Source organism: Pelophylax lessonae (genome assembly GCF_965119305.1).
Source record: "Pelophylax lessonae genome assembly, chromosome: 8".
NCBI classification, from domain to species: domain Eukaryota; kingdom Metazoa; phylum Chordata; class Amphibia; order Anura; family Ranidae; genus Pelophylax; species Pelophylax lessonae.
In genome coordinates this window covers 39,824,458-39,896,546 of record NC_138775.1, presented here as the reverse complement: position 1 = coordinate 39,896,546, position 72,089 = coordinate 39,824,458, and positions in this window count along the sequence as shown.

Below are 72,089 nucleotides of genomic sequence, written 5' to 3'. Positions count from 1 at the left end.
CTAGGTATCTCTGAGGCACTGGTTACCTGACCCGGGTCCCCTAGTGCACCCAAAGCTGGGGCAAGCGCATCCGGATCATGGAGAGGCACAGATAGTACCCCTCCATTCCCCAGGAGCTTACCATGACCAGGGCCATGAAGGCAAATGCAGCTACTAGTTACCATGGGCATGTCCGGACCACCAGGCTTTGGAGCCATAGGAACAACACTCTGCCAGAGGGACTCAACCGAGGAAACCGACAAACGAATCTCAGGCCAAACAGGTAACCCATATAAAGCATGCGAGGACTCAGAGCTTTCAAACCCATTAGCAGGTGAACACTTTGTTTTTGCATGACAGTCCAACCGAGCAGCTGGTATTGAGTCAGTAGAACCCGGCTGGGTGGTAAGTAGAAGAGAAGTAAGATCAGGCTGGTCAATGGTAAAAGGATCATCAGACGCATGCTGGACATCAAGCATGGGATCATCAGGCTGGACATCTGTCACCGGATCAGAGGCAGAAGAAGGCAGGTTGTCAGACAGCAGATCCCTAGGGGTAGACGTGTCATCGAGCAGCAGACCATCAGAGGCAGGCAGGTTGTTAGGGACAGGATGTCCAGAGACAGGCTGGGCATTGGGCACCTGCCCCTTTGGCTGGGCAACAGGGACCGAAACTTCAAGCTGGGCAACAGGGACCGGAACTTCAAGCTGGGCAACAGGGACCGGAACTTCAAGCTGGGCAACAGGGACCGGAACTTCAAGCTGGGCAACAGGGACCGGAACTTCAAGCTGGGCAACAGGGACCGGAACTTCAAGCTGGGCAGCAGGGACCGGAACTTCAAGCTGGGCAGCAGGGACCGGAACTTCAAGCTGGGCAGCAGGGACCGGAACTTCAAGCTGGGCAGCAGGGACCGGAACTTCAAGCTGGGCAGCAGGGACCGGAACTTCAAGCTGGGCAGCAGGGACCGGAACTTCAAGCTGGGCAGCAGGGACCGGAACTTCAAGCTGGGCAGCAGGGACCGGAACTTCAAGCTGGGCAGCAGGGACCGGAACTTCAAGCTGGGCAGCAGGGACCGGAACTTCAAGCTGGGCAGCAGGGACCAGAACTTCAAGCTGGGCAGCAGGGACCAGAACTTCAAGCTGGGCAGCAGGGACCGGAACTTCAAGCTGGGCAACAGGGACCGGAACTTCAAGCTGGGCAACAGGGACCGGAACTTCATGCTGGGCAAAAGGGACCGGAACTTCAGGCTGGGCAAAAGGGACCGGAACTTCAGGCTGGGCAAAAGGGACCAGAACTTCAGGCTGGGCAAAAGGGACCGGAACTTCAAGCTGGACAAAAGGGACCGGAACTTCAAGCTGGACAAAAGGGACCGGAACTTCAAGCTGGGCAAAAGGGACCGGAACTTCAAGCTGGGCAAAAGGGACCGGAACTTCAAGCTGGGCAAAAGGGACCGGAACTTCAAGCTGGGCAAAAGGGACCGGAACTTCAGGCTGGGCAAAAGGGACCGGAACTTCAGGCTGGGCAAAAGGGACCGGAACTTCAGGCTGGGCAAAAGGGACCAGAACTTCAGGCTGGGCAAAAGGGACCAGAACTTCAGGCTGGACAAAAGGGACCAGAACTTCAGGCTGGAGCAGTTCGGCTGGCGTGGAAGTAGGCTGGAGCAGATCGGCTGGCTTGGAAGCAAGCTGGAGCAGATCAGCTGGCATGGAAGCAAGCTGGAGCAGATCCGCTGGCGTGGAAGCAGGCTGGAGCAGATCGGCTGGCGTGGAAGCAGGCTGGAGCAGATCGGCTGGCGTGGAAGCAAGCTGGAGCAGATCGGCTGGCGTGGATGCAGGCAGATCGGCTGGTGTGGATGCAGGCTGGAGCAGATCGGCTGGCGTGGATGCAGGCTGGAGCAGATCGGCTGGCGTGGATGCAGGCTGGAGCAGATCGGCTGGCGTGGATGCAGGCTGGAGCAGATCGGCTGGCGTGGAAGCAGGCAGATCCGCTGGCGTGGAAGCAGGCAGATCCGCTGGCGTGGATGCAGGATGGAGCAGATCCGCTGGCGTGGATGCAGGCAGATCGGCTAGTGTGGAAGCAAGCTGAAGCAGATCGGCTGGCGTGGAAGCAGGCTGGGGTAGATCCGCTGGCGTGGAAGCAGGCATGGATGCAGGCTGGAGCAGATCCGCTGGTGTGGATGCACAATTGGATAGTGGCAAGATTTTGCAAGTTGGGAAAAACTTTCGTTTCTTTTTGGGTTTTGCCACTGAGGTTCTGCATGTGAACACAGGGCTGTGAGTAGGGGGAGCAGCTGGTAGCAAAGAAAAGCTGGGGGGTTTTGAAAAAGAGGGAGCAGTAACTAAGGAGGATTTCTGAAGGATTGGTGCAGACAGTGGAGAAGAGGTAAGCTTCAAGGAGTTAAAGGCAGGGTAGGTGCAGCAAGTGGGAACAGGGTACTGACATATGGTTGGTAGAAGGGTAAACTGGGCTGCAACTGTGGTTGCTGTGGGTGATGGAGAGAGAGATGTTTGAGCAGGCAGGTGTCTAGCAGTAGGAAGGGGTTGTTGCAAACTGACTGAAGCTGAGTGCAATATATCTGACCATGCTTGTAATAACGGTTGAACAAGATTCAGTTTACACTCTGCCTGTCTGACAAGAGAATGCACTGCATTAATACAATCTACTAGCACCTGTTGGGAACATGCTGAATAGTGCTCAAAGAAATAAGAGGAGTCATCCTCCAATAACCATACCAGTGATTCTACCTGAGCCATACTAAAGGGGGGAGAAAAGTCATCACTTTCTTTAGGAATACTGGACAAAGCCAACTCTGCACAAACTTGAATCAATGGCTGAACATCATCAAACAGCATCCTGCCCTGATCAACTAGGGAATGAGCAAGACGAATGCATTCTAACAGCTGGTCCCTGGCCCACTCCTTTAATATCTGGCAGCAGTATTCCTTTTCCTCTGTCACCAGCAAAGAAAAGTAAATTACCTCCTCAAGATGCATCTTGCCACAAACAACAGAGCTAAGATGGCTTCTCTGTGCAGCCACTTCTGGTCAGGACTGGCCTTGGTATTCTGTCAGCAACAGGTGTGACCAGAAATGTGTGGACTGACACAGAGAACATTAGACATAATTAAGGTGTAAAGAATATAATTTATTTAAAAATAAGTGAATAACACAAATGTAAACGCACCTCCAGAAAACTATAACTGTGTAAATCCAATCAGATACCCAAACAATAGTGACACACAGCAAACAACTGCTCAAACCAAATATATACAAAACAGGATAAATGAATAGTAATAGTAACAGAGCCGGGGTCATACACGGGAGATCAAGCAGAGGGAGCTGGGAGCAAGACAGAACAGAGAGAGGGTTGCAGGAGACGGAGTAAGCAAACAGGAAGGAAGGAATCAGGCTGCAGGGTCAGGGTCAGGATCAGGATCAGAGTCCAGGATCAGGATACAGGGACACAGGCATGCAGGTCAGGCGCACATGGAGACAATACCAAGGCAGTGAGAAGAAGCATACACAGGGTTTAAATATACTTCCTGCAACCAGCATCAGGTGATGACTGATTGCATAAGATGTTCGCTTCTGACTACTGAGAGACACCCGCTGGTGGACACTGGAACTGCAGCTTATGGATCTGGGAGCTACAGTGCCACCAGCAGGTGAGCTCTTTCCTGACACCCTGGTTCTCACTGCTGATCACCAAAGAGACCGAGGGGTCCCTCCTTCTACAGCGAGAAGTCACTGCAGCATTCCGGGAACTGATGAGAGGGCTTTACGTTTATTGCGGATACTGCTAGCAGGGACTGAGCCACTGGGAATAGGACGTCAAGTATACCCAATCCATACGGAAAACATAGTACACTCTATACTGCACTTATTCCAAACCTAGACTGCACCTATACCAACACTGTGCCACATTATGCTGAACCTTTACTGCATCTGAATCACATCTACCTTGCACCTGTGCTAAGACTTTACTGTACCTATACTGCATGCAGGTTAACTGGGATTGTCATTAACTGCAAAGACACTCTTAAAGGGCCCCAACAATAGCCAGCAGAAAAACAAATGGACTGCTCCTCCTATATTAATTATTCTACCGTGCCCCCTCTGCTACTATCCCACTTTTCTTTTGCACAGTGCATACCAAGTTGGTTTAAGACTAGCATTGCCACTATAAATGCACTCTGGCAGTATAGTTCAAGCACTCAGTAGATTAAACTTTACTACTGCTTACTGCAGCACTTGAGGTGGTCTTGCTACTGTTTATGTTGATCCGGGCGCCAAATGCCATCTTATTCCTTGTCCCTACTGTTAATCACATTGTATGCTAAATTGTGTTATTAGAGGAGAGGCAGTTTACCCTAAAGCTGCATAAGGGGTTCTTCACTGTATAGGGTGGTGAGAATGTGGAACTCTCTTCCACAATTGGTGGTAGCTGCGGGGAGTATGGCTACTTTTAAAAGACTCTTGGACATGCATCTCACAGATCACAACATTCAGGGTTATGGGAAAGGATCAGGCCACTGACACACACACACACACCTGTACAGGTTGAACTGGATGGACTGATGTCTTTATTCAACCTCAACTACTATGTAACTATGTAACCATTGGTAATCATTTTATGTTTGCCTAGTTATCAACCATATTCGGTGAAAATATATTATTTTTTTCCTTTACTACCTGGTTTGTTGCCAGTTTCTTTGATATAGCACTACTTTTGGTGTACTAAGTATTACTTCCAGTGATTTCCTGCAATATTGTATGTTTGTACACTCAACCTGGTGTGTCAGAGGAGCTGAGGTTCTTGAGAAGGTTGAGGCAAGGAAGGAACAGAGTAACCATCCTGTATAGTGGCTCAGATGGGGGTAGCGCTACACATGTTACTAAAGGTGAACTTTTAGGGAACATGTGTGCTGCTTGCCCCTCTCACCAGCCAGGATCTACCTTCATTGCATAGAGATACACAGAGACCCATTGATGACATAGCGTCTAAAATAAGGTATATACCATAAATGGAAAGGTTGCATTTAAAAATGTCATTACATTTGGTGAGGGGGGAAAAGGAGGATCTATGTAGGACAAAATATAACCAGAATAACTTAAGCTTAAATATACTGTTATCTTTTCGCACACAATGATTTTCTACGTGGGAAGATTACACTTTCTGTGTGGGAAGATTACACTTTCTGCGTGGGAAGATTATTCATATTTAATTTTGTATGTTTGCAGAATACATGCTAATAAGAGCTGCTAAACAATGTTAATAAATGAGAATTGTCCTGGCCAGGTTACCCGTAGGGTACAAAAATGTTCTAAAAAGCAATATTAAGAGGGCAAATGCTCATTATATGATATTAAAGGTGTCTAATAAAGTTTAGTATTATTGTGAGTTGAGAAATTGACTTTCTGACCCATCTTAAGGCTGACATCATACTAGAGTAGCCTTTTTCAACCAGGGTGCCCAGGCAGGTTGCCTGCTTGTTTTACACTGTGTGGCTGGGTAAAAGTGCCTGCTATATCAGTAATTCAGTAAACTCAGAGTGCCCGGGCAGGGGCCCACCCCGGCTTGTCCAGGGCCATCTGAATTTGTCAGTTTCACCTACACTGGGTGACAGGGCAAGCCCTTTCCCCAGTTTCTCATTCTCTGAATAACACCCCCCTCGCCCACCCAGCCCAGTACAGGGCCTGTCTAAACACAGCGGGAGCGCGGCTTCAGTGATGCACGAGCACCGCCGGAATCACATGCACTCCAGTCACGTAGTACTACGTGACTGGACACAGGGGAGTAGCACTGCCGCAGTAATATTACTGTTGGCAGTCGGCAAGCGGTTAATCTCTGACCATCTCTAGCAACATGTCTGTAGTCTCTGGCCATCTCCTGCAGCATGTCTGTAGTCTCTGGCCATCTCTCTGCACATGGTCACAGCTTGAAGGGTCACAGGGGTCGCAATGGTGACCCCCACCCATGCTCCAGGGTATTCAAAAGAATGTCAAAATGTGGACAGTTTCTCCAAAATCTTTTAAATTACCCCCTTAATATGTCAATGAAGATCTGAAATAACTCTTTAGCCACTTGGAGTATCCTGGCACGTGTTGGAAGGGGTGGGTGGTAGTGTGGGGGGGGGGGGGTTGCCTAGGCCAACTTTTGCTTCGAGTCCCACAAGCTTCAAGTTACACCTCTGTTTGGAGGCCATAAGGCTGGTCATGCTAAAGCACTGGCAGTTATCTCATTAAATTATGTGAACCTAAATGAAAATAAATTCAGAAGGTGCTCTCAAAATAAAATCACCCACACCTAACATGTTTCACTCTTCAAATAGAGCTTCTTCAGAGGTAAAAAAGTCAGTCAAAGAAAGTGAAGAAAATGAACAACCAAGAGTAGCTGACTGTCACATGAAAAGAAACCAAAAATGTGTTCGAATTTATATTCGGACTGAAACGAATTGCACATGTCTGGCAGGGAATATATTAAGGTAAAAAAAAGTTTAGGCTTTAGAACCACTTTAAGCTGAGGGTATAATTGGGCTTTAACCACTTGAATACAGGGCACTTTCACCCCCTTCCTGCCCAGGTCAATTATCAGCTTTGAGCACTGTCGCACTTTCAATGACAATTGTGCGGTCATGCAACACTGTGCTCAAACAACATTTTATCATTTTTTTTTAGACAGATAGAGCTTTCTTTTGGTGGTATTTAATCACCACTGGGTTTTTTATTTTTTGCCAAACAAACCAAAAAATGCAGAAAATTTTGTAAAAAAAGTAATTTTTCTCCTTCACTGATGTGCGATGATGAGGATGCACTGATGGGCACTGATTAGGCGGTTGATGAGGAGGCACTGATGAGAGGCAACAATATGCAGCACTGATGGGGAGCACTGATATGCAGCACTGATGGGCACTGATATGGAGCACTGATAGGTGAAACTGATGGGATGCACTAATAGATGGCACTGATAGGTGGCACTGATGAGGAGGCACTGACGGGCATCACTGATGGGCACTGATTGGCATCAATGATGGGCATCACTGGTGGGCACTGGTGAACATCACAGGCATTACCGATGGGGTAAATCTCCCCCATAAGGAAAAGTCGCTTATCGGCTCTCCTTTCCCCGCACGCTGTAATGACATTTTTAAATGCAACCTTTCCATTTATAGTATATACCTTATTTTAGACGCAATGATGTCATCAATGGGTCTCTGTGTATCTCTATGCAATGAAGGTAGATCCTGGCTGGTGAGAGGGGCAAGCAGCAGATATGTTCCCTAAAAGTTCACCCAACAAAATAGCAGCACCTGGAACTCCCTGAACTGTGGGAGAAATAATAAAGTGAAAAAGTGTATACTAGTGCGCTCAGAAAAATCTGTATAAACATACATATAAAATATAAACGGTGATAAAAAATTCATGTGGTGAAAATCATAACATTAATGTCCATATACCCTCACAAGTGCAAAGAAAAACATGCATAGTGCCCTGAAGTGCACAAAATTAAAGTCACTGTTGCATTAATGATTTCAGCTGTGTAACAGCAAAGGATTCTTTGATCTGGAATGAATCCACACCACCTGCGATGTTCAGTGCTGCATGCAACCCCACAGTGTCCACACACGAGGATAAGGAGGCTGCTTACCAGAAACTGATGTTAGGATAGCATGTATATCATAAGCCCCAGGATGGATTGGCCCCAGTGGATAGTAGAATCTCTTTATGGAACGACAATCTCCTGCTCAATATACTCCGTATATATTCCAAGTATTGCAAAGCAGAGACCACTAATCAAATAGTGTGTTGATCGTAAACACCCGGATGGAATTGGCCCCAAGGATCAAGGAATCTCTTGTTGGAGCAATAATCTCCGATTTGGTGTGCTCCGTTATTACACTCCAAACATTTCCAGGTCCACATGCAAATAAATGAAAGGCTAGATAGTGCATTACCTTAAAAACACTTTAATAAAGGATAAGATTGCACTTACATTTGGATGAAAAAATGACCAGCATTTACAAGTGTGCACGGCCGCCTGCAGTGCAGACCATGCGTGGTGACAATGAGGCTACTCCACCCGACACGTTTCCCCTTAGAAGGCGTCAACTGGGATTGGAGGACAGCTCGCATCCTCACGGTTAGTGTCATATATTCACAAGGAGAGAAACTTCTGGTGACGTACACAGGAACCCCGGAAGTGCACAGCTTCCGTTTCAACTTCCTGTCACATCTTTTAAAACCAAAAAGCCTTCACTAAAAAGCAAAGGAATTAGAGTTTATAACATTTAACAAAGCCACTGTCTATAGGAACAACCGCCATACAACAGAAACAAGAGATATTAAAATTAAATGTTAAATGAAATACTTTGCCTGTTCATGTCTGTGTCAGATCAAATTACTGTTTAGCTCTCACCTCCACCAGCACTACAATGGGATGTCATGCATTAACCTGTGCATTGCAAATTCTGCATGTCTCATGTTTGAGCACAAACAGAAACTTTGGACACGGAAATGTGAAGATTTAAGCCCCGTACACACGTAGCGATTGTCGGCCGAACAATCGGCCGTCTTTTGTCCGGTGCTGTCCTGACGGTTTAAAAGAGCTAAAGACTGCACACGAATTTTGTCGGCAAACAACAGGCGACTGCAGAAGTGATGTCATGTGATGCTTAACTTTCCGTGTATTTTTTCTTCTCTGAGCATGCCCAGTCTTGCTCATCTGCTGTTTGTCGGCCGAATTCTGTACTGACTGAGGAACAATCGGCCGTTCTGGTGTTGGCCAACAAAAATTTTAGAGCCTGCATACCAGATTCTGTTCGGCCGAAAATTTGCAGTCGGTTGTCGGAAGCATCATACTAACAAGCCGACAATCAGCCGATCGGTCAGTGGCCGAATATTTACGGCCGTCAATCGCTACGTGTGTACGGGCCTTTACTTTACTAAAGGCTGTGCATACAGGACAACAAATGACAAACGGAAACTACATAATCAATCCACATCCTATGCAGGTGAAAAACATAGGGTGCAGGTAGGAAGGTTTATAATGTTGGTAAATAATTATATTCCCGTGATCTGTCTCAGTGTTGTAACAAGTATCATTTCATTTAACCCCACCATAGTGTAGATGTTCAGCAGTGTTCCTAACCCCTAATTACTTTCTTTACTGAAAAAACAAGAAAAATTTACTGGCGAGCACATTTTTTACTGACATCCTGATATATGACAGAAACTCCTATTTTTTTGAGAGCGTCTTTCAAGACAAGCAAATTTTTTAAAAATACATTTTGACTTGATAAACAAGCGATGTCTTGATATACAAGTAGCGTCATGTCAGAACTGAGTATAAAAGAGAAGAGAGGTGCCTCTAAGTGTAGCAATATGGTTACACTTAATGAAGGTGCATTTAGCAACTCACATGAATGATGATAAAAACAGGAACATCTAAGTATGCAGGCATCCGGGGTAAATCTGTCCACATAGACCATCTTCTGTACCTCCATCAACGTCATCCCTTCCACACTGCGCTCCACGCTCGCTTTGATCTTGATAGCTCTACTGCAGGGTAGTCTTCCCAGTCACGATTGCAGACTGACAGTGGTAAGAGCCGGCGGTGGGGATGGTCTATGTGGACACCTTTATCCTGGTTGCCTGCATACTTAGATGTGCCTGTTTTAATCATCAACCATGTGAGTTGCTAAATGTTGTACCTTCATTAAATGTAACCATATTGCTACACTTAAGAGGAGCCTCTCTTCTCTTTTATATACTGTAGCTCCTGCTGGATTTTGCTTCTTATTCCTGTTGTGGAGGCTGCCATTTGTGGATGGACATTTTATGGTTACACAACACATTGCTATATACTTTTTGTATGGACTTTAAACTGAAGGACTTATGAATAATTGGGTGTGGAACGAATCATCTGAGTTTCCGTTATTTCTTATAGGGAAATTCGCTTTGATAAACGAGTGCTTTGGATTACAAGCACGTTTCCAGAACGAATTATGTTCACAATCCAAGGTATTACTGTATATACTGTGTATATATATATAAATAATTGCATCTATCATTAAAAATCAGTCCTTGAACTCTGGTTAGGGGACATTAGCCGAGATGGTGGTTATGTTCTTCTGTAGTGAAAAGAAGATGAAGGTGTTGCCAGGGGGAGTACTGAAATCTTTGTAAGAGATAATAAATGAATACCTGTAACTGTTACATGTCCGCATGTATGCACCTAACTTAAAAAAAAATATAACTGATGCTAGGTCTATTTAATCATGGTGTTCCATTCATTTAGTCATTATCATCCTATTATACTAAACAATGCAAAAAGAAAATCTTCTTCCAACGAGGAATTAAGCAATTTTTGTCCCGTCACTGTATTTCATACAGCACAGCTTAAGGGGATGACTTGTGATACACTGTACATTCTATCCCCCCCCCCCCCCCCCCCATGCAAAATATTCAGTCCTTGAGTATTCCTGCTGCTCAGTAAAATGACAATTACAAGTGTTTACTTCGTTACCAATATTCAGTGCAAGAAAATTTCTCTGTGTGTCATCTCAGGGCTGAACAATTGGGCATTTCATATTGCATTATCTACTTCATTTTTTATGTGTGGCAATCGAACAGGATCATAAAATGTAGGACTGTTGCACAGGGCTGTAACAACATCTGAGCGTAGAGAACTTGATGTTAATCTAAGTGGCAAAGATAAAAATGTCTCATAAACTACAAAGACCATGCTTGTGGCAAACACCACACAAAAATATAACAAAAATGAAGAAATAACAAAAAGTTTGTGTACAGCTGCACTCAAAAACACATCCAAATTCAAACCTGATATGTAAATGACAACAAATTTCACTATATTACCAAAAGTATTGTGACACCTGTCTTTACACGTACATGAACTGCAATATCATCCCAGTCTTAGTCCGTATTGTTCAATATAAGGTTGCACCACTAGGGATGATCGAACGGTTCGGGTCGACCATCGGTTCGACCCGAACATTGGCTGTTCGAGGTTCGGCCGAATTCCGAACTTTTTGCTGAAAACGTTCGGAATTCGGCAACCAGAACCGACCAAAATGCAATGGGACAGGAAATGGGTTTTAAAAGCCCGTGATTGGACCAGAACCATCAGTAAAAGCCAATTGAGGGGGCAGGAGAATGCTAGGAATGTGATTGGAGTGACTAGGGGATCCAGAGGCCAATCATTAGTGAATACGACCCCCAGTATATAAGATAGCCCCGCCAAATTCCTAGCATTGTAATACAGGGATGTGGAAGAGAGTGGAAGCAGTTCTGTTACTTCTGCTTCAAAGTGTCATTTAGCAATTATTAGTGTGAGGAAAGGGATATCTAGTGTAGTTAGGGTACTATTTTCCACTATAGTTAGATTTAATAATCTAGTTTCTGTAGGGAAAGTGTTAAGTGTAAGGGGACCGTAGTGTAGTGTAGGGTTAACTGACTCTGACTGCTATGGCAGGGTGACAAAACCCTTCCATGTCAGGGTGACCACTATAGAGAAAAGATTGTTTCTCTTAGAACACTTATAGAACAGGGATATGGCTTCACCCCTGTCACCCTGCTTTTTGCTGCAGGCGTTTATAGGGCTTTTTTGAGGACATGTTTGAAGTCAGGCATGACATCTGAACTTCTGTGTAGGGGTATATATACACACACACATGTATGTGTATATATACACATACACATACATAGGTGTGAAAGTAGCAGAAACCTATGCTTGCGCTAATGAAATAATTAACACCCATATGGCTTCTCTGCTATAACACCTATATGTGTGTATGTGTATAAATACATATAAGTGTGTGTGTATATATACCCCTATACAGAAATTCAGATGTTTTGCCTGCCTCCAAAGACCCCCAAAAAATGCCCAAAAAAAACGCCTGCTGCAAAAACACACCTGGGTGTTAATTATTTCATTAGCGCAAGCATAGGTTTCTGCTACTTTCACACCTATATATGTGTATGTGTATATATACATAAATGTGTGTGTGTGTGTGTGTATATATACCCCTACACAGAAGTTCTGATGTTATGCCTGCCTCCAAAGACGCCCAAAAAATGCCCAAAAAAACGCCAGCTACAAAAACGCCCAGGTGTGTTTTTGCAGCAGGCGTTTTTTTTTGGGCATTTTTAAGGGTTCTTAAAGAACTCAGCCAGGTGATAGCCAGACCATTATTCTTAAACTTTATGGATAGTCTACAGACGGGTATGGTGCCAGCTGATTGGAAAAAAGCTAACGTGGAACCAATATTTAAAAAAGGGCCGAGATATATCCTGGGGAACTATAGGCCAATTAGCCTAACATCAGTTGTCTGCAAGATTTTGGAGGGGATGTTAAGGGACTATATACAAGAATTTAGTAATGAAAACTGTATTATTTGTAGTAATCAGCATGGATCCATAAAAAAACATTCTTGCCAGACCTACCTATTAACCTTCTATGATGAAGTGAGTTGCCATCTAGATGAAGGAAGGCATATCTGGTGTATCTGGACTTTGCAAAGGCATTGGACACAGTTCCCCACAAATGTTTACTGTACAAACTAAGGTACGTAGGTATGGACCATAGGGTGAGTACCTGGATAGAGAACCGGCTCCAGGGGCGAGTCCAGAGGGTGGTGATAAATGGGGAGTACTCAGATTGGGCGGGCGTGGAAAGTGGGGTCCCCCAAGGATCTGTCCTGGGACCAATCCTGTTTAATTTATTCATAAACAACCTAGAGGATGGGATATCCAGCACAATCTCGGTATTGGCCCGACGATACTAAGCTAAGCAGGGCAATAATTCTGCTCAGGATGTGGAAACCTTACAAGCAGACCTGAACAAAATAATGGAGTGGGCAACCATATGGCAGATGAGGTTTAATGTTGAAAAATGCTAGGTAATGCACTTGAGTGTCAGAAATACGAACGCAAGTTACTCGCTAGGGGGGAACCTCTGCGTGAATCGAAGATGAAAAAGGACCTGGGGGTCCGAGTAGACAACAGGCTTGTCAGTGGCATGCAATGCCAAGCCTCTCCAAGCAAAGCCAACAGAATACTGGCATGTATAAAAAAGGGGATTCACTCCAGAAATAAAGAAATTATTCTCCCACTTTACAAGACTCTAGTCCGGCCACATCTTGAATATGCCATCCAGTTCTGGGCACCGGTCCTCAGAAAGGATGTGCTGGAACTAGAGAGAGTCCAGAGAAGGGAAACAAAGATAATTAGGGGTATGGAGCACATCAGCTATGAGGAAAGACTGTAAGCATTGAACTTATTCTCTCTGGAGAAGAGACACTTGAGAGGGGATATGATATCAATGTACAAATACCGAACTGGTGACTATAGCATAAGGAACAAACTTTTCAGAGAAAGGGAATTCAATAAGACACGGGGGCATTGACTAAAACTAGAAGAAAAGCGGTTTAACCTTAAACTACGTAAGGGTTTCTTTACTATCAGAGCAGTAAGGATGTGGTATTCTCTTCCACAAGCAGTGGTATCAGCAGGGAGCATCATCAGTTTAAAAAACTAATAGATGGGCACCTTAAGGAACAAAACATACAGGAGTATACAATGTACGGTTAACAGCAAACAAACACTCACACATTATGGGTTGAACTGGATGGACTGATGTCTTTTTTCAACCTCACTGACTATGTAACTATGTAACTCTTCTGGGAAAGCTGTCCACAAGGTTTAGGAGTGTGCCTATGGGAATGCTTGACCATTCTTCCAGAAGCGCATTTGTGAGGTCAGGCACTGATGTTGGAGTAGAAGGCCTGGCTCGCAGTCTCCGCTCTAATTCATCCTAAAGGTGTTCTATTGGGTTGATGTCAGGACTCTGTGCAGGCCAATCAACTTCCTCCACCCCAAACTCACTGATAAAGTCTTTATGGACCTTGCTTTGTGCAGTCATGTTGGAACAGGGAGGGGCCATCCCCAAACTGTTCCCACAAAGTTGTGAGCATGAAATTGTCCTGGTATGCTGATGCCTTAAGAGTTCCCTTCGCTGGAACTAAGGGGCAAAGCCCAACCCCTGATGAACAACCCCACACCATAATCCCCCCTCCACCAAATGGTTTAGACCAGTGCACAAAGTGAGTTCCATAAAAAAACAGGGATGAGATTTTGGGGTGGAGGAACTTGACTGGCCTGCACAGAGACCTGACCTCATCCCGATAGAACACCTTTGGAATGAATTTGAGCGGAGACTGCGAGCCAGGCCTTCTCGCCCAACTTCAGTCCCTAACCTCACAAATGCGCTTCTGGAAGAATGGTAAAACATTCCCATAGACACACTCCTGCCATTATGCCATTAAAGTTCATGTGTGTGTAAAAGCAGGCGTCCCAATACTTTTGGTAATATATGTTGCGCTGTGACTTTAAATCATAATCCACTAATAATGTCCACAGAGTTTGTGTAAACCCCGCAAGTAGTAAAAATCATGCAAAAAACATATTTAAAATAAATAAATAAAGTCCACCACTGATGCTCATACACTTCTCTGGGATCTCCCGCGAACTTCACCAAAACACAAAACATCAGCCTCTTACCAAAAAACAAGACCCCAAATTATAGGAGGTCTTGTAGCGCTCAATGAAGCAAGAGATCTGTCAGCTGCACTCTCATGGATGGGAGCCTGGGAACTACAGGCCTTGCGAACAAGGATGTGACACAATACTAGCAAAGATATAACTCACAAATACTCTATAGTGTAAAAATGCATCCACTGTTTATTAATTATAAAAAGGTACTCAATATTGTACAATGTTACAAGAGTGATATACAGATGGACTGTCATTTAGTCTGGCAGCATGATGACATCAACACTAGCCCACCCGACGTGTTTCGTCATAGGGGACATTTACAAGGAAATAAGCTGAAATAAATGATAGATCACTGAATATATACACACTGCTACCAATGGGAACAGCTTATGGACCATGAACTTCAGACATTTATGAATAAAAATAATTTAACCTCATAAATATCTTCACATCAATTCATAATAATTAATAAACCAATATAAAAAAACAAAAACATTTAAATTGATAAAAATACATTATGCAATCTATCAATAAATCTCCATCTTGTGGGAAAATTGCTAATTACCCCCTAATAATTAAATACTTCATGATGGGAAGCAGCTTTAATTTGCAAAGTAATCATAATAATTAATCTATCAATACCAACGGTACCTGATTCATTATCTTAAAATTCATAATAAATTTAATAAAAAATCTTGATAGAAAATAACATGAAATTATATGCATTAAACCATAAAATCTATATGAATCCGCAATTTTTTTTATTTTTTAAACAAGATTTAATATGAATTTTAAAATATCTAATCAGGTACTTTTGATATTGATAGATTAATGAATAAGATCGCATTGTAAATAGAAGCTGCTTTCCGTAATGAACTATTTAATTATTAGGGTGTAAATTTTGAAGTACTTGTAGGATCAAGGGTGATAAAAGTATAAGACTACATGCACATGTATGAAGTTATGCTCCAAATACGCTGCCAGGTAAAAAAGCCTTTTAATGCTGCGTATGTGTGCATGTTTATGTGTGTATGTATGTGTGTTTATGCGCGTTTACATGCGTATGCCATTTAAAAGCATATAAGTGCAAACTCATTCTATTGGCTTAAATATACATGTTTTTTACAGTGAATTACCATTTGTCTAATATGCCTAATACCCAACAATTTCATACCTTATATAAATTACAAACCCAATTCCAAAAAAAAAGTTGGGACACTATACAAATTGTGAGTAAAAAAGGAATGTACTAATTTACAAATCTCATAAACTTATATTTTATTCACAATATAATATAGATAACATATCAAATGTTGAAAGTGAGACATTTTGAAATGTCATGCCAAATATTGGCTCATTTTGGATTTCATGAGAGCTACACATTCCAAAAAAGTTGGGACAGGTAGCAATAAGAGGCCGGAAAAGTTAAATGTACATATAAGGAACAGCTGGAGGACCAATTTGCAACTTATTCGGTCAATTGGCAACATGATTGGGTATAAAAAGAGCCTCTCAGAGTGGCAGTGTCTCTCAGAAGTCAAAATGTGCAGAGGATCACCAATTCCCCCAATGCTGCGGTGAAAAATAGTGGAGCAATATCAGAAAGGAGTTTCTCAGAGAAAATTGCAAAGAGTTTGAAGTTTTAATCATCTACAGTGGATAATATCATCCAAAGATTCAGAGAATCTGGAACAATCTCTGTGCGTAAGGGTCATGGCCGAAAAACCATATTGGATGCCCGTGATCTTCGGGCCCTTAGACGGCACTGCATCACATACAGGAATGCTACTGTAATGGAAGTCACAACATGGGCTTAGGAATACTTCCAGAAAACATTGTCGGTGAACACAATCCACCGTGCCATTCGCCGTTGCCAGCTAAAACTCTATAGGCCCAAAAAGAAGCCTAATCTAAACATGATCCAGAAGCGCAGGCATTTTCTCTGGGCCAAGGCTCATTTAAAATGGTCTGTGGCAAAGTGGAAAACTGTTCTGTGGTCAGACAAATCAAAATTTGAAGTTCTTTTTGGAAAACTGGGACGCCATGTCATCCGGACTAAAGAGTGTGGCGTGGCATGGGCAGCTTACACATCTGGAAAGGCACCATCAATGCTAAAAGGTATATCCAAGTTCTAAAACAACATATGCTCCCATCCAGATGTTGTCTCTTGCAGGAAAGACCTTGCATTTTCCAACATGACAATGCCAGACCACATACTGCATCAATTACAACATCATGGCTGCGTAGAAGAAGGATCCGGGTACTTAAATGGCCAGCCTGCAGTCCAGATCTTTCACCCATAGAAAAATTTGTCGCATCATAAAGAAGGAGATGCAACAAAGAAGACCTAAGACAGTTGAGCAACTAAAAACCTGTATTAGACAAGAATGGGACAACATTCCTATTCCTAAACTTGGGCAACTTGTCTCCTCAGTCCCCAGATGTTTGCAGACTGTTATAAAATGAAGAGGGGATGCCACACAGTGGTAAACATGACCTTGTCCCAACTTTTTTGAGATGTGTTGATGCCATAAAATTTAAAATCATTTTATTTTTCCCTTAAAATGATACATTTTCTCAGTTTAAACATTTGATATGTCATCTATGCTGTATTCTGACTAAAATATTGACATTTAAAACTTCCACATCATTGCATTCTGTTTTATTCACAATTTGTGCAGTGTCCCAACTTTTTTGGAATCGGGTTTGTAATTAAAACATCAACCAAACAAATCATGGGAAGCTACTATCAAAAGTACCTATTACAATTCTGAAAACTTTTGGTGGTCTTAAGCCGTAGAATTGTTTTAGTAAATGAAAGCCGGGTTAAAGGGGTTTGCATTGATTAAAACCTGTGAAAGGTTGATCACACGGAAACTCTTTTGTGGATGAATGTTGCCAGTCAAATTGATCTGTAAAGTCATGTTTTTGTTGTTTAATGTTTTTGCAGTGTAGATTTATAGAAAATACACATGCATAATTTCAAACCTATATTGCATTGTTGCATGTAGATTGTGCAAATTATATTTTCAGTAGATACCTTTGCAGCTCTTTGCTTATCTTTATCTGGCCCTTGAGGTACTATTACTCTCAATGATACCAACAAGGGGACAATATTCCTTCCACTAATACAAATGATTGGAAAGTTATCACCCCACTAATACAAATGATAGGGAAGTATTCATCCCACTAATACAAATGATTGGGAAGTATTCCTCCCACTGATACCAATGATGGGGAAGTGTTCCTCCCACTGATACCAATGATGGGGCACTATTCCTTTCACGGATACCAATATTGAGGCACTATTTCTCCCACTAACACCAATGACTGGGCACTATCCCTCCTCCCATGGACCACAGGCGTATGGCATTTTTTTACTCTGCCTGATCACCAAACCTGAGGCATTGTTTTAATCCTACTGATGCTGGGACATTTTCAACTGCCATTGGCCACAAAGTCTGAAAAACAGTATACTGGCCCTTTGTAAATAACATTTGGAGATCTTTAAACTAGAGCATGGTTGGGTTTCTGCATCAGCTAGTACATTTTGAATTCCAAACGGACACATCTTGCAATTGTTCACGTTTAGCAAATGGAGCACAGTGAGTGATGCGCTGAGGATATCTCCAGTGCTGGCTTGTTGGAAAACAATAGACACTGTACAAGAATTTTTACCTGTCTGATCACAAATTCTTTTTATCAGCATTTAATGGTGGGGTCTGCAGGAGCCATATGGATAATAGATTGTTACAGCTAGATTAGGACACTGTCATCTGTTCTTAATGTGGTTGAGCCACAAGGAGCACTAAACACACATGTTGACAGTCTAAAAATGTAATTTATTGATTCCACAAATTGCCAAAAGACAACAAATAACAGCTGAATATATTGAAATGTCTTTGCTGGTTTGGACTGTCTCTTTGCTGAATATATCAGGATGTCTCCTTGCTGGCTTGGGATGTCTCTTTGATGGATGGGGGTGTCTCTTTGCTGAAAATATGGGGCTATCTCTTTGCTGGATTGGGATGTCTCTTTGCTGGATTGGGCAATCTCTTTTCTGAATATATATCACTGTCTCTTTGCTGGATTGGGCTATCTCTTTGCTGAATATATGGGACTGTCTCTTTGCTGGATTGGGTTATCTCTGCTAGCTAAATATATATGGAGCTGTCTCTCTGCTGCATTCGGCTTTCTCTTTATAAAGGTAGTGCAGTTGGTGTTAGTGTAGGGTCCTCCTCAAAAGGGTTCACCTTGTTGTGTTTTTTTATTTTCATATATTAAGTTGTAAGAGTTTTAAAATAAAAGTGAGCGCACTGAAGGACTCAAAATACGCAAAAGAAAAAACTAGCAGGTGCGCTGATCGACAGTTTCGTATAGCCCTCCAGCTGGGTATTGGTGATAATTAGACAAGTCAAAGGGTGCTGCTGCTCTCTATGGATCCTCTGGGTGGCAGGAAGGAGGCCATGCCTCCAAAATGCATTTTCATAGCAATTGTGTGACGTCCACACTCTCTTCCCCCCTGTATCCTGCTCGTGCGGGTTCGTGTGTCCTCGGAGCGCAGCGACGGTGGGACCGGCACTTGCGCATTAGGATCTTCAGGTCAAGCGTGGTGGTGGATAGCCTCAGATGTGCTGCCAGGATCTGGGGTTGAACCTGACATTCTGCATAAATAAATTAGAGCCAAGAGGATAAGGCCTCATACACATTGGATGTTTTTGCTTGCTCTCCCAGACTTATTTCCTTCTGGCAGTGGTGTTTTGGCAGAAAAAACACTTGACGCGTGTAAATATTTGTAATGCATTTAGGTGCGTCAAGTGCTTGGTTGCTATTTAACCACTTGCTTACTGGGCACATATAACCCTTCCTGCCCAGGCCAATTTTTAGCTTTCAGCGCTGTCACACTTTGAAAGATAATTGCGTGGCCATTCAGCACTGTACCTAAACAAACAAAAAAAAGACAGAAAACTTTGAAAAAAAAAACAACAGTTTTCGTAGTTTGTTATAACATTTTCCAAACAGGTAATTTTCCTCCTTCACTGATGTGCGCTGATGAGGCTGCACTGATGGGCACTGATAGGTGGCACTGGTGGGCACTGATAGGTGGCACTGATGGGAATTGATAGGTGGCACTTGTAGACACTGATAGTTGGCACTGATGGGCACTTATTGGCAGCACTGAAGGGCACTAATAGGTTGCGCTGGTAGGTGGCACTGGTGTGCTATGGTTAGCAACACAGCTGGGGACAGTGTCGGACCGATGTCCCTCTTACAGAAGCTGGTGATTGGCTTTGTTTTTTTTTTCTCCTCATGCTGTCTGTTTACATCATTGGATGACAGCTGATCACGTAGTAAAGGACTGTGATCCGCTGTTGGAAGGCAACATGTTTTTCTTGTTTTAATATCAGATGTTTCCGGATGGTTGAAACTTAAATACACCTGGCCTGGAATGCCAGCAGAGCAAGTTTACCCAGCAGGGTGTTTGTGACAAGGAGTCATAAATGGAAATTCATATCACATATTCATGTTCTCGCATAGGCCTCCTGTTGTGAGGTATGGGGGTAGAGGAGCCTCAGATAAGACCTCCTGGAGAGGTTATACCAACACCAAAGGCCAGCTGTTACTGAAAGATGACCTGGGTCAAAAACAGTGATTCTTGGATGAATGGCGCCCCTAGTGGGGATTGCAACATTCTTCCTGGAAAGATGAGATACTTCCTGTCTTTTAAGAAGGACCGCCTCTTATGGATTATCATTGGACAAGCAGACAGTGGATGTTTGTGTGGGTGGTGTCTGAGTGGACTTTAAAAGCAGAGGCCAGATAGATTTATTTATCTTTGCTCTTCTTTCTCATTGAGCCCAGCTGAAAGGTACCGAATACCAACGAAGACCATATGGAAAGCATTATCTGTGCTTTTTTTGTTTAATATGCTGTGTAATATTCTTTTAGTGTTTTAGGTTAACATTTTTATAATAAATAGGATCCTTGCTTATTTAAACAGTGGTTTTTTTTGATAGCTAGCATTGGTATTATATCCCCACCATTAACCTTATCAGAGCTTTGATAGACTAGCTAACTATAGGAATAGACACGATAATACATATTTATAATAAATAGGGGAGGTTCAAAACCACCCCACATTTATTTCATCCACCTTTACTCTGATCTGTGGTCAGCCAAGTCCCAAGTTCTCCTGGGACTTTAGCCGCACGCTATAGCCGTCTTTCGGCTATAGCGCGGGTGTGAAGTGGTAATTTATTTGGCCAGAATAATAATTTATTGTGGCCATTTAAATTGACACTCAAGCGCTAAACACACCTATCGCTGACACATTACCACCTGTTTTTTCTGCTAAAATGCTGTTTCTGCCAATCCCCTCTGGGTGATCAATGTACATTGCAAGGATTTTAACAAACTTCGTGACAGACTCTACTTTTTGTTGCGCTAAAGAAATAGCTGATTGTCTTCCCTGACTCAGATACTGTATATAAGAAAAACAGTCAGCGCAGACGATAAAATGTACATTTTTATGAAAAATTGCGAGCTGAACACTAATGGCATATTACTAAACCAAAATATACAATAAAAATAAATAGTGCAGCGCAAACAATATGTGGCCTAAATAAAATGTGAGCAGACTATCACCAACAAAAGTTCATACATAAGGCCCAAAAGTCCCTTGAAACCGAACACCAGGATCCAAATGGTCAGTGTAGAAAGAAGGAAACATAAACTTTAAGTGACAGGTCCCTTGACCCACGGCACCACAACGCTCTCATCTCATTCCAAAACCCCTTTCTACAACGACAATTTGGATCTGGGTGTTTGATTTCAAGGGACTTTTGGGCCTTATGTATGAACTCTTGTTGGAGATAGTCTGCTCACATTTTGTTTAGGCCACATATTTTTTGCGCTGCACTGTTTATTTTTATTGTTTTCCCTGACTAATTGCTGACTGATTCTGAATGGGAGAGGCTGGTTCATTATAATCAACTAATGCACTCTTAGTGTACCAGTGAGAAAAGTTGCAGGGTGTACATCCCTAGAAGTATTTAATTCCTGGGGAGTATCTCTTCAAACTTAATTTCTTATTGCAGGGGTTGCCTTGTATCTTAGTGCAGACTTCTGGGAAAAACAGTTAGCCAATCACACAAGTAGGAAATTATTTTATGTGGGAGGCATACTGTGCACCAACAGTGTACAGGAAGCCTCCAGGTTGCCCTAATACATTGAATTTTACAGAAAATTAAGGTCATTTTTAGAAACATTACATTACAACATGGCTTGTTTAGCAATGGTATATGTTATAGTATTCTTTTTATTTGCTATATTTTTTTTTACAACAAAGTAGAGTTAACATTTAAGTAAGCCATTTTGATTTTTTTTTTTTTTTATAGCCATATCTGTCTTCTTACATAACGTTAGCTGCCTTAGGCCCTGTTGCATGCAAAATTAATTTGCTCTGTAGCAGTGGAACTGAAAGCTCCTAAGTGAAGTTCTTCTAAATTGTTATCACAATGATTAAAAGACAAAGCTCTATAGGAAACAGTTTTTTGATACTACAAAATATATCTGTCTCTCTTCCCCTCAGCTCACTCCTTCACTTTCCTCACATATTGCTAATTTACTAACAGACATATCAGCCTGAATGTCACACCATTTCCTCAAACTCAATCTATCCAAAACTGAGCTCATAATATTTCCTCCCCCACATTCCTCTTACCCCGATTTCTCTGTCATCGAGAGCACTACTATCAGCCCGTCCCCCACATGCTAATGTAAGGTACTAGGTGTAATCCTAGACTCTGAACTCTCCTTTCGGCCCCACATCCAATCACTTTCCAAAGCTCTACCTCTGAAACATCTCCAGAAAATGTCCCTTCCTTACCAATGACACCACAAAGCTCCTACTTCACTCCCTGTTCATCTCTCACCTTGACTACTGCAACTCCCTCCTCACTGGATTACTTCTCCATAAACTATCCTCCATTCAGTCCAACATGAATGCTGCTGCCAGACTCATCCACCTTACCAACCTTTCAGTCTCTGCTACTGTTATGTAACGGTATCAGCCAAATGATCAGACCAGTGGTGATGTGCAATTTCTACTTTACTTAACAATGAAAATCAACTTGGATTATACAGGAGATCATGTGAACAGGGGTTTCCAGTACAAAACGATAATATGAACAGTAGGAAGCAGGGCTAGACATATGAAAACAATTCTACCGCTGTTCTACTAATGGTCACTGGATGGCAGCAGAGTGCTCTGAGTTCAGTTTACTGATAGAATAGAGAGCTGAAGAATCTCACGTGTCCAAGATAGTAATCGTTCATTCAACAAACTGTGAGCTGAGGGGATTTCCTGCTGGCACAGACTTCACACTTGCACTGCTGATGCTGACTTCGGTCAGGAGGCTCTGGGGGCTGGAGATAGGACCACCCCACTGATTGGACAGCTTCTCCACAAGGACTGTAACATAATCCTCACCAGTGACTGGGGCTTGGACAGATGTTGCATGCTCTTGTGCTCACTGCTGGTGGCCCACACCCCAGACTTAACAGGGGAGAACCCAGCACCTGGGGACAGCTCACTTGCCCAGTCACTGCTGTCCCATCAGGCAGTATCTCTCTGAGCACAGGAAGCTGGGAGGAGCTGGCATTTATACTCCCTGGGAGTGTCCAGGAGCTCAGGGGATGCTGGGAGCCCAGAGGATTGTGGGGAGTTGAGTTAAAGGGACTTTCACCTGAATCTGGATAAAGGGGCACAACCCTACACTACTCCTTTCTGTCAATCCCTGCACTGGCTTCTGCTCACCCAATGAATTAAATTCAAAATACAGTAACTTACAAAGCCAACCACAACTCGGCCCCCGGCTAGGTCACTAACCTAGTCTCAAAATACCAACCAAATCGATCTCCATGTTCCTCCGAAAGAACGGACATCCCTGGAAAGAATGTAATTTCCCTTGTCATTAGATTTTGTGCGACTCAAGACACACTTGAAATCGCACTAGTGTGAATCAGGCCTTAATGTCCACAGTTTGGGCACAGGTACATTTTAAATTGGTACCCAAAACCAAAAATGTAATATATTGCTTCTTGACAATCATTAAATGTGATGACTGCTTTAGTTAGTGATCTGGCCACCTTCTGTATTAGGCCTCATGCACACTGGGAGATTTTACAGCTGCTGTTTTGGGCGTGAGACATTTTTTTTAACCACTTAAGCCCCGGAAGATTTTACCCCCTTCCTGACCAGGGTTTTTTTTTGCGATTTTTTACTGCGTGACTTTAACGGACAATTGCGCGGTTGTGCGATGCTGTACCTAAACGAATTTGACGTCCTTTTTTTCCCCACAAACAGAGCTTTCTTTTGGTGGTATTTGATCACCTGTGCGATTTTTTTGATCATGCGCTATAAACAAAAAAAGAGCATCAATTTTGCAAAAATAACAATATTTTTCACATTTTTTATATGAAATTCCCCCAAAAAAATGTAAAAATCAAAATTTTTTTACATTTTCGGCCAATTTGTTTTATGCTACATATGTTTGGTAAAAAAAAATTGCAAAAAGCGTATTTTGATTGGTTTGCGCAAAAGTTATTGCGTTTACTAACAAAGGGAAAGATTTTTGTCATTTTTTGTGTTTTTTCTTTTTTTTAACGAGTAATGGCGGTGATCTGCGATTTTTTTTTTTGCGGGACTGCAACATTGCGGCAGACAGATCGGACCCTTGACTGACATTTTTGACACTTTTGGGGTTACCAGTGACAATACTGCAGTAATCAGTGCTATATATATGCACTGTTACTGTAAAAATGACACTGGCAGGGAAGGGGTTAACTGTATTGGAGAGGGAGGGGTTAAGTGTGTCCGAGGGGCGGGTTTCTAACTGTGATTGGACATGGCTACTAGTGTAAAAACAGTGATCAACGGTCCTACATAGTAGAACCGTCTGATCTCCATTTTTACACAGGGGAGAATGACAGGCGGCTTGTTTACATTAGCCGCCTGCCTTTCTCCCTTCCCGGCAAACGAACGCACTGACTTGTTAGGGAACGAGCCGGGGCGGGCGCGCGCCTCAGCGGGCGCGCTCACCCGCTGTTGGCTCACAAGGGAGTGACAGGCTAGTGACGTACTGGTACATCACTTTGCCTGGCCGGGGCTGACCGCCGCAGTATATGTACTTGCGGCGGTCGGCAAGTGGTTAAACTGCCTCTAAACTCCCCTGGATGCCATTCTACACTATATTACCAAAAGTATATGTGTCACCTGCCTTTAGACGCCCATATTCTTTAATAGCATCCCAGTCAGTGAGGTCTGAATTTTCTCCTTTCACTCTAAAGATACAACTCAAGGTTGTTGTTCAACATATCACTGCCCATACTGTACTAGCCCATGTATCACAAAGAGGGAAGAATGCAAGGCCCTCGTATATGGCGAAGGCTCACAGTGACAAGGATCCCACTCACTTCTACATACAGATATCTTGAATAATGCAGATTTCATATTTTCCATACAATGAGCCAGCGATAGAGTGATTATCTTTATCTACACAGAAATAGTAGAAACTGTGAATGCGTAAATGAGTCACAAAAAAAAAAGGCAGGTACTAAAACTGGACATAGCTCAAAGAATTTGTTTTATTTGCCATTATAAAATGTACACTATATTACCCAAAGTATTGGGACACCTGCCTTTACACGCACATGAACTTTAGTCAGTAGGGTTCATTATTGAGTTGGCCCACCCTATGCAGCTATAACATCTTCAACTCTTCTGGTAAGGCTGGTTTAGGAGTGTATCTATAGGAATGTTTGACATTCTTCCAGAAGCGTATTTGTGAGGTCAGGCGCTGATGTTGGACAAGAAAGCCTGGGTCACAGTCTCTAATTCATCCCAAAGGTGTTCTATTGGATTGAGGTCAAGTTCCTCCACCCAAACTCGCTCATCTATGTCTTTATGGACCCTTCTTTGTGCACTGGTCCAAATCATTTGGTGGAGGGGGGATTATTGTGTGGGGTTGTTTTTCAGGGGTTGGGCTTTTAACTCTTAGGGCTCTTTCACACGGTCCGCTCCATAGGCGGATCCGTGTTGCTCAGCAGGGATCGATCCGCGATCCCCGCTGAGCCGGGCGGATGACAGCTCCGTCTCCGCTTGCAGAGCGGAGAGGGAGGTGTCTCAGCCCCCGCTGCCCTCTATGGGGGATCGGATGAGAGCGGACCGCTTGTCCGCTCTCATCAGATCCGATCCACTCCGATTACTGAACAGATGGAAAAATAGGGTTTCCATCCGTCCAGATTTCAAGCACAGGATCGGATGCGGATGGCAGCGGGTGTCAGCGGAGGTGTCTCCGCTGACACCCGCTGCCCCATAGAGCTGCATGGAGGATCCGATCAGATCCGCCTAAAAAACTGACAGGCGGATCTGATCGGATCGCCCGTGTGAAAGAGCCCTTAAGGCGTCAGCATACCAAGACATTTTAGACAATTTCATGCTCCCCACTTGGTGGGTACAGTTTGGGGATGGCCCCTTCCTGTTCCAACATGACTGAGCACCAGTGTACAAACAAGGTTCATAAAGACATGGATGAATGAGTTAGGGGTGGAGGAACATCACTGGCCTGCACAGAGTCCTGACCTCAACCGATAGAACACATTTGGGATGAATTAGAGCACAGACTGCGGACCAGGCCTTCTCATCCAACATCAGTGCCTGATCGCACAAATGCGCTTCTGGAAGAATGGTCAAAAATTCCCATAGACACACTCCTAAACCTTGTGGGCAAAAGTATATGAGGAAGGCAGCGCATGAACCACACCAGGATGCAATAGATAAGGAAGTCAGGTGAACATCCAGTATAGAAAGGGTTAACTGTACACACATATTTTATATTCAATACTTTATATAATGCATCCTCCAGTTATTATTATTTTTGTCATATTGTTATATTTTTTTAATTGAGAGAATTTGTGCATATTTTAAACTTTTATGTTATCAAGGAGGGAGATAATGGCACCGAGAGGTTAAAAGAGCAATCAAACCTTTTCCTGGTTTGTAATCACAGTCCCGCCCCTTCCCCTATCTTTAAATTTCCCTGTTGCCATTCCTTTCCATGATTTGATAAAGTGCATAGCGCGAAACATGTAGTCATGGCAACCATATAGCTTATGGTCCACCCTGGTTCCTGGTATTTCCCCGCAAGTGGCGCCTGTCCGGCTGATGTCACCGCTACGGAACTACAGCAGAGTCCTTTCATCCTCGCGCTGGCTGGTTCCGGCTTTGTGCACACACTGCTCAGCAGTCCCGGGAGACTGACGTCCTCACACTCGTGTTGCGAGGACGTTATCAATACCAATTAACTGTTAACCCTTTCTATACTGGTTGTTCACCTGACTTCCTTATCCATTGCATCCCGGTGTGGTTCATGCGCTGCCTTCCTCATGTACTTTTGTCCATATCAGCACCCTTCCTATGCTCATTGGCTAGCAGCAGAAAAACCACTGGGGAGCCTCACAGGCTTACTTCTATCCCTCCACCCTAAAGGCACCCCAGGAGCGCCAGATTTGTGATTATTGCTTTGACTTCTGGACTGGATTTTTTCCTATGGCTGCCCTGGGTGCGAATCTCTTTACTGAGCCATTAGTTGGCTAACAGCAGAACAACTGCTGGGGAGCCTCACAGGCTTATTTCTATCCCTCCACCCTACAAGCATCCCAGGAGCGCCTGGTTTGTGATTATTGCTTAACCACTTTAATACAGGGCACTTCCCTCCCTTCCTGCCCAGGCCAATTTTCCCCTTTTAGCGCTGTTGCATTTTGAATGACAATTGCGCGGTCATGCAACACTGTACCTACACCAAATTTATGTAATTTTCCCCCCACAAATAGAGCTTTCTTTTGGTGGTATTTGATCACCTGTGGGTTTTTTCCTTTTTGCTAAACAAATAAAAAAATACTGAAAAGTTTGAAGAAAAAAAAAAGTTTTTTTGTTTATGTTATACAATTTTGTAAATAAATACGTTTTTTCCTGCACTGATGAGACTGCACTGACAGGCACTGATGGGGTGGCACTGATGGGGTGGCACTGATAGGCGGCACTGATAGGCGGCACTGATAGGCACTGATATGTGGCACTGATAGGTAGCACAGATATGCAGCATTGGTGGGCACTGATAGGCGGCACTGCTGGGCACTGATAGGCGGCATTGATGGACACTGATAGGTGGCACTGATGGGCACTGATAGGTGGCACTGACGGGCACTAATGGGCACTGATAGGCGGCACTGGTGGGCACTGATGGGCACTGATGGAGCGTCACTGATCGGCACTGACGGGCGAAACTGATGGGCACTGATAGGCGGCACTGGTGGGCAATAATGGGCACTGGTGGGCGACACTAAAGGATGGCAATGATGGGCACTTGTGGGCAGCACTGATAGGGAGGACACTGGCAGGCGGCACTGATGGGGAGGGCAATGGGGGGCTCCCTGAGCCCTGATTGCCATCCCTGGTGGCCATAGTGGGCATCCCTGGGGTCATGGTGGGCATCCCTGGGGTCATAGTGGGCATCCCTGGTGGATCTAGTGGCATCCCCCCCCCCGAGGGTCTGCACTGGTAATCAATGATCTGATTACCAGTGCCGACCCCCCCCTGTCAGGGGAGCCGCCGATCAGCGCTCCTTTACTCGTGCCTATCAGGCACGAACTAAGGAAAGCCGATCAACGGCTGTTCCTGTTTTACTATGTGACCAGCCGTGATTGGACACGGCTGATCCCATGGTTAAGAGCCTCCGTCAGAGGCTCTTTAATGAGATCGGAGATGCAGGGTGTCAGACTGACACCTCGCATCACCGATCGCCGCTCTGCGCGCCCCCGGGGGGCGCCCAGAGCTGTGTTATCCTGCCGCCGTCATATGACGTCCGGTCAGGATAACACAACCACATTCCCGCCGTCATTCTGTTATAGGGCGGGCGGGAAGTGGTTAAACCTTGTGGACAACCTTCCCAGAAGAGCTGAAGATATTATAGCTGCAAAGGGTGGGCCAACTTAAAATTAAACCCTATAGATAAAGCGCCTGGTTTGTGATTATTGCTTAAACCTTGTAGACAACCTTCCCAGAAGAACTGAAGATATTATAGCTGCAAAGGGTGGGGCAACTTAAAATTAAACCCTATAGACAAAGCCTGGGGTGGCATTAAAGTTCATGTGCGTGTAAAGGCAGGCGTCCCAATACTTTTGGTAATATAGTGTACATTTTATAATGGCAAATAAAACAAATCCTTTGGACTATGTCCAGTTTTAGTACCTGCTTTTTTTTGTGACTCATACATTTACATATTCACATTTTCTACCATTTCTGTGTAGATAAAGATGAACGCTCTATTGCTGGCTCATTGTGTGGGAAAGATCAAATCTGCATTATTCAAGATATCTGTATGTAGAAGTGAGTGGGATCCTTGTCACTGTGAGCCTTCGCCATATACGAGGGCCTTGCATTCTTCCCTCTTTGTGATACATGGGCTAGTACAGTAGTGGCAGTGACATGTTGAACAACAACCTTGAGTTGTATCTTTAGAGTGAAAGGAGAAAATTCAGACCTCTCTGAATATAATGTTTATGCCAGAATAAAAGAACGTATATAAAATACATATGGTATTAAGTCATATTGAGGATAGAAGTAAATGAGTCAATGTAGCTTAATTACCATCTAAAATCAATACCCTAGTCAGGTTTTTATTTCCTGAATGCTAAATGTATAAAGGGAGCCTGTTCCATTGTAATAGTGGTAAATGTCATAAAAATGTACTCTTTGTTCACAATATATAATCTCATTATGTTCAGGGGACATGGGAACGAAAGCTGGTTTGCAAGAGGCATGAAAGAGGTGATGTACATCAAATTGGAGCAACCATCCCCGAACAGAGGTGGAAAACTTTAAAACCATATGTCACCCACATATAATGCCATTTTAAGATCGGTACCATGGGATTTTTTTTTTAATTAAATTAGGAAGGAGTTTATTGAGCCACAACAAAACAAAAGCAGAGAACAAAATAATATCATCTTACATCAGAGATATCTTTGTATACAATGTAAGTATAAAAAAGATATGATCAGCACAATTCACAAAATAAAAGTTCAATAAAGTGCAAGAAGTTATAAAATGCAGTAATGACCAGTTTAATGGCATAATTCTCATGCCAAATAGGATTCCAAAGAATACAAACATTAAACCAAGAAAAAAAAAATGAAATAAAAAAGAACAAATGAGGAAGAACAAAAAAAGTTAAACAAACAAAGAAAAACAATACCATCCTAATGTGAACCAAATCAAATATCTGTATTCCCCTAAATAAGAGTTAAAGTCTAGTCTCACCAAAAGGACAAATCAATACATCCATTTCACAAATACTCAAGTCATCCCATATAAGAACTATAAACTAATCCTCGATCCCTGAGGATGTCATGTGTCTGTGACGTAACGCGTAGGAGGAGTTAGTGATACGAAGCATTTCTACACACAGTCCATCATCACCCACAAGCTGTCTCTCCGGCGAGGGGAGAGATCAGAAGCATCGGCTGCATCTTGTGAGTAGTAGCCGCGGTGAGAGTACTGGCTGTTTTTGGAAACTTGAATTGCAATTTACCTACTGAACTGTCAGGGGAACAATGCACCAGAAGGTTAACCCTTACCTAGATGTAAGTTAGAAGTGTTTTTAACCACTTAAGCCCCGGAAGATTTTACCCCCTTCCTGACCAGGGGGGTTTTTGCGATTTTTTACTGCGTGACTTTAACGGACAATTGCGCGGTCGTGCGACACTGTACCTAAACTAATTTGACGTCCTTATTTTCCCACAAACAGAGCTTTCTTTTGGTGGTATTTTATCACCTGTGCGATTTTTTGATCATGCGCTATAAACAAAAAAAGAGCGTCAATTTTGCAAAAATAACAATATTTTTCACATTTTTTATATGAAATTCCCAAAAAAAATGTAAAAATCAAAATTTTTTAACATTTTTGGCCAATTTGTTTTATGCTACATATGTTTGGTAAAAAAAAATCGCAAAAAGCGTATTTTGATTGGTTTGCGCAAAAGTTATCGCGTTTACTAACAAAGGGAAAGATTTTTGTCATTTTTGGTGTTTTTTTTTTAACGAGTAATGGCGGCGATCTGCGATTTTTTTTTTTTTTTTTTTTTTGCGGTACTGCGGACAGATCGGACCCTTGACTGACATTTTTGACACTTTTGGGGTTACCAGTGACATTACTGCAGTAATCAGTGCTATACATATGCACTGTTACTGCAAAAATGACACTGGCAGGGAAGGGGTTAACTGTATTGGAGAGGGAGGGGTTAAGTGTGTCCTAGGGGCGTGTTTCGAACTGTGATGGGACATGGCTACTAGTGTAAAAACAGAGATCAACGGTCCTACATAGTAGAACCGTCTGATCTCCATTTTTACACAGGGGAGAATGACAGGCTGCTCGTTTACATTAGCTGCCTGCCTTTCTCCCTTCCTCGGCGAACGATCGCGAGTGACCGGCGGACATCGGGTCAGCCGGTCACACGCACTGGCTTGTTAGGGAACGAGCCGGGGCGGGCGCGTGCCTCAGCGGGCGCGTGCTCGCCCGCTATTGGCTCACAAGCCAGTGACAGGCTAGTGACGTACCGGTACGTCACTTTGCCTGGCCGGGGCTGACCGCTGCAGTATATGTACTTGCGGCGGTCGGCAACCAGTTAAGGAAATAAAGTCTTTGATACTTTAATTTGGACCTTTCTTCTTTCTTATATACATTGAGCTGATTGCTATATAAAGACAGCCCAAGGAGATATCATAGGATATTTAAAGGCTTTGTCTTTTTATACTGAAGGTGAGCCCGCATTTTAGACACACACTTTGGTGGAAGATAATTCACCCATTTTTTGTTTTGTGGGACACTGCACAGTGTTTTTTACAGAGCTGGAATTGTTTTTTTTCCACCTGATATCATTTCACTTGCACAATTGCACATGTCCCAGCATGTTGGTTCATATGCACTGCACTGATTGATGAACCTTCTATGTCACTTATCATAAAGATAATTTACTTTTCTTGACAATATTACATGATATGCTGTTTATGTTTTATTTATGTAGCACCCTACAGGTAGGTGCTAGGTAAAGTATAGTGGGCCTTGGCTGCTTAACAGCAGGGCCATGATTTCAGCTGGACTGTCATTTCTCCCAGGTGAGGTTACTGAGAGGGGAGTCTCCCCACTGGCTCTGTGAGAGGATTATCATAGGGCAGTGGAGGAAACCCAATCAGTGGCTCAGTCAGGCTTGTATCTACCCCAGAAGGCAGATTCTGCCACAGAGGATTCTGGGAGTGGGTATAAGTTTGAAGGGAATGCATGACGCAGTGTCTTTGGCGGGAAGCAGAGTCCCAGGAGGGAGAGTACGGCTGTCTCTTCTCCTGTCAGAGGAAGCGGGTGTCCCGGGTGGTGGCCTGGGAATCCAAAGATTGTGAAGCTGAGCTGCAGAGGGGATCCGGTATGCCGAGAACCAGCGGAGAGAGGGGGGGGTCCAGTTCCAGGAAAGCCTACAAAGGTCGTGAGTACTGTGGACTGCCCCTGGGTATTAGAGGGGGGACCTAGGTAGAGTACCCTGAAGTGTGAAAGGGGGCGCCTGTAGTTTGGGCCCTGAAGAGTCAGTGTACAGTGGGAAGTGTACAAGGTTAAGAGTTGCAGCAGCACAAGTATCTACACAGAGCTACCTCAGCCAGTGCAGGGCTGGAGGGAGCTGTTCAGTGACTTTTGAGCTAAAGCAGTGTCAGGAGTCAAGTGTTCTACAGTCCTGGATCTTCTGAGTTAAAGTCGAGGTTCCAGCACAGTTTCAGTACTACGGTATCTATAGGCGTCAGGAAGCGCTGGTCGGCATTCAGCTGGCGTCAAGACAGTGCCAACAGGCATTTTTCTTCAAGTGTCCCAAAGAGTACCTAGTTGAGACAAATGAGTTCTCCACTCATTCCCTTCTCCAATCCCCTAAATACAATAAAACAAAACAAACCAAAGATGCCGGAGTGGTCATTGTCTCAGTTCTCACACCTGGGTTCACAACTCAAAAGTGTTGGAGGTGTCTCCGGTAACAATAGCAGACCCACATCAAGCATAAGGCCTGGAAAAACGGCTACATTTATATATCTGGGGAAAATACATTGAGAGGAAAAGTCTCCTCACAGAGAGGAATCTCATCACAGTTTGTTACAAGCATTGCCTCTAATTGTAAGGCCTCTTTCACACTGGCGCACCGCCCGACGGAGTCCATTCTGCTCAGCAGGGGATCGATCCGCCGATCCCTGCTGAGGAGGTGGATGACAGCTCCATCTCCGCTCTATGTGCAGAGACGGAGCTGTCAGATCCCCGTTGTCCGCCATGGGGAGATCGGATGAGAACGGACCGCCTATCCGTTCTCATCCAATCCGATCCTCCAGACGGATGGAAAATAGGGTTTCCATCCGTCCGGATTTCACGGACAGGATTGGATCGGAGAGCAGCGGGTGTCAGTGGACATGTCACCGCTGACATCCACTGCCCCATAGGGATGCATGGAGGATCTGATCAGGTCTGCCTGAAAAACTGACAGGCGGATCAGATCGGATCACCCATGTGAAAGGGGCCTTAGAGGTGAGAGCACCAGATTATACAATCAATGAGTGGATGAACTTTTCACAGACTTTTTTCTTGAACTTTCCTTTTTGGACTTTCAATATTATATATATATTTTTTTTCTTTGGACTTACATTTTTCAGTTAGCTTTTTTGGCATCGTTTGCACGTTTAGAAATTCACTGTAATTAGGAAGATTTTATATATTTGTGCTTTATAATTATTCAGCATTTGATTTTTCTTGCTTTTCATATATATATACAGGGCTTTTTTTCTCAGAGAATAGGTGCAGGAACTCCTCCCTTCTTAGTCACCCTTTGACTCCGCCCCCTACCCACCTCCAAGCACCGTCCCTTGGTTCCACTCCCTACACTCCTCCCAGTACCGACCCTTTTAGAGAATACAGAACCAAGTATCATTTTGTGGTGCTAAGTATTTTGTATGGAATTTGTTAACGATAACAAGAAAGGCAGTAAAATAGATTTAGCAACACTGGACACCCAACAGCCAGCATCAATAGACCATTCAGCAGCCTGCAACATCAGATCCCCACCTCAACAGTAGATCTCTCCCAGCAGCGATTGACCCCCTGCAACGTAAGACCAACCTCAGCAACAATAGCTCCCCTACCAGCAACAATAGACCTCCCCAGCAACAATAGCTCCCCTACCAGCAACAATAGACCTCCCCAGCAATAATAGATCCCCTCCAGCATCAATAGATCCTCCAGCAACCCTTTCCATTACATACATTCAGTTTGGGAGGTGCCAGAAATGCGTTCCCCCTGAAAAAAAGCCCTGTATATATATATATATATATATATATATATATATATATATATATATATATATATATATATTAGAATTTTATCATATTGTTTTTTATCTATTACACTTCTTGGTTCATCATAATATTATTTTAGCTTCATCACACATCTGAATAGCGCATTACCCTTTGCTTATATATTTCTCTTTGCAAGCTCCTGAGTACTTGTGTTGGTGAGTGCTGCAGTGCATTTATAGGTGTGAATATTAGCCATCCCAGCAGCGCACCTGTTCTCACACTTTATTTATAAACTAATGTATCTGTTTCTTACACCTGTAACAGTCAGTCCAGTATCAACTGAGGAGGAACAAGACCCAGAGATTCAAGCCAGGCCTGCCAAATAGAGTGACATTTACGATTTGCCCCTCTATGTTGATATGTCAATTTTTCCCACACTAATAGGAGGTTGACCTGATCAATCCACTGTTTGACTCTAAGGGCATGAGGAGACAACCACAATCTAGCAATCTGTTTATGGGCTACATATAATAGCCTTATGAGTAGTGTTGAGCGAACACGGACTGTATTATTCGTGTTCGTACCGAATAATTGGATTTTTTGTACCCGAACACGGACACGGACACTTTACTGTATGTTCGGGTAAAAATCCGTGTTCGGTCGTTTTATTTCCGGGTTTTGCATGCTTTGGCGCTCTTTTCATGGCGGGCTTTCAACAGCCAATCAACAATCGTTTAACTGGTGTGCCTTAAGCCATCCCAGCCATGCCTGCAAATGTCTCAGTAGCTGTGATTGGCCGTCTGAAGCATGTGACCAAGTCTTTATAAGTTCGAGGCAGCCGCAGCGGCGTCATTATGCTGCTTAGATTCAGGGACAGAGCACACATCAACGTGCTGGCTGCTGATTAGGGAAAGATAGGCAGGAAAAAACCATTTGTGTCCGGATAGAATTGAGGGACAGGTCGGAGTGTTTAGGCAGGGCGAGTTGTAGGCATTTTAGGGATAGAGTCTGCTGAATTATATAGGGTCAGTGTCTTCTACAAACTACAATCGATATTGCTGTGTGGGGGGTGGGGTCTGCACTCAATCCTGATCTACGATCTCTTCTCAATCCTGTTAGGGACAGAGTCTGCTGAATTTTAGGGAAACTGTGTTCTACAAACTACAATCGATATTGCTGTGTGGTGTGGGATTGGAGATAGGCAGGTGTCAGTGATCCACATCCATTTTTCTGTGTGTGAGCTGCAGTGAACACAATCTTTTTGGGCTGCAGTGAACACAATCTTTTTGGGCTGCAGTGAACACAATCTTTTTGGGCTGCAGTGAACACAATCTTTTTGGGCTGCAGTGAACACAATCTTTTTGGGGTGCAGTGAACAAAATCTTTTTGGGGTGCAGTGAACACAATCCTTTTTGGTGTGCAGTGAACACAATCTTTGTGGGGTGCAGTGAACAAAATCCTTTGTGGGGTGCAGTGAACACAATCTTTTTGGGGTGCAGTGAACAAAATCCTTTTTGGGGTGCAGTGAACAACATCCTTTTTGGGGTGCAGTGAACACAATCTTTTTGGGGTGCAGTGAACAAAATCCTTTGTGGGGTGCAGTGAACACAATCTTTTTGGGGTGCAGTGAACACAATCTTTTTGGGGTGGAGTGAACAACATCCTTTTTGGGGTGCAGTGAACAAAATCCTTTTTGGGGTGCAGTGAACAAAATCATTTTTGGGGTGCAGTGAACACAATCTTTTTGGGGTGCAGTGAACACAATCTTTGTGGGGTGCAGTGAACACAATCTTTTTGGGGTGGAGTGAACAACATCCTTTTTGGGGTGCAGTGAACAACATCCTTTTTGGGGTGCAGTGAACACAATCTTTTTGGGGTGCAGTGAACACAATCTTTGTGGGGTACAGTGAACAGAATCTTTGTGGGGTGCAGTGAACACAATCTTTGGGGGGTACAGTGAACACAATCTTTGTGAGGTGCAGTGAACACAATCTTTGTGGGGTGCAGTGAACACAATCATTGTGGGGTGCAGTGAACTCAATCTTTGTGGGGTACAGTGAACACAATCTCATACTGAAGGTTTGAGGGTGCTGCCTGTTCCATACTCCCCCTACTCCTCATCTAGCCTTTTAGGGGTACAAACAATAGTAATTGGGGCCTAGTGTGGTTGTGTACGTGTGATATACATACACTTTTTTGGGATCATATTTTCTATTCCGCTATTTAATCAAAAACCTTTGGGGATCAGTTAAATTGGGGGATAGTCTGTGTTGGTACGTGTGAGAGAGATCCACCTTTCCAAGTTGTTGGGGTTCATCTCATACTTCTGAAGGTTTGAGGGTGCTGCCTGTTCCATACTCCCCCTACTCCTAGCCTTTTAGGGGTACAAACAATAGTAATTGGGGCCTAGTGTGGTTGTGTACGTGTGATATACATACACTTTTTTGGGATCATATTTTCTATTCCGCTATTTAATCAAAAACCTTTGGGGATCAGTTAAATTGGGGGATAGTCTGTGTTGGTACGTGTGAGAGAGATCCACCTTTCCAAGTTGTTGAGGTTCATCTCATACTTCTGAAGGTTTGAGGGTGCTGCCTGTTCCATACTCCCCCTACTCCTAGCCTTTTAGGGGTACAAACAATAGTAATTGGGGCCTAGTGTGGTTGTGTACGTGTGATATACATACACTTTTTTGGGATCATATTTTCTATTCCGCTATTTAATCAAAAACCTCTGGGGATCAGTTAAATTGGGGGATAGTCTGTGTTGGTACGTGTGAGAGAGATCCACCTTTCCAAGTTGTTGGGGTTCATCTCATACTTCTGAAGGTTTGAGGGTGCTGCCTGTTCCATACTCCCCCTACTCCTAGCCTTTTAGGGGTACAAACAATAGTAATTGGGGCCTAGTGTGGTTGTGTACGTGTGATATACATACACTTTTTTGGGATCATATTTTCTATTCCGCTATTTAATCAAAAACCTTTGGGGATCAGTTAAATTGGGGGATAGTCTGTGTTGGTACGTGTGAGAGAGATCCACCTTTCCAAGTTGTTGGGGTTCATCTCATACTTCTGAAGGTTTGAGGGTGCTGCCTGTTCCATACTCCCCCTACTCCTAGCCTTTTAGGGGTACAAACAATAGTAATTGGGGCCTAGTGTGGTTGTGTACGTGTGATATACATACACTTTTTTTGGATCATATTTTCTATTCCGCTATTTAATCAAAAACCTTTGGGGATCAGTTAAATTGGGGGATAGTCTGTGTTGGTACGTGTGAGAGAGATCCACCTTTCCAAGTTGTTGGGGTTCATCTCATACTTCTGAAGGTTTGAGGGTGCTGCCTGTTCCATACTCCCCCTACTCCTAGCCTTTTAGGGGTACAAACAATAGTAATTGGGGCCTAGTGTGGTTGTGTACGTGTGATATACATACACTTTTTTGGGATCATATTTTCTATTCCGCTATTTAATCAAAAACCTTTGGGGATCAGTTAAATTGGGGGATAGTCTGTGTTGGTACGTGTGAGAGAGATCCACCTTTCCAAGTTGTTGGGGTTCATCTCATACTTCTGAAGGTTTGAGGGTGCTGCCTGTTCCATACCCCCCCTACTCCTCATCTAGCCTTTTAGGGGTACAAACAATAGTAATTGGGGCCTAGTGTGGTTGTGTACGTGTGATATACATACACTTTTTTTGGATCATATTTTCTATTCCGCTATTTAATCAAAAACCTTTGGGGATCAGTTAAATTGGGGGATAGTCTGTGTCGGTACGTGTGAGAGAGATCCACCTTTCCAAGTTGTTGGGGTTCATCTCATACTTCTGAAGGTTTGAGGGTGCTGCCTGTTCCATACTCCCCCTACTCCTCATCTAGCCTTTTAGGGGTACAAACAATAGTAATTGGGGCCTAGTGTGGTTGTGTACGTGTGATATACATACACTTTTTTTGGATCATATTTTCTATTCCGCTATTTAATCAAAAACCTTTGGGGATCAGTTAAATTGGGGGATAGTCTGTGTTGGTACGTGTGAGAGAGATCCACCTTTCCAAGTTGTTGGGGTTCATCTCATACTTCTGAAGGTTTGAGGGTGCTGCCTGTTCCATACTCCCCCTACTCCTCATCTAGCCTTTTAGGGGTACAAACAATAGTAATTGGGGCCCAGTGTGGTTGTGTACGTGTGATATACATACACTTTTTTGGGATCATATTTTCTATTCCGCTATTTAATCAAAAACCTTTGGGGATCAGTTAAATTGGGGGATAGTCTGTGTCGGTACGTGTGAGAGAGATCCACCTTTCCAAGTTGTTGGGGTTCATCTCATACTTCTGAAGGTTTGAGGGTGCTGCCTGTTCCATACCCCCCCTACTCCTCATCTAGCCTTTTAGGGGTACAAACAATAGTAATTGGGGCCTAGTGTGGTTGTGTACGTGCGAGATACATACACTTTTTTTGATCATATTTCCTTCTCCGCTATTCAATAAAAACCTTTGAGGATCAATTGAATTGCGGGATAGTCTGTGTCGGTACGTGTGAGAGAGATCCACCTTTCCAAGTTGTTGGGGTTCATCTCATACTTCTGAAGGTTTGAGGGTGCTGCCTGTTCCATACTCCCCCTACTCCTCATCTAGCCTTTTAGGGGTACAAACAATAGTAATTGGGGCCCAGTGTGGTTGTGTACGTGTGATATACATACACTTTTTTGGGATCATATTTTCTATTCCGCTATTTAATCAAAAACCTTTGGGGATCAGTTAAATTGGGGGATAGTCTGTGTCGGTACGTGTGAGAGAGATCCACCTTTCCAAGTTGTTGGGGTTCATCTCATACTTCTGAAGGTTTGAGGGTGCTGCCTGTTCCATACCCCCCCTACTCCTCATCTAGCCTTTTAGGGGTACAAACAATAGTAATTGGGGCGTAGTGTGGTTGTGTACGTGCGAGATACATACACTTTTTTTGATCATATTTCCTATTCCGCTATTCAATAAAAACCTTTGAGGATCAATTGAATTGCGGGATAGTCTGTGTCGGTACGTGTGAGAGAGATCCACCTTTCCAAGTTGTTGGGGTTCATCTCATACTTCTGAAGGTTTGAGGGTGCTGCCTGTTCCATACCCCCCCTACTCCTCATCTAGCCTTTTAGGGGTACAAACAATAGTAATTGGGGCCTAGTGTGGTTGTGTACGTGCGAGATACATACACTTTTTTTGATCATATTTCCTATTCCGCTATTCAATAAAAACCTTTGAGGATCAATTGAATTGCGGGATAGTCTGTGTCGGTACGTGTGAGAGAGATCCACCTTTCCAAGTTGTTGGGGTTCATCTCATACTTCTGAAGGTTTGAGGGTGCTGCCTGTTCCATACTCCCCCTACTCCTCATCTAGCCTTTTAGGGGTACAAACAATAGTAATTGGGGCCCAGTGTGGTTGTGTACGTGTGATATACATACACTTTTTTTGGATCATATTTTCTATTCCGCTATTTAATTTAACTGGGCCTCCATGCGAGACCTGTGTGCCTTGTTGCGCTGTTTTGAGTACTCCACCAACATGGCCAGTGGCAATGACGCCGTTCTCAGCTTAACTATCCCACTTCCATGCCTCCTTGAAAAAACAATTCGGGCGATGATGGAAGAGGATGTGGCACAGGATGAGGAGGAGGAGGAGGATGAAGAGGTAACATTTCCAAGGCTTTCAGGGCAGTCATTCGCAAGGGGCTCCGAGGGTGGGTTCCTGCACACGCAAACGCCAGGGACGCAATTGTCCAGCAGGGGCACAGTTCTGGAGGATGAGGAGGATGAGGAGGAGGAGGAGCTGGAGGAGGAGATGGAACCATGTTCACAGCAGGGTGGCACCCAGGCCAGCTCATGGCCATCACTGGTGCGTGGCTGGGGGGATACAGAGGACACGGACGATACACCTCCCACAGAGGACAGCCTTTCGTTGCCTCTGGGCATCCTGGCACACATGAGCGATTACATGCTGCAGTGTCTCCACAACGACCGCCGAGTTGCCCACATTCTAACTTGTGCTGATTACTGGGTGGCCACGCTGCTGGATCCCCGTTACAAGGACAACGTACCGTCCTTAATTCACTCACTGGAGCGCGATCGCAAGATGCGCGAGTACAAGCGCACGCTGGTAGACGCCATGCTGCTGGCATTCCCATCTGACAGCGGGGCCACAGTGGAAGCACAAGGCAGAGGAGGAGGAGGTCGCCAACGCAACCAGGGCACCGCCAGCACCTCAGAAGGCAGGGTTAGCATGGCCGAAATGTGGAAAAGCTTTGTCAGCACGCCACAACAAACAGCAGCACCAGCAGCTCAGATGGAACGTCTTAGCAGGAGGCAGCATTTTACCAACATGGTGGAGCAGTATGTGTGCACACGCCTACATGTAGTGAATGACGGGTCTGCCCCCTTCAACTTCTGGGTCTCCAAATTGGGCACATGGCTTGAGCTTGCCCTTTACGCCTTGGAGGTGCTGGCGTGCCCTGCAGCCAGTGTATTATCTGAACGGGTATTTAGCACGGCTGGGGGCGTTATAACAGACAAGCGCAGCCGCCTGTCCAGAGACAATGTGGACAAGCTCACGTTCATTAAAATGAACCAGGCATGGATCCCACGGGACTTTTCCGTACCTTATGCAGAATAGCAATGGATACCGACCTTACCCACCCATTGTTCCATTTTTGCTCTTTCTCACTCTTTTGGGGTGTACCCTCATTTAAAATTTTTGAAAAGAAGCAGTGTTGGCTACCTCGTCCTCCTCCTCAGGGCCAGATTAATGTAGGGGCTATTGGAGCTGCAGCTCCAGGCCCCTACCTTTTATATAGGCCCCGGGTTGGCCATATTCACTGTTACCGCTCTTCTGTCACTTGTAAACACAGAAGTCTGGCTTCTATGCTCGCTTCCCCAGGCAGCACCCTCAGAACCTCCCCACACAGCGTGAAGGCCGGACAAGGAGGGACAGTTGGCGATGCATGGATGTGTTTATGGGCTTCAGAGACAGCATCCCATGTTGAATTAGGCATGCATGGCTGCACCCTTCCTCCTCTGGGTGCATGGCAAGGCACGGCCCTTAAGGCCCTTCAAAATCCTCAGCACCAAGCCCATGATGCTGTTAATCCGGCCCTGGTCCTCCTCCACCGCCGCTTCCACCTACACCGCCCATAGGTGTGCGCAGCCTATTGCATTAAGGTGTGCACCCCAAAGTTGAAATACACATGCATGTGTTTGCCAGCAGGGAGAGTAATGTATCGGGGCCATGTACCTGTAGGCAAGGAGAAATAGAGCAGAGCAGGTCCCAGGGAGATCTTTCCCATCTCCTCACTGGCAATGCTATGTGCCCTAGGTGATTAGGGTGTGCCCAGGCACACCCAGCACACCCTGTGCGCACGCCTATGTCACCGCTAGGCTTGTGACGGTATCAGATTTTCATGCTGCGATTAATTGATTAAGGTTTTGCCACGGTATACGGTATTATCACGGTATTCTATTATTAAATTTAAATTATTAAATTTCCACCTCACTTCAATTTCATTGCTGAATTTAGGGGCTTTGGTTCACTTATGCACATTATTATATAGTCAGTCAGTACAGACTCTGTGAACCAGGCCTAAAATAGGTCATCAAGCAGTGTCTGGCCTAACTGGTGATAACTGGTTCTGGCGCTCGGCTCCGATCCGATGGCCTGGTCATTAAGAGGGCAAATCCTTGTGGTCAAGAAGTGGTTAAACCTGAAGGAGGTGTTGTTTATAAATTACTTTACTATTGCTTTAGGCCTGGTTCACATGTATGCGGGTTGGTGGTTCACATTTGCACAGGCATAGCAGCCCATTGATTTGAATGGGCTGCTATGCCCTCATTTTCCGCAGAAAAAAGGTGCATGCAGCATTTTTTTAAAATTCAGTGGCCTTGAAATCCATCCTGCTTTTGCACCATGCGACTAACCTGCAGTTCCTGCTCTGGCAAGCTTTCTGCATTTTTTGTATACGTGGGCACGGCATTTAAAAATAAACAGTTTGCGTGTGCAGCAACGGCAGGTAAGTCGCATGGTGCAAAAGAAGGATGGATTTCATGGCCACTGCATTTTTTTAAATTCTGCATGCACCTTTTTTCAGCTGAAAACGCAGGCATAGCAGCTCAAGCCCATTCACATCAATGGGCTGCTATGCCTGTGCAAATGTGGGCCCCCAACCCGCATACATGTGAACCAGGCCTAAAGCAATAGTAAAGTCATTAATTGGTTAAACCTGCAGGAGGACCGGTGTTTTTATCTATTAATGACTTTACTATTGCTTTAGGCCTGGTTCACATGTATGCGGGTTGGGGGCCCACATTTGCACAGGCATAGCAGCCCATTGATGTGAATGGGCTTGAGCTGCTATGCCTGCGTTTTCAGCTGAAAAAAGGTGCATGCAGAATTTAAAAAAATGCAGTGGCCATGAAATCCATCCTTCTTTTGCACCATGCGACTTACCTGCCATTGCTGCACACGCAAACTGTTTATTTTTAAATGCCGTGCCCACGTATACAAAAAATGCAGAAAGCTTGCCAGAGCAGGAACTGCAGGTTAGTCGCATGGTGCAAAAGCAGGATGGATTTCAAGGCCACTGAATTTAAAAAAAAATGCTGCATGCACCTTTTTTCTGCGGAAAATGAGGGCATAGCAGCCCGTTCAAATCAATGGGCTGCTATGCCTGTGCAAATGTGGGCCGCCAACCCGCATACATGTGAACCGCCAACCCGCATACATGTGAACCACCAACCCGCATACATGTGAACCAGGCCTAAAGCAATAGTAAAGTCATTAATAGATAAAAACACCGGTCCTCCTGCAGGTTTAACCACTTCTGGATCGCAAGGATTTGCCCCTTTAAAGACCAGGCCATCGGATCAGAGCGCCAGGACCAGTCATCACCAGGTAGGCCAGACACTGCTTGATGGCTATATAATAATGTAATGTGGGCTGCTAGGCGTGTGTGTGTGTATATATATATTTATTAGAGCTGCACGATTCTGGCCAAAATGAGAATCACGATTTTTTAGCTTGGAATAAAGATCACGATTCTCTCACGATTCTCTGTGTAACAAAAAAAAAAAAAATTGGGATAACTTTACTGTTACGTTTTTTTTTTTTTTTTTATTCATTAAAGTCTAATCATTGCGTTTGAAAGACTGCTGCGCAAATACAGTGTGACATAAAATATTACAACAATCGCCATTTTATTCTGTAGGGTCTCTGCTAAAAAAATATATAAAATGTTTGGGGGTTCTAAGTACTTTTCTAGCAAAAAAAAAACTGATTTTAACTTGCAAACAGCAAGTGTCAGAAAAAGATCCAGTCTTTAAGAGGTTAAACTTCCTTTCTCCCTGGCAGAGGGAAGGAAAAGATACAAATGTAATCATTTTTGTTTATAGTTAGGAGACTTAATGCTGAAAGGTGTTAGCTGAGTGAGTGAATGAGTCATCCAGCTCACTGAAATGTATCAATTCACAAGTCAGGCAGACTTGACAGAGAAACTCGGTATTTTAAAAATGCCACAATAACAATACCGTGGCTATGCAATACCGCGATATATCGAATTACCGAAAACCGGCATATGTCTAGTCACCGCCACATCCACCACCACCTCAACCTCCCTCCTACTCCATATGGGCCTCGTCCTTCAGAGATGAAGAAGAACATTGTTTTATTTTTCTGTTTTTTTTTGTTGTTTTAAGTTATTTCCCTATCCACATTTGTTTGCAGAGCACTTGCCATGCTCTTAATTACGTTTTGCTGCCATTTGCAGCACTCTAGCCCTTTCCTTTGGTGTTTTAGAGCCATTTTAGTGCCTTAAAGTTCGGGTCCCCATTGACTTCAATGGGGTTCGGTGTCCGGGAAAAGTTCGGTAAAAGTCCGGGACACGGACCCGGACTTTTTTTTAAAGTTCGGCCGAACCCGTCGAACACGGACATCTAGGTGTTCGCTCAACCCTACTTATGAGCGTAATACAAAGTTGAGCACGGTATATCTCCTCATCAATTGCTCCTAGAATGCAAACCAGTGGGTCCATCAGGATTTTAAGTGTTAGAACAGTGGTGATAGTATCTGTAACCCCCTTCCATTACCTATGAAGTTTCAGGCATCTCCACAGCAGATGAATCTGGTCACCCTCCTGCTTTCACATTTGGGGCATAGGGGAGATTCTCATCTATATAAAAAGCGTGCTGCATGATGAGGGCTTTGCCTTTGACAACGTCTGATGGCAAGACGAAACGCATCAGGCACACCAGCCCTCATGCAGACACGCCTCCAGCCGCAGCGACTGTAACTACATGCCTATATCATTCAGATGTCATGTGAGTTTTATACTTGGTTTTTTATTCAAATAAATGTGCATACTTCACCATTGGAGCCTCATTTGTTTTTGGAGGGGTACTATCTTCCACTACCTGAGGCATTTGAACATATGAGAATATATTATTCTGAATGAAGTAACGTGCCGGACCTGGTGCTGGACCTTAGAGAGGACCCTATCCTGGTGGATATCTCCACGTTCCATGCTTGATTGACCTTTCCGTAACAGGGGGTCTAAAGTTCCGGTAAGGGCATCACTTTACTTGAGCACATGGTGACCGTCAGGATTGTGTTCTTACTTATGGTGTTGGAATCCCTTTGTATTCATCTCTGCTCTTCAGCATCTGGTCTCACGGACTTTATGGACTTTATCTAGTCTGTTTTTTCTCTTATATCCATTTATTTGGTAGTTTGGCGCTGTACTTCATTATATATTGCTTTTTGGTCTAATATCACCTTTGTACTGGCAGCCTGTATTTATTTATGCATTGAGCGCAGCTATCTCCTCTTTTTTTGAGATTCTCGTCTACCCCATCGGAAAAGCTGTACTGGTGTACGGTAGGATCTGTGTAATATGAATATTTGTGACAGTTTATGGGAAGGAGAGAGTGAACTAAACGGTATGGGATTGTAAGCATAGATCCCATTTATCTCCACCAATCCCCACCTAGGTCTTGTTCCCACTTACATTTATATGGCAAATTTGTGGTGTCCTGAACACTAGAGATCAGGTTTGAGTATATGCTGGATATCATACTGTAACAAATGTGGGAACAACAAAATTTATAATGAAGGTATACTGGACAGCCACTGAAAAATCTAGTGAATATTTAAAATGAACAGACACACCATGAGCAGTTTTGATTAAAAGCATAAAACAAAACTTTACTGGATATCAAAATACATAAAGCTTCTTAAACATAAAATTAACCATTACATAAAATATCACAACCTAAACATAAACTCCTATTCCCGATATCCCAAAATATCAAATAATAGCTCTGGTGGTTGAATGTCAACAGGTTACACTGGATAGCTGGAGGAACAGAACAATAAGAAAACCTTGCTGTATGCTTGGTCTTTCCACAGCTCCAAAAAACAGACTATTCCTCATGCTATGGACTCTTTTTATAGTCCTGTATACCAGAGACCACCCACAGGATGTAATCATTCCTCTTGACCACTCGAAGGTCATTTTTTTGAGTGAGGTCATCAACACATGGTTGCACTTCCCCCACAACCATGTGTTGATGACCTGTACTGTATATCGTTTAGGAAAAAAGGTATTTTTTTTTTATTAAAATAATTACAGTGCCATCATCCACATACAGAAATAGAAGGAACAATGTAAATAAAACAGGTTGTGTTTAGCATTTGCGTGCGGTGCGGGAAATGCGCTTGGAGCACTGTGGTGTTCCGGAGAGAAATGGTCATTTAAAGCACAGCACCCATCTTCAGTTCCACATTTAGTCATCCTGATACTAGTACCTCTTGCAGAATTGGGCAAATTGACTCCTCCAACATGACTTACTATGTAGGTTTAAAATACGCTCCTCCTGAACTCCTCTCAATTAATTCTTGCAAAATGTTTATTTAGCTGCGAGGCAATCTAAATCAGAAAGGTAAAGAAAAGCTTTGAGAACTGTTTCAGGGTATCTACCTTATGGCGTGTCATGTAGATTATGTCAGTTATTAAGTGTCCTGAGTATTTATAGTTAAAGCGGAGTTCCACCCAAAAGGGGAACTTTCGCTTTAGGCAGTTCTAACCCCCTGACATGCCACATTTGGCATGTCATTTTTGGGGGGGGGGGGGGGAGCGGGTACCTAGTTTTAACAGGTACCCGCTCCCACTTCCGCTCGGAGCGCCGCGGCGCCCTGAGCGGAAGTTCTCCTCTCCCCCTCCCTCCCTGCAATCTTCTGGGACATGTCAGAGGTCCCAGAAGATTGCCTGCCAATCACGACGCGTAGCGCAACTCGCACATACGCAGTGCGTACCCGGCTGTGAAGCCAACAACTGTCACAGCCGGGTGCCCACACCAGTGATGCCGGCGCCGCAGACAGAGAGGGAGAAGAGCGAGGCTTCGGGCGACCGCATCGCTGGACCACTGGACAGGTAAATGTGTGTTTAGGCTGGAACTCCGCTTTAAGGAGAAGCAATGTTGTCCTGTTAGCAGTGCATATGATGTACTTACAGTAGCCTTTTTCAACCGTTTTACCCCAGAAGAGCCACTAAAATTTTCAGGTCTCAGAGAAGCTTTACTAAAACTAATTTATTTTGAGTCTATAGGGAAAGTGCCCCTTATATTGGTGGTGGTCAGTAGAATGATTGCCCCCTTTACAGACAGCTAAAAAGATAAATGGGTCTATTTTGCCAAGAAGGGTTGGCCCTTGAATGGAAGAGATATAAGAGGGAAGGTCAATCAGTCACAGCACAGGGAACTCCTGGAACTGAATTTATTCTCTATTGAGAAGAGGAGATTAAGGGGGAATATGATCAACATGTACAAATTCATAAATAAGGGCAGTGCTGGGACAAGATCATCCAGGGCAAAGATGTCAAACGGCGCCCCCTTCCTCCATTCATGATGTGCAATTTTAGAGGGTCCTACACTCAGTAAACCATTGCGCCCAGGGCAACCGTCCCTCCTGTCCACCCCTTGTCCCGGCCTTGCATAAGGGGTCCATTTAGTGAACTTGGAGTTATTCACTTTATGGTCATCACAGAGGACAAGGGGGCACTCTTTATGTCTGGAGGAAAAAAGATTTAATCTCCAAATACGGAAAGGTTTCTTCACAGTAAGAGCTGTTAAAATGTGGAATAGACTCCCTCCACAGGTGCTTCTGGCCAGCTCAGTAGATTGCTTTATAAAAGGCCTAGATTCTTTCCTAAATGTACATAATATAACTGGGTACTAATATTTATAGATAACGTTGATCCAGGGAATATCCGATTGCCTCTCGGGTGATCAGGAAGGAATTGTTTCCCCTGGAGCAAATTGGATCATGCTTAGCTGGGGGTTTTCGCTTTCCTCTGGATCAACTGTGGGTATAGGATTGTGTATATGGGATTGTTTGGTTGTTTTTTTTTTTGTTTGGTTTAACTAGATTGACTTTCTTTTGTTAACCTGACTAACAATGTAGCTATGTAACTTCTGGATCAACCCCAGTGTTCTGCAGAACCCTGGTTGAGAATGGCTGACTTACAGTCTCAAAGATTAACCAGTTCCAATTAAAGCAACTCTGCTTCTTAATTAAAATTCCAAACAAATTTTACATATAAATAAGATTTTCAATCTAGTTGGAAGAGATCATCCTGCAAAGTGTCCATGATGGGAGGTTTAAAAGTTTGTGAAACTACCCTGGTCTTTTTCCATAATCCAGTTGCCATTAAATATTCAAATATTTTCAAATATGTATTTTTAAAGCATTTTTAAATCCAAAACCTGTATTAGAGTGCTTACACTCTGGATAAAGGAGCTACAGAGACACCTTTAAACAGCAGCATTGTCAGTTTGGGGTTAAAATAGTTTTAGATGTATTCGATTTAGATACACTAACAAATAGAAGCCAAACTCCAGCTAGCAAGCAATTACATCAACAATTTTCTTTTTCCTTATGGGTTAAATGTTTTACATAAAGTAATAAAAGCTGACCATTGCAAGCACCCCTGTCAGTGGTAAATGGTTTTGTCTCAACCTCCTAACTGCTTTTTGTGCAGGACAGCTTGCTCTGTTAAAAAAAAAGAGACTTACTAGCTTGATCACCAGTTAAAAAAAGGAAAGAAAGCCTAAAAAAAGGAAAGTATAACGTATTACCAGTACCATGTGGCTTGGTGCAGCGCAATTTGTAAAAATAGTGCTTGTACTCTTTATTGCACCTTCCAGTGCATTTGACAGCCTATTGAAATGATTGAGCTGTCAAACCCCCGAGCACAAGCATTCCCATGTGAACTGGTCCTTAACGCAGTACTGTTCTGAGATCTGGCAGCTTCTAGCACTGGAATTAATCTCACCTGTGACTTACAGGCAGAGGCAATGAGTATCCACATAATACCAATAAGTTGGATCACTGACAGGTGCAAAGTACGATCCTCCTACAATCTGCAAGTGTCACTCTTTTCCCTCTTGGTAGGTATACACCTTTGGCCTGTGGTATGCTTTGTGCTAGTTTTTTTACTCAGGAAGCTCATTATACCAATATTGTCATATTATTAGAACAAGATTCATGCTATCTAGACATGCAGGAACAAGGTCCTTTACCTGTATATGGGTACTCTTTATAAATAGTTAATAATATTTCTAGTATTGATTTTGTAATTTCTATATATTATATGTGTTGTTGTTGTTCGTTGCACCTTTAGTGATTGCTGCTGAATTCAAAGGCGTCCTGAGGAAGCTAAATAGGAGAAACGCGTTTACTCATAAGGACTCACAATTCCACCATACAATCACATATTTATTGAATCAACTCAAGTGTAATTTCACTAATATGAATAGTGGTATTAGTGAGTCAGCAGTTATATTTACTATAAAATGATGCGTTTCTTTTTTGAATTGAAAACTCATCTTGAGATGTAAACTGTTATAATGTGGTTATAAATAAACAATATTTGTTTTATTAACTGTTTGAGTTCTCTTTTATTGCCAGAAAAGCCCATCGATTTATTTATTTTTTTTCCATGGAAGAGCAAAGTAAATGTACTCCTAAAATAACTGGCTGCACAGCAATTATTAATATTTTATTTAACTACAAAAATAAAGAAGAAATCTCACTTCAATTATTTTTAGAATTCTGGATTCCGGTGGACAAAATACCCGTAGTAATTTGTCTGTAACGCTCTAGCGGTTGTTTAGAGAGTTGGATTTGCAGCTGCAGAATCTCCACTCAGTAGTCGTACAGAGATGTGTTGAATCACCATGTCTAACTCTCCAGACTCATCATTGTGGCCAGCCTGCTTCAGCATACAATATACAAACACTCAATAAGATGTTCCTGGAGTGATAGGTTGTATATGATAGTATAGAGGTGATGTGCTGAAAGGACAGGCGTGAGTTGTGATAGCAATGATGAGTACTCAATAGTAATGTTCAGGAGAGTAGTAGATGATGGTAGATAGGTTAGCAATCATGTGCAATAACAGGTGGTAGGGGACAGCAGATGGAGTGTACAAGAGAGGCTAACTTAGTGCAAGGATATAGATGGTAGTAGACTCAAGAGCTAGCAATCTATGTAACAGTGCAGATGATAGAAATAGTAATGCATAGATAGTAACAGTCCTTAGTATGCAGAAGTAGATAGTGTAAGTTTGATAGGAAGGAATCCCCTGTGGGGTACTTATCACTAGTTAGATTAGTAAGCTGAAGGGTCCAGTAATGAGTGAATGATCGGGTAGCGAGATACGGGATAAATAGCGAGGTTCCGGTCTATCCAGGTATGGCAATAGCTGGAGGCTCCGGCAGCGTAAGACAAGGCTGTATACCATGCGGTTTGAACGAACAATTTGTGAGAGAGAAGCCGGCGATTGAAATAGCCGCTCAGAGCGGCGCTTAGTGATGACGTCATGCGGCTTAAAGGTATATGCGTTCCACCTAGCTGAAAAGGTGGGACGCAATATGAAGAAGGAAATGACCTATAAGGGTACCAAAGGTACCAGAATCTTACATTGTCCCATGTTCTTGTGGTCTTTGTTAAGGCTAGCTACATGGCTGGACAGGTACACACAACCGAAAAAAGCTGCTTGATGTCTCGGATTAATGCACTTGTCCAAGATTAGAAATGGCAAGAGGGATGTGGGGGTAGGGGACATTTCTGCATCCAACCCCTCTGCATTTCTCTTGCCGCCACTTGTCTTGAGCAAGTGATTGGAGCTGAGACATTAGGCAGCTCTCTCCTTGCTAGCTGTGTTGTTGGATGGCTGTGGAGAAATGGGAGGTGTGCCCTGTCTGACCTCATAGCTAGGCTTAAAAAGCACAAAGGAACATGGGACAAGGTGCTACATGTACTTTGTCCCCTAGGGCAGTGGTCCTCAACCCTGGTCCTCAGGGCCCACTAACAGGCCAGGTTTGCAAGATAACTGAAATACATCCCAGGTGATATAATTTGCTGCTTAGTGATTGCAGTACTTTAGTCTGCATCTCAACCAAGGTAATACTTAAAATCTGGACTGTTAGTGGGCCCTGAGGACCGGAGTTTAGGACCACTGCCCTAGGGGACAGAACTCTGAAAATCAATTGGACTTCATCTGTATGTAAACAAAAATAAAAAAATACTCCCAAGTAAATAAAAACACTTAAAAACATGTTGTTGTTCAGTTGATTAGTCTTGTCTGACTCGTCATGACCTCATGGACCATATCACGCCAGGCTTTTCTGTCCTCCACTGCCTCCCAGAGCTTGCTTAATTTCATGTTCATTGTTTAGATGATGCTATCTATCTACCATGTTTTCTGTCATCCTCTTCTCCATTTTTCTTTGATGTTTCCCAGCATCAGTGTCTTTTCCAATGAGTCCTTACTTTGCATTAGGTGACCAAAGTATTTAAGTTTCAGCTTCAGGATCTGTCCTTTCAGTGAATATTTAGGGTTGATTTCCTTCAAGATTAACTGGTTTGATCATCTTGCTGTCCAACAGACTTTTAAGAGTCTTCACCAACACCATAGTTCAAAAGCATAAATTCTTCGGCGTTCAGCCTTCCTTATAGTCCAACTTTCACAACTATAGGTTACTATTGGGAATACCATAGCTTTGTCTTTGCTTTTATATAGTTGTCTAAGTTTGCCATTGCTTTCCCCCAAGAAGCAAGCGTCTCCTAATTTCATGGCTACAGTCACCATCTGTCATAATCTTGGAGCCTAGGAAGATAAAATCTGTCACTGTTTCCATTTCTTCTCCTCCTATTTGCCAAGGAGTGATGGGACCGGCTGCCATGATCTTAGTTTTCTTAATGTTCTTTATAGGCCCAGTGGCTAGTACAGCCTTCTGTATCCACTGTGCCATCTGTTAAGGGTCACTTGATTTTTCCCTTCAATACCCATTAGACTTTGGGATGTAGGTACCTTTTTATGATGTTTATGATAACACAATCATTTGTCTTCACATCAGTGTGGTACTGTCTGCATATCTCAGGTTGTTGATATTTCTCCCGGCGATCTTAATTCTGGCTTGTGATTCGTCAATCCTGGCATTTCGCATAATGTATTCTGCATATAAGTTAAATAAGTAGGGTGACAATATACATCCTTTCTCAATTTTGAACCAGTCAGTTGTTCCATGTCCTGTTCTAACTGTTGCTTCTTGACTTGCATACAAGTTTTTTTCAGAAGACCGGTGAGGTGGTCTGGTATTCCCATTTCTTTCAGTATTTGCCACATCTTGTTGTGATCCACACAATCAAAGGCTTTACTGTAATCAATAAAGCAGAAGTAGACATTCTTCTGGAACTCCCTTGCTTTCTCTATGATCCAGCGAATGTTGGCAACTTGATCTCTAGTTCCTCTGCCTCTTTGAAATCCAGCTTGTACTTGTGGTAGCTCTTGGTTCACATGCTGCTGAAGCCTAGATTGTAGAATTTTCAGCATAACCTTGCTAGCGTATGAGATGAGTGCGTTTGTACGGTACTTTGAACATTCTTTGGTGCTGCCATTCTTTGGTATCGGAATGTAAACAGACCTCTTCCAGTCCTGTGGCCATTGTTGAGTTTTACAAATGTGTTGGCATATTGAGTGCAGCCCTTTAACAGCATCATCTTTTAGGAATTTAAATAACTCTGGGATACCATCACTTCCACTAGCTTTGTTATTAGCAATGCTTTCTAAGGCCCACTTGACTTTACTCTCCAGCATATCCTGTTTAAGACCAGTGACTGCATCATCTGGGTTATATGGGACATTCTGATCTTTCTTTTATAGTTCTTCTTCTATGTATTCTTGCCATCTCTTCTTTATCTCTTTTGCTTCTGTCAGGTCTTTGCCATTTTTATCTATTATAGTGCTCATCTTTGCACAAAACTTTTCCTTGATATTTCCAATTTTCTTAAAAAGCTCTCTAGTCTTTCCCATTCTTTTGTTTTCCTCTCATTCTTTGCATTGATTGTATAAGAAGAGATTTTTGTCTCTTCTTGCTATCCTCTGGGAGGTCTGCATTCAGTTGGGTATATTTCCCCTTTGTTCATTGCCTTTTGCCTTCATTGTTCACCTTTTTGAATGGCCTGGTTTTCACTTTCTTGCATTTTTTCTTCTTTGGGATGGTTTTCATCGCTGCGTCTTGTACAATGTTACACACTTCCTTCCATAGTTCCTCAGGCACTCTGTCTATCAGATCTAATCCCTTAAATCTGTTCATCACCTCCACTGAGTATTCACAAGGGATCCGATTTAATTCACATCTGAATTGTCTAGCTATGTTTCCCACTTTCTTAAATCCAAGCTTGAATTTTGCCATAAGAAGCTCATGGTCTGAGCCACAGTCAGATCTAGGTCTTGTTTTGACCGACTGTATAGAGTTTCTCCATCTTTGGTTGCAGAGAATATAATCAATCTGATTTCTGTATCAACCATCCGGTGATGTCCATGTGTAGAGTCGCCTCTTTGGTTGTTGGAAAAGAGGGTTAGTTATTACCTGTGTGTTCTCCTGAAAAAACTCTATTAGCCCTTGTCCTGCTTCATTTTTTACTTCAAGGCCATATTTACCTGTTATTCCGGATATGCATTGACTTCCATTCCACATTCCATTCTCTCATTATGAGAAGGATATCTTTTTTTGGAGATAGTTCTAAAAGGTGCTTTAGATCCTCATAAAAGTGGTCAATATCAGCTTCTTCAGCATCAGAGGTTGGTGCATAAACCTATTACTGTGATGTTGAGTGGTTTGCCTTGGACTGAGTTCATCCTGTCATATTTTTGGATTGTACCCCAGTACTGCTTTCCTCACTCCTTTGTTGACTATGAGGGCTACACCATTTCTTCTGAGAGATTATTGTCCACAGTAATAAAGATAGTAGTCATCTGAACTGAATTGGTCCATTTCAGTCCATTTTAGTTCACTAATTCCAAGATATCGATGTTCAATCTTGCCATCTCCTGTTTGATCACATCCAGGTTACCTTGATTCATTGATCCTACATTCCAGGTTCCTATGCAGTATTCTTCTTTACAGCGTCAAACTTTCCTTTCAATCCTACCATCCACAGCTGAGATTCCTTGCGCCTTTGGCCCAGCCATTTCATATTAGTTCTGGAGCTACTTGTAATTGGCCTCCGCTCTTCCCCAGTAGATCATTGGACACCTTCTTGCCTAGGGGACTCATCTTCCGGTGGCATATCTGTTAGCCTTTTGTTTCTGTTCATGAGGTTTTCCTAGCAAGGATACTGGAGTGGGTTGCCGTTTCCTTCTCCAGTGGATCACGTTTTTTCAGAATTCCCTGCTGCAACCAGTCGGTCTTGGCTGAGCCTACATGGCATAGCTCATAACTTCACCGAATTAGGCAAGCTCCTTCGCCACCGCAAAGCAATGATCCATAAAGGGGTTAAAAACATAAATACTTGTAAATTGTAATGAAATACTCATAGTAAACTGCCTCTGTAATACATACGCAATTGAAAAAATGTTTCACTAGCATCTGTGTGTCTTAATAAAAAGCATTTCTGGAATTAATAAATAATCCTATATTAACTTTCAGACACAGCAATGTGTAACAATATACATGTAGAGAGTAAAAACTTTTAGAGCGAAGGTAAAGAGAAAGAATGGATATGTTGTCTAGGGTTAAAAGGAATGCAATATATCAGCTCACAAGATTTCTGGCAGGATCAACAGTGTTTTTTTTTTTTTTTTTGCCACTTTCAATAGTAGTTTTATCAGACTAAAAAGAAGCAAATAAGAGAGGTTTACATATGCAAGCTTTGAATCATCATTCAACAAAGCTATAGTGCTGGTTCACATTTGTGCGACTTGTGAGATCGCATGTAATTCAGAGCGCACTGCTCCTTCATTACATGCGATCTCATGTGCGGATGCAAATTCAGCCATACACTTTGTATGGCTGAATTCGCACTATATCCGCACCAAAGACGCACAGGACCCTTTTTTTCAGCCGCATCAGGATCGGATCGCACAGTGGTTCACACTTGTGCGATCCAATCCTGTGTGAACTGTCAGATCGCACTGCGAAATGAAATCAAACTGGGGGTGTCGTTAACATTTAATTGACACCCCCTGCGTACCGCATATGGCAGTGTGAACTGCCAGATGTGCGGATGCGATGCGGGAACAGGCTGCGAATTCGTAGACTTCCCGCATCGCACAAGTGTGAAACGGCACATAAGGTAAATTAAGTGTTTATTTGTGTATAGATTTGTTTCTAATCAAGGAACAGAAACAGGATGTAATGCAGTATCCAACTAGAGGCTGGCTTTGTGTCCACTTTACTAATTTCTATGAAGCATTTGCTTTAATAATAATTCCTGTGCAAAAGACCATAGGTAGGATGTTACAGTGTTTAAACTTTGTAAATTAGTAGTGATTTGCCATTTATGTCAGTGTGTTTACTGATAGATACTGTAACATTTGAGCTGAATTATATTACCAGAGAATTCAGATGCCACCTAGTGGTCATAGTGGTGAGTCACTTCAAATAGATATTAAAAGACATTACACACCTCAGCCATGTGACTTCTACAGTTCTACTCGGATAACTGATGAAACAACTGAAACCCTGGTGCCCAGCTTGAGACTTGAGGGCCCCTATGTATTTTTGCAGCCCACCGATCCCAGCAGTTTGTAGAAGGAGTTGAAGAATTGATTTGTAGAGTCATTTCTCTGTAACGTTCCGAGTCTATCACTGTCTTCTGCAGCATATCTCCAGTCTCCAACCACACCTGTAGCATATCAATGGTCTCTAACCTTTTCCTATTTCTATTGGGTCAGGACACTGTGCAGGCCAGTCAAGTTCCTCCAACCCAAACTCACTCATCCATGTCTTTATGGACCTTGTTTTGTGCACTGATTAAAATCAGTTGGTGGAGGGGGGATTATGGTGTGGGGTTGTTTTTCAGGGATTGGCTTTGGCCCCTTAGTTCTAGTGAAGGGAACTCTTAAGGCAGGTATGTCCAACCTGCGGCCCGGGGGCCACATGTGGCCCAGAACCTCAGGCAATGCAGCCCACTGCCCCCTGACAATTTTTTTTTTTTTTTGCTGGGGAGGAAGGAAGTCGAGTCGGGGGCACGGCCACAGAGGCAGTCTTGGAGGTGATCATCCACTAGCTGTGTTAAATTAGTGCTGGGGGGGGGGGGGGGGGGCGCGGCAGCACGGGAAGGGCACGGTGGCAATTTAATACTTATATACCTTAACTATAGTATATATTTTATATGCGGCCCGAGACAATTTCTCTATACTCAATGTGGCCCAAAGAAGCCAAAAGGTTGGACACCCATGTCTTAAGGCATCATCATAGCAAGTCATTTTGGACAAATTCACGCTTCCAACTTTGTGGAAACAGTTTGGAGATGACCTCTTCCTGTTCCAACATGACTGCACACCAGTGCACAGAGTCCTGGCCTAAACCCAATAGAACACCTTTGGGATGAATTAGAATGCAGACTGCGAACCAGACCTTCTCTTCAGCATCAGTGCCTGACCTCACAAATGGGCTTCTGGAAGAATGGTCAAACAATCCCATAGACACACTCCTAAACAGCCTTCACAGAAGAGTTGAAGCAGTTAAAGCTCCAAAGGGTGGGCCAACTGAACCCTATAGACTAACACAGGAATGCCATTTAAGTTTGTGTAAAGGCAGGTGTCCCGATACTTTTGGTAATGTAAGTATGCCATAATATGCAAGTATACTAAGTAGTTACATCAGAAGCTAGAGCAGTCCACTGCAGTGGTATTCAGTGCAGGCACTAAAAGCACCATCAGGTGGGTGTTAATCTACCTCAATGGTATCCAGCAGAACAATAGAACTGTTGGGTGGATATCACTGTGCTACAATTGTTGCTAGTAGCAGGACCCCCTGGGGACCTTTCATAGATCCCCAGGGTATCACAGAACCCTGGATGAGAAACCATGAGCTATACCATGACTTAAGTAAAAAAGAAACCTTCACAGATGCATTAAGTACTCATTTAACTGATAGGAAGCACTGTTTCATAATTTTCTTCAATCAAATGGAAAAAAAAAATTGTGCAAATGTAGTACCCTCCTAGGTAGGTGCTAAGAAAAATATATCGTGGCCCTGTCTGCTTATCAGGGGGGCTTGATCCAGTTAGTGAGGCTGTCATGTGTTTCCAGGTGTGGTCTGTTGAGTCTGGGGAGTCTCCCCACTGTATCCAATGAGGGCTCTTATTGAACAGTGGAGGAAACCTGGCCAATAGCGCACCGGGGCTTATAGCTGTCTCAGTGGGCAGAGTTTGCCGCAATGCACCCTGGGATCGGATATAAGCCTGAGGGTAGCATGTGACAGGGTGTCTTTGGCGGGAAGCAGAGTCCCAGGAGGAGGCTGACGGCTGTCTCTCCTCCTGTCAGAGCAAGCGAGAGTGTCCTGGGCGGCCAGCCTAGAGGACCGGAGGCTGAGCTGCGCTACAGAAAGGATCCAGAGTGCTGTGGACCGAGTGGAGCTGCTGGGCAGAAGTTTCCTGGAAAAACAGTGTTGTGAGTACTCGAAACTGCCCAGGGGCCGGCCTGAGAGAGGGGACCACTCAAGAAGGTCAAAGGGATCCGGAAGCCAGTTAGCCAGTAGTGGTGGCTTAGAAAGGGGGTGCCAGTATCTAAGCCCTGAAGATTAGAGAGAGAAAGGGGGCGCCAGTGCGTGCCCTGAAGTGTTAAGCAGTGCAGCAGTGTATTTAAGTGGCTAGCTCAGCAGGAGTGCTTAGGGGAGCTAGAAGAGAACTTCTTTAGGCAGAAAGCAGTCCCAAGTCAATTCAGCATTATCAAGCATCCGGCCAGCGTTAACCAGCGTCATGTCAGCATTGATAGGCATTCAGCCAGCGTCAAGTCAGCGTTAAAAAGCGATATTCAAATGTCTCCGCCACGCGTGCCTAGTTTAGTTCCAGGAGTATCCCACTTATCCCTTCTCCCATCCGAGTTACCAAATAAATACAAAAAACCCAAAGATACTGGACTGGTCATTGTCTCACTTGGAGAACATGCTTAAATGTGCTGTTGTTGCTAGCTGTAACCCAGGGGGACCCATATCCAGCAAAACGGCTGGGAATTGTGCTACACAAAGAATAATGATGCAGTTAATCTCAATTGGGATGCACATATCCGTGCATCAAGGCCTAAGGGACACAGCTTACATATTACTATATTAGTACTTTATTAAATAGTGATTTTTTGTCTGCTGTGTTTAACTTATAGGGAGAAGTCAAAAATGAAAAGCACCCCCCAAACAGCCTTCAAATAATAAGTGATCAGCTCTTACACATAAATCAATATCAGAGGTGTAGACATGAAATGAAGAATAATGGTGTACAAAGGGCAGTGGCCTCTAGCAGACAACCATATGTCCCCTTAAATCAGTATCAGTACAAAGGTACATTATGGTAGTATAAATCAGTGGTTCTCAGTGTTTTTGGGACCAGAACACAATACATATTTCTACAAAATTTCACGCCCCAACAGTGAATAAAAAAAGTTATACTTACAAAAAAATTAAAAAATACTGGAAGGCTCTGGATGGGGCTGGGTATCACTGTGGGGGAATGGGGGTTCTGCAGTGAGTTATGGGACTCTGCAGCAGACCTGGTAGCCCTGTAGGGAATTATGTTTCTGGAGGTGGCTGGGGTCTCTTTGGAAGGCTGGGAGATTTGCAGGGGCACTGTGGCAGACTGTAGGGCACTGCAAGGGATAGGAGGCACTGTGGGAAGTTGTGCAGTGGGAAACTGTTGAAGGCACAATGTAGGGGGCCTGGATATTCTGCAGCAGGCTAGGGGGCACTGTGGGAGGCTGAGGGTACTGTCGGAGACTGGGGGCACAGTGGAAGGTTGAGGAGCACTGTGGGGGCTGTGGCATTTAAGGGGGCCTGTGGGCTCTGTGAGGGTTTGTGGGGCACAGCATGCAATTATGGGAGTCTGGGGGCACTATGGGAGCTAGAATGCTTAGGAGGAGGGAGACTTTTGAGAACTACTGGTATGGTATAGATGACTTCAAATAATTTATTGAATCTTAATAAAGTATCTTGTGTGAGTTATTTTAAAATAATCTCCTTTTTTGTATTAACATAGGTAGTTCGAATCACCTTACAGACAATATAAAGTAATAATATTAGACGTAGACAAAGGTTTCCCTGGAAAATAAATGCATAACATTAAAATGCAAGTCATTTTAAAGCTATTCCTTTATCGCCATCTAGTGGATCTAAACCAATACAGCTATTAAATATTGACTTATAAAATTGAGGTTTCCTTGTTTACTGTTATCCTATAGATTGAACCATAGTTTTGCATTTTGCCATGCATCTTAAAAAAAAGGGTAAGCTTAAAAGAAACCTTTCACTGTGTGGCTGGCCCTTTTTATTTTTTTAAAGGGCAACTCCACTTTTGTGGGGGGAAAAAAAAAAGCAAATAAAAAAAAAATAATATAACATATACAACTGCGACAGTCAGTCAGATTGTGTTATTCAAAATTACCTTTCCTTTTCAATCTGCAGTGCTGTCATTTTATGTAAAATACAATGCAATATGGCTGCCTGGAGGTGTTCTATACACAGAATGTATACTGACCACACCCCAGAAACATCATTTCCTGCTTGTGTGATTGGCTCACTAAAATTTTCCCAGAAGTCTGCACTAAGATACAAGTCAGATTTCAGGCATTCCCTGAACATTTTTGGTGAGATACACCATATAAGAAATCACGTCTACAGGGATGCAGGCCAAGCAGCTTTCTTCTTTAGAGTCCTGCAGGTGCAGCAGCTAATTGATAATCATGAAACCACTCTATTAGATGCACTTTCCCACATGGACACAGACAAACACACAGGGATTTCTTCAGAATAACAAAAGTTAGCAATCTGCAGCAAAGTTTGCAATGAACTTAGATCACCCAGAGGGGAAAGTTTTTTTCTCAGCAAAAGTGGAGTTACTCTTTAAAGTACCAGTCACACTAGCTTTTTTCTCCTATTGAAGGAGAACTTCACTTTTATAGGATATAAACTTGGTACAGAAGACATTTTGTAATTTAATGTTACTAAAAGTTACATTTCCAAAAAATGCTCAAAAACTTCCATAAAATATGGCAACCTGAAGACGTTCTATACACTGCTGGTGTATAGAATGCCCCAGGAATATAATTTCCTGCTTGTGTGATTGACTAATAGATTTTTGCCTAAGATACAGGTTTTTTTTTTTTTTAACCACCAGAGTCTGCGGTGACCTCATGGGTATCCTGTGCCCAAACCCTCTCTCCCTTTAAAAGTTACTAAATAAATTCTCTGCAAGCAAAACATCAACAGTGTAAAACTTGGTCAGTTAGTCAACACTGGTGGTCGGTAAGTGCCATAGGGCAGTTATGAAACCGTTTAACCCTAGACAAGTTAGATGGGACTAATACAACCAGCAGCTCCTACAGAAGTGAGCGTTGCATGTGGATTAGCATTACGAGTATTTAAAAAACAATCAGAATCTGTCTAATACGAGTCTGAATTTAGTAAAGTGAGTTTTGATTGGATGCTATGGTAAGGTTACCATTCGTCCCCTGTTGTCCCTGTTGTGGTCTTTCCCTGGAAAACCGGGATCCCAAGATTTGTCCCTGGGGGGCCGGCACAGTATGGTAAATATTGCAGTGCACATGCTCAAACTAAATTAACTAGGCTGCCGAGCTTCAGTCCAAAATGGTGCTGCCAGGGCAGTCTGCACGTGCAAGGCAATTCATGGTTCTTCGCATGTGAAAGCCACCCTCGCTGCTCTAGCCACTTTATTGAGTGCAGTGTGACTTGAGTTGTAGCATTCAGACTGCAATGTTTACTCTACGGTGCCCACCTCCCAGGGATGGTGCTGGATTCCAGCCCCTGGGGGTGACTGGAAATAGAAGGGGAAGTCGGACACCCAATGTTAATTACATGGGGGATACCAGACTAAAAGAGGCATGGACTGCAGATAGAGAGACATTTTTTTGCCCCTGTACAAATCATTAGTAAGACCTCATCTGGAATATGCAGTTCAGTTTTTGGCACCACAGAAAATATTGGAGAAAGTGCAGAGAATAGCAACCAAACTTATAAGAGGCATGGAGAAGCTCAGCTATGAGGAAAGTTTAGTCGATATGACGAGACTGACGAAACGTTGACGAGATTCCGGGCTTTGCAGCAATGTCCATGTCACTTCCGGGCTGTTGGAATGCAAGCGTAAGCGTGCTGGAACTCACGTCACTTCTCTGCATGGTGAATACACTGGATTTATAATTTAATATAATTTAATAGTTTTTTGAATTTTTTGGCTTTTTCAATGTTTTAGTCAGTGGGACTATATATTCACGTGAACAAGTCATATACACAGATTGCTAGTTTTAATTTTACAATTAGTCACACATGTATAAGGAGATGCACTGTCTTTACTGCTGTGTTATAGTTATACATAAATATGGAAATAAAATAAATATTTATTCATTATTCTTAGACATGTACTGTATTGACAGTAAATAGTTAGATTTGTGGATGGACATAGACAACCATCTTACATAAGAATAACAAAATTGAATGCAACACTGGCTAATATGTATAAAGCTACGTATTTGAATAAACGAAAAAGGATTACCTTCTCCCTGTGGATAGAATAACTAACTATCAGACAATAGTCTGTGTTTTATGAAGCCCAACAGTTATTCCACTGCAGAAGGAGTGAGTGTTAAACTACATAAAAATGGTACTCTACTATAGCACAAAAACAGAAAATAATTAAAATAGGAAAAACAAAATAGAATTAAATAGTAATTTGAATAGTTATAATATCGGAGGAGAGCATTTTAAGTTTTACAAGAAATCAATCAATAGGTATATCAAGTTAAGCAACGAATCATGAAAAGATCAATGTATTATAGTTACCCTTTCAGAATGGCTGCTGGCTTACAATGGTCATTACCAGAGTCCCCTAAAATGGCTGCCTTTCCCAAAATGGCATCTCGTTAGGATCTTTGGCATCCCTGATATGTTTACATGATGAGTGTCTTTCTGGATGGATGGGTGTGTGCTGGATGAAGTGTGATGTGTGAGTGTTTATGGGTGATGAAGTGTGTCATGTCCTTAACCACTTTACCACTGCTCACTAGAGCTCTACTGCGGCAAAGTGGCTCTTGTAGGTCTGACGACGTAGACCTACGTCGGCAGACACTCCCGCTTCTCGGCGGGCGCGTGCGCGCCGCCGGAGGCTCGCTCCCGCTGTATTCAGTCACAGCGGGAGTCGGGCCAGGGGAGGAGAGGCGGTGATCACCGCCGCTCTTCCCCGATCGTCGGGAAATCGAGTCTGGAGATCCGCCCACTTGTGTAAACAAAGGATCTCCTAAGTGACAGCATAGCTGAGCCTGCGATCTGTCCTTGTTTAACTCAGTCACCTCCCCCCACACACGTTAGTAAGCACCAGGCAAACATTAACCCCTCCCTCCAATAAAATTAACCCCTTCCCTGCCAGTGTCATTTTTACAGTAACAGTGCATATGTATAGCACTGATTACTGTAGTAATGTCACTGGTAACCCCAAAAGTGTAAAAAATGTCAGTCAAGGGTCCGATCTGTCCGCCGCAATGTCGCAGTCCTGCAAAAAAAAAATCGCAGATCGCCGCCATTACTCGTTTAAAAAAAACACCAAAAACGAAATCTTTCCCTTAGTTAGTAAACGCAATAACTTTTGCGCAAACCAATCAAAATACGCTTATTGCAATTTTTTTTTTTTTTACCAAAAATATGTAGCAGAAAACAAATTGGCCTAAAATGATAAAAAATTTAGATTTTTACATTTTTTTGGGGGGGGAATTTCATATAAAAAAAATGTGAAAATGTTGTTATTTTGCAAAATTGTCGCTCTCTTTTTGTTTATAGCGCAAAAAGTAAAAATAGCACAGGTGATCAAATACCACCAAAAGAAAGCTCTGTTTGTGGGAAAAAACGGACGTAAATTTCGTTTGGGTACAGCGTTGCATGACTGCGCAATTGTCAGTTAAAGTCGCACAGTGCCAAATCGCAAAAAATGGCCCAGACGTAAGACAGCAAAATCCTCCGGTGGTAAAGTGGTTAAGGCTTCCTATCATTGTCCTATACACAGTTCTGAACAAAAAGCTCATAAAATCTTTAATAAGCTTAGTCCAGAAGGTGGAAATTCTTTTCATTGGTTCATGCGGCTAAATATTAATTTGTTGTTGGTTCAAGCATTGCCTCTCTTAGGCCCCGTTCACATAGGGGCGACGCTACTTCGCACCGCGACCTCCGAGATCGCGGTGCGGCCGCCACGGACTTCATAACATTGAAGTCTATGGCGGTCGCCTCCTGGTCGCCCCAAAGAAGCTCCGGACCCTTTTTCTAAGTCGGAGCGACTTGTGTCGCTCCTATTAGAACGGGTCCGCAGCTTCCCTATGGGAGGCGACCTACGGCGACCTGTGAGGCGACCAGGTCGCCTCAGTGTGAATCGGGACTTAGCCACCAGGTGTCATTCTTGGACAAGGAATGTTTGTTCTAAATTAATATTATAAATAATCTGTTGTAGAAATGTTCACTTTCTCATAGCACAGGCGTGGCCATATGATATTTCTAATATATATATGTACAGTATAAAGTTTAGGAGATCTGGTAACGCCAACGTACGAGCACATATTTCTGTTGCAGCAACATTAAACAGTAAGAAATTTTTATCATCAGGAGGTGGAATTTCATATATAGTAATTGAACACCTAAAATACTTCTAACCCTATAAATCAGGGGTACCTAAATAAAATTCATGGGGGTCCGGTCGGAAAAATGTTCTTGCAGCGGAGGTCTGAGTGTCATATTTGTGCTATGACTCCACATTAGAGATGGCCTTGTGGTTCGGCCGGTGGTCGGTTCGCGGCAAACTTTGCTCGTTCGCGATTCGCCTAACATGCGAACATATGGCGATGTTCGCGACCGCCATATTAGTTTACATGACACCATGTCACATCCATCAGGTGGTACAGGACAGCCAATTGAGACATTTCAGCACATGGACATACCCCCTACCTTATAAATAGACCTGATCTGGCTGCCATTTTACATTCTGCCTTTTGTCAGTGTAGGGAGAGGTTTGCTGTGTGGAGCAGGGACAGATTGTTAGCGACACAAATCGCTAGCAAATAGGTCCACAAAAGTCCTTTTAAGGATTGGTATAGGTGCTTTTGTCAGTGTATGGAAAGGTTGCTGTGTGGAGCAGGGACAGACTGTCAGTGACACAAATCCCTAGGTAATAGGTCCACAAAAGTCTTTTTAAGGACTGGTATAGGTGTACTATTGTTTGGTGTGCAGTATACAGTGGGTACGGAAAGTATTCGGACCCCCTTAAATTTTTCACTCTTTGTTATATTGCAGCCATTTGCTAAAATCATTTAGGTTCATTCTTCTTCCTCATGAATGTACACATAGCACCCCATACTGACAGAAAAACACAGAATTGTTGACATTGTTGCAGATTTATTAAAAAAGAAAAACTGAAATATCACATGGTCCTAAGTATTCAGACCCTTTGCTCAGTATTTAGTAGAAGCCCCCTTTTGATCTAATACAGCCAGGAGTCTTTTTGGGAAAGATGCAACAAGTCTTTCACACCTGGATTTGGGGATCCTCTGCCATTCTTCCTTGCAGATCCTCTCCAGCTCTGTCAGGTTGGATGGTAAACGTTGGTGGACAGCCATTTTTAGTCTCTCCAGAGATGCTCAATTGGGTTTAAGTCAGGGCTCTGGCTGGGCCATTCAAGAACAGTCACGGAGTTGTTGTGAAGCCACTCCTTCGTTATTTTAGCTGTGTGCTTAGGGTCATTGTCTTGTTGGAAGGTAAACCTTCGGCCCAGTCTGAGGTCCAGAGCACTCTGGAGAAGGTTTTTGTCCAGGATATCCCTGTACTTGGCTGCATTCATCTTTCCCTCGATTGCAACCAGTCGTCCTGTCCCTGCAGCTGAAAAACACCCCCACAGCATGATGCTGCCACCACCATGCTTCACTGTTGGGACTGTATTGGACAGGTGATGAGCAGTGCCTGGTTTTCTCCACACATACCGCTTAGAATTAAGGCCAAAAAGTTCTATTTTGGTCTCATCAGACCAGAGAATCTTATTTCTCACCATCTTGGAGTCCTTCAGGTGTTTTTTTAGCAAACTCCATGCGGGCTTTCATGTGTCTTACACTGAGGAGAGGCTTCCGTCGGGCCACTCTGCCATAAAGCCCCGACTGGTGGAGGGCTGCAGTGATGGTTGACTTTCTACAACTTTCTCCCATCTCCTGACTGCATCTCTGGAGCTCAGCCACAGTGATCTTTGGGTTCTTCTTTACCTCTCTCAAGGCTCTTCTCCCCCGATAGCTCAGTTTGGCCGGACGGCCAGCTCTAGGAAGGGTTCTGGTCGTCCCAAACGTCTTCCATTTGAGGATTATGGAGGCCACTGTGCTCTTAGGAACCTTAAGTGCAGCAGAAATCTTTTTGTAACCTTGGCCAGATCTGTGCCTTGCCACAATTCTGTCTCTGAGCTCTTCAGGCAGTTCCTTTGACCTCATGATTCTCATTTGCTCTGACATGCATTGTGATCTGGAAGGTCTTATATAGACAGGTGTGTGGCTTTCCTAATCAAGTCCAATCAGTATAATCAAACACAGCTGGACTCAAATGAAGGTGTAGAACCATCTCAAGGATGATCAGAAGAAATGGAAAGCACCTGAGTTAAATATATGAGTGTCACAGCAAAGGGTCTGAATACTTAGGACCATGTGATATTTCAGTTTTTCTTTTTTAACCACTTAACCACCGGAGGATTTTGCTGTCTTCCGTCCAGGCCACTTTTTGCGATTCAGCGCTGTGCGACTTTAACTGACAATTGCGTGGTCGTGCGACGCCGTACCCAAACGAAATTTACGTCCATTTTTTCCCACAAACAGAGCTTTCTTTTGGTGGTATTTGATCACCTGTGCGATTTTTACTTTTTGCGCTATAAACAAAAAAAGAGCGTTTATTTTGAAAAAATAACAATATTTTTCACATTTTTTATATGAAATTCCCCCCAAAAAAATGTAAAAATCTAATTTTTTTTAAATTTTTGGCCAATTTGTTTTCTGCTACCTATGTTTAGTAAAAAAAAATCGCAATAAGCGTATTTTGATTGGTTTGCGCAAAAGTTATTGCGTTTACTAACTAAGGGAAAGATTTCTGTCATTTTTGGTGTTTTTTTTTTTTAACGCGTAATGGCGGTGATCTGCGATTTTTTTTTTGCGGGACTGCGACATTGCGGCGGACAAATCGGACCCTTGACTGACATTTTTGACACTTTTGGGGGTACCAGTGACATTTCTACAGTAATCAGTGCTATATATATGCACTGTTACTGTAAAAATGACACTGGCAGGGAAGGGGTTAATTTTATTGGAGAGGGAGGGGTTAATGTATGCCTGGTGCTTACTGACGTGTGGGGGGGGAGGTGACTGTGTGACAGAAGGACAGATCGGATGTCCAGCTATGCTGAACACTCCGATCTGTCAGTCCCTGTCACTATGGAGATCCGCCCGCTCTGTTTACACACAGCGGGCGGATCTCCAGACTCGATCCCCGACGATCGGGGCAGAGCAGCAGGAATCGCCGCTGCTCCTCCGCTGGCCGGACTCCCGCTGTGAATGAACACAGCGGGAGCGAGCCTCCGGCGGCGCGCGAGCGCCGCCCACAAGGGGCGGAGTCCAGCGACGTAGGTCTACGTCGCTGGACGGGATCGCGGCACTTTGCCGCAGTAGCCTCCATGTGAGCGGAGGTAAAGTGGTTAATAAATCTGCAACAATGTCAACAATTCTGTGTTTTTCTGTCAGTATGGGGTGCTATGTGTACATTCATGAGGAAGAAGAATGAACCTAAATGATTTTAGCAAATGGCTGCAATATAACAAAGAGTGAAAAATTTAAGGGGGTCTGAATACTTTCCGTACCCACTGTATAGGGGTGTAATACACTTATAATATACTTTCTAATATAGAAAGCATATTATAGTGGATTTGAAGTGGGGTGTTATATAACAATATACTTTCATAATAGTGTATTTGGGTACTGCAGAAATGTTGCCTCTTTCGCTGCGTTACCTCTGCTACACACAGTGACAAACGTTACTAGGAAAAAAAGTATTATAACTGGTGTGATATACCAGTGGCCCCCCAAAACGACAGATTGAATCGGGGTGTTAAATAACACTATACTTTCACTAGACATTAAGCCAGTTAAATTAAGGGGCACTAGAACATATGTGGTGAAACATTTGTAAAAAAAAGACTTGTTTGCGCATAGCGTCCCTGTTGCCCTAGCAACATCGGGGACACGCGCAGAGCTGACCGAGCGGCTCTCGCGTGCGAGCGCACACCCGCCGCGTGCCCGCGCACACCCGCCGCTTCAACATTTTCGCCCGGCCGCCCGAAGTCTCTGCGCTCCAAGTCCTAACGGTTGTCCGTGGGGCAATCCCACGGACACAGGGACTGGACGCAGAGACACTTGTACTTTATATAGTAAGATATGTATAAACGGAGGGTATATGTAATGCATACTGCTTATCAGAGTCAAGGGTCACCATATGGAAAAATCACGTTTAGGTACACTTACATCTGGGACAATGATTAAGTGGGTCCAACCATTTATGCATAAAAATGATGGTCAAATTGGCGTTCGGTCAAAAATTGACCAAATATGTCCAAGCAGAGAAAGGCTAAAGCAGAGAATAAGGTAAATCAAAACCATTATTATCATTAGATAATAGTGTATTTGGGTACTGCAGAAATGTTGCCTCTTTCGCTGCGTTACCTCTGCTACACACAGTGACAAACGTTACTGGGAAAAAAAGTATTATAACTGGTGTGATATACCAGTGGCCCCCCAAAACGACAGATTGAAGCGGGGTATTATATAACAATATACTTTCATAATAGTGTATTTGGGTACTGCAGAAATTTTCCCTCTTTTGCTGCGTTAACTCTGCTACACACAGTGACAAAAGTTACTGGGAAGTTTTTTTTATAATTGGTGTGATAGACCAGTGGCCCCCCAAAACAACAGATTGAAGCGGGGAGTTACATACCTTCTTCCACATCTACTGCGCTTCTCTAGAGACTTTTGTCACAGGGTCATTTAAAAAATGATAGGCAGAGGAAGAGGCAGGCCCTTCCGCAGGGGTGGTAGGGGTAGGGCAGGAGCACAAGGCCGGAGCCAAAATGGGAAGTTGCAGAAGGTGCGTTCGATTACGTCAAAGGACGCACCAGACGTGGTTGAGTGGCTCACTCAGCCTTCCTCTTCTGCACCCTCCTCATCCTCTTTATCTGCACCCTCTTCACTCACTGCTGTGTGCACCCCCAAAGACACCACCACCGACACCACCACCATATACCCTCACAGGAATTATTTTCTGATCCATCACAAGACATTTACGATGCGCAGCCATTCTTGACATCGGATTAGGAAGAGGAGGTAGAAACAGTCGCCACTCAGCAGTCTGAGGACAGTACCCAGATCAGCCCAAGGAGGTTGGTCCCCGCTGTTGCTGCCTACTCCGAGATCTCTAATGATAGTGGTGGGAAAGGTGACGTCGATGACGCAAAATTTCTGCAGTACCCAAATACACTATTATGAAAGTATATTGTTATATAACACCCTGTCGTTTTGGGGGGCCACTGGTCTATCACACCAGTTATAATACTTTTTTCTAATTGCGTTTGTCACTCTTTGTAGTTGTAGTATTGCTGCAGAACCGCTCACCAGTCACAATGCTGCACAATACAAATTAACTATAATATGCTTTCTATATTCATCCAGCATTGCGACTTCCTCATCTTCCTACTCCTGCTCCTCGACAGCTTGATCAATAACACGACACAATGCACGCGCCAGAAAGAAGGCATAAGGTAGGATGTCACTGATGGCGCCCTGGCTGTGACTGACGAGTTTGGTGATCTCATCAAATGGCCACAGAAGTCTGCATGCGTCGCGCATTAGCAGCCACTGGCACGGTGAAAAAAAAACACGTTCCCCAGAACCTGTCCTGCCGCAGAGTTCGTACAGGTAGTCGTTAACTGCACGTTTCTGCTGGAGCAGCCTATCAAGCATATATACAAGGTTGAGTTCCATTGCGTCGGGCAGTCACAAATAAGACGTGTGACGGGCAGGTTGTGTCGCTGAATGTCAGCAAGGAGAGCCATGGCTGTGTAAGATCTTCTGAAATGGGCCGAGATTTTCCTGGCCTGCCGCAAGACATCCTGGACCCCAGGGTATTTGACAACGAATCGCTGCACGACCAAGTTCAGGACGTGGGCCATGCGTGGCACTTGTGTAATTTTGCCCTGATTCAGCGCGCTCAGCAGATTGGCACCGTTGTCGCACACCACTTTACCAACTGTCAAATTGAGTGGTGTTAGCCACTGATCTGCCTGTGAATGCAAAGCTGAAAGGAGTGCAGGACCAGTATGGCTCTTGGCTTCCAGGCACAACAGACGCAGCACAGCATGGCAACGTCTCATCTGGCATGTCGAACAGGTTCTGGGGTTCTTGGGCGGCGCAGCGGAAAAGGAGGAGTCAGCCGAGGAGGAGAGGGAGGATGGAGTAGGAGGAGGAGAAGAAGAGGTAGGCCTGCATGCAATCCATGGCGGTAAAACCAAATCTACATGGGTGCCACCGGTTACATGCTTGACGGCCATCAAAAGGTTCACCCAGTGGGCAGTAAAAGTTATATACCTTCCCTGCCCGTGTTTGCTAGACCACGTGTCTGTGGTCAGATGTATCTTGGCACCGACACTGTGTGCCAGAGATACATTCACTTACGGCTGAACATGGCCATATAGCTCTGGAAAGTCCTTCTGTGAGAAATATTTCCTCCCTGGGACCTTCCATTGTGGTGTTTCAATGGCCACAAATTTTCGAAAGGCCTCAGAGTCCACCAGTTTATATGGCAGTGGTTGGCGGGCTATCAGTTCCGACAAGCCAGCGGTCAACCGTTGGGCAAGAGGGTTATCTGGCGTCATCATTTTTTTACGTTCGAACATTTGGGCCACGGAAGCCTGCCTTTTTCCAGAAAAACTTGAGGACGGCATAATGGAAGGTGGAGTGGAGGACAATTGTGAGGAGAGAGGAGAAGGATAAGAAGCTGAGCAGTGAGAGCCTGGAGTGTGGCTTTGTGAGGTCTGACGGCGTTGCTCCCACTGGGCTCGGTAATGGGAGTCCAGGTGCCTTCTTAAGGCGGTTGTCCCTAGGTGAGTGTTGCGCTTACCCCGACTTATGCATTGATGCAAAGGCTGCAGACGGCAACACTATTGTCAGCAGTGGACAGGTTAAAAAAAGCCCACACTGCAGAGCCATGTTCCGGTGTCCTGGCAGCGCCAGATGTGACCGTACATGGTTGATGGCCGCTCCTGATACATTAGCAGCCTGGTTTGTCCCTCCTGCACAATGAAAGTTGGGCCTGCTTCTCCTCCCTATCTGCTGGTCCATCTCTCGCTCTGAACTCCCCTCCTCTTCCTCTCTTGTGGGCACCCACGTGACGTCCATAGACACGTCATCATCAACGTCACCTTCCCCACCGCTAACATTTGAGATCTCGAAATAGACAGCAACAGCGGGGAAAAACCTCCTTGGGCTGATCTGGGTACTGTCGTCAGACTGCTGAGTGGCGGCTGTTGCTATCTCCTCTTCCTGATCCGATGACAGGAATGGCTGCGCATCGCAAATGTCTTGTGATGGATCGGAAAATAATTCCTGTGACTCAAGTGGAGGGTATATGGTGGTGGTGGTGTTGGTGGTGGTGTCTTTGGGGGTGCACTCAGCAGAGAGTGAAGAGGGTGCAGATAGAGAAGATGAAGAGGGTGCAGAAAAGGAAGGCTGAGTGAGCCACTCAACCTCTGGTGCATCCTTTGACGTAATCGAACCCACCTTTTGCAACTTCCCACTTTGGCTCCGGCCTTGTGCTCCTGCCCTACCCCTACCACCCCTGCGGAAGGGACTGCCTCTTCCTCTGCCTGTCATTTTTTAAATGACCCTGTGACAAAATGACCAGTACTGGGTTGCAACGTACTTAGACCCCCGGTACAAACAAAAAATGGCGGAAATGTTACCACCATCACAGAGGGCTGTCAGAATGCAGCACTTCCAGGCCTTGCTTTGAGAAATGCTGCATTCTGCTTTTGCGTGCGCTGGCAGAGGAATTTCCACTCACAGAGAAACATGTGCGGGTACCAATCCAACAGCATCTGCAAGAAGAGGGCGGTTTGAAGATGTGTTGGTCACTTCTGATATAAGATCATTCTTTCAGCCGACCCATCCACAGCTGTCCTCCGGATCCAGCATCAGGGAATGCCTAGACCGACAGGTGTCCGAATACATCGGGTTAACGGCCGATGTGGACGTTCTGAGAAGTGATGAACCCCTGGACTACTGGGTGGGCAGGCTTGACCTCTGGCCAGAGCTTGCACAATTTGCAATGGAACTGTTAGCTTGCCCCTCGTCCAGTGTCCTGTCCGAAAGGATGTTCAACGCAGCATGGGGGGATGGTGACCGATAAGTGCACTCGCCTAGCTCAAGACAGTGTTGACTATGACTGCCTTACATTTCTAAAAATTAATGAGGCATGGATCTCGGAGGAATTCAACACATGTGACCAGTAGACCATGTTTGATTCAAATTCCTCATGACAGGCCACAAATATCCACCACCACCCATAACAATTCATGATCCCTGTCTTAGGTAAATACAGCGGCATAAAAGGCCTTTTGTCCGTTGAATGCCTAATTGCTACAGTCTGTCCCTGCTCCACACAGCAACCTCTCCCTACGCTGACAAAAGACTTTTGTGGACCTATTAGCTAGCGATTTGTGTCACTATACAGTCTGTCCCTGCTCCACACAGCAACCTCTCCCTACACTGACAAAATACTTTTGTGAACCTATTAGCTAGCGATTTGTGTCACTAACTCTCTGTCCCTGCTCCACACAGCAACCTCCAGCCACAGAATACAAAGTTCTTTGCTGTCAGGTGAACGCCTGTGGGCTAATTTTTGGGGCCTGTAATGGCTGACACTTACTTCTGTATCCTGTGAATGCCTAATGTACCTCCAGCCACAGAATACAAAGTTCTTTGCTGTCAGGTGAACTCCTGTTGGCTAATTTTTGGGGCCTGTACTGGCCAACACTTACTTCTGTATCCTGTGTATGCCTAATGTACCTCCAGCCACAGAATACAAAGTTCTTTGCTGCCAGGTGACGCCTGTTGGCTAATTTTTGGGGCCTGTACTGGCCAACACCTACTTCTTTATCCTGTGAATGCCTAATTTTTCAGACTGGAATTGAAAATCAATGGGTCTGTAAATGTTCCGCTAAATTGTGGAACGGATGCGGACCCATTTTACAGAGGTGTGAATGGACCCTTTATGTATTTGACATGTATTTACCGGCTGCTGTCAGTTCTGGCTGATTTAGAAAAAAAAAACATTTTTGCTGAAAAAAAAAAAACATTTTAGGGCAACTTTTCCAATAGCAATACCTCTGGTATGTCAGTGTCCATGTTGTGGGACTATGTGTGCACAGCTAGTAACTATTTTGTGGCTGTAAATGTGACCTGGAGGTT